The sequence below is a fragment of the Staurois parvus genome, unplaced genomic scaffold (assembly GCF_062004578.1).
Source record: "Staurois parvus isolate SC_StPar_1 unplaced genomic scaffold, SC_StPar_1.0 ptg000668l, whole genome shotgun sequence".
In the NCBI taxonomy this organism is placed as follows: domain Eukaryota; kingdom Metazoa; phylum Chordata; class Amphibia; order Anura; family Ranidae; genus Staurois; species Staurois parvus.
The window spans coordinates 520,637-592,725 of NW_028318464.1; positions in this window are offsets into that span (position 1 = coordinate 520,637).

Genomic DNA, 72,089 nt, shown 5'->3' on the forward strand with positions numbered 1-72,089 from the left:
TGCACAATCGGCAAACTGCAGCACCAACTGTGCACGACAGCCACCAAAAAAAAAAAGGGTGTATGTCACTTTAAATTTTCGATTCTTTGATAGCTGTGGCCCTAAGTAACGATTCTGTGTCCCTGAGTAATGATTCTGTGTCCCTGAGTAACGATTCTGTGTCCCTGAGTAACAATTCTGTGTCCCTGAGTAACAATTCTGTGTCCCTGAGTAACGATTCTGTGTCCCCGAGTAACGATTCTGTGGCCCTAAAGTCTCTGTGGCCCTAATGCAGGCCATAGATGGGTCCAAAATCGGCCGATTTTTCGGCCGAAAATAAAATCGGACGATTTTCGGATCGTTAGTGGGCTATTTGGTTGGCCATTTTTCGGTATTTTGGCCGGGTTTTTTTTCTGTAAAGTTGGAAAAAAAATCGGCCGATTTTGCCGATCGGCCGATTTTCGCGGCAATAGTGGGCAAATCGGACGATTTTTTGCCGATAAAAAATCTGCACATGAGCAGTGACCTGCAAGAGGAAGACAAAAAGAAGAAAAAGAAGAAGAGAAAGAGGATGAAGAAGAGGATGAAGAAGAAGAAGAGGAAGAAGAGGATGAAAAAGAAGAGGATGAGGAAGAGGAAGAAGAAGAAGAAGAAGAAGAAGAGGATAAGGATGAAGAAGAAGAAGAAGAGGATGAGGATGAAGAAGAAGAAGAAGAAGAAGAGGAGGAAGAGGAGGATGAGGATGAAGAAGAAGAAGAGGATGAGGATGAGGATGAGGATGAGGAAGAAGAAGAAGAAGAAGAAGAAGAAGAAGAGGATGAGGATGAGGAAGAAGAAGAAGAGGATGAGGATGAAGAAGAGGATGAGGATGAAGAAGAAGAAGAAGAAGAGGATGATGGTGAGGAAGAAGAAGAAGAAGAAGAAGAAGAAGAGGATGAGGATGATGAAGAAGAAGAAGAAGAAGAAGAGGAGGAGGAGGAGGAGGAGGATGAAGAAGAAGAAGAAGAAGAGGATGAGGATGATGAAGAAGAAGAAGAGGATGAGGATGAAGAAGAAGAGGATGAAGAAGAAGAAGAAGAAGAGGATTAGGATGAAGAAGAAGAAGAAGAAGAAGAAGAAGAAGAAGAAGAAGAGGATGAGGATGAGGATGAAGAAGAAGAAGAAGAAGAAGAAGAAGTAGGATGAAAATAAGAAGAATTCCAGTCCAGCAAAAAGTGTATCTGCAGAGAGCTCCGCTATTTCTGACAGTTCTCTGACAGTTCCTTCACATTTACAGCGGTTGAAACATTGTATCTATTTGTTTCCGAATAAAAACATCTGTATCCTAAATGGAAACAAATAGATACAATGTTTCAACCGCTGTAAATGTGAAGGAACTGTCAGAGAACTGTCAGAAATAGCGGAGCTCTCTGCAGGGACACTTTTTGCCAGCTGTAGAAGGGATGAAAATCGGCCGATCGGGGAAAATTCAATTCGTGCATCCGAAGTTTGCTAATTTTCGGATTCGGCGCGAATCAAATTTTTCCTAATATTCGAAACGAATTCCACTTCGTCATGTTCGATTCGCTCATCTCTAATGACAATGCATCAAGAACAAGCAATAGCTCCCACGGGTGAAGATTTCACCACCATAGTCCTCAAGAGTATGTGTAAATAGTAATTTATCTGCTAAATGCCAAAATATTATTTTTACATGGACTAACTTTTTAACAGCTTACACAGCAGTAATAAAATAGCAAAAACTAATGTGTGAACTTTACATTGCTTTATTATGCCATATTAAATATTTTATTTCCAGAAATGACCTCACTTCCCATCTGGAAGATGATGAATCCCACTCATACTTCAAGGTAGCTAAAGCTCATTTTGATCTGAATTATTCAAAGGGGCAGCTCTAGGAGATTGTAGGTTTGTGTTTTTGTTTTTATCAACATGATTAATTGTGTTTTTGCATATTAATAAAAGTATGCTAATCATTTTGACTTATTTTAATTATGCATTAACCTATCCTCTCATCTGCTCATACTATCTTTGTACAATCTGCGACCCCTTGTCTGACATGTAATTATATGAAATACTACTTCATCAGGGTTTCCTTTACTTCTAAATTGCTTTAATAATGAAAGACTGTTGTTTATGAAGAGGCATGTTAAGAGTTGGATCCTAAGTTGTTATGAATGACCTAGCATGCTAGTTTGAATAGTCTACTGATAGAAGTAAAGGATTCATAACTGCAAATCTGTCTATAATTACTGGTGTAGATACTATTCACAAATAATTTTCATCTAAAATTCTTCTCATTTTACAGTGTATGGCATAGCATGGTAAGAGCTACTACACTAAATTGCATCAGCCTTATTAGTTTGTTACATATGCAAGGTTCTTGTTTCATAGCTATTTGTCTGGAGTCTCACTTGGCACAGTTATTCTGTAGTGATAAATATAAAATTTGAATTTATGTATGTTTACTGTTTTACCTACCAAAGGATTTGTGATTTTTGACCTAACCTCTTTTTTAGTTCTGGATAGAATATGAAAGAGGTAGCATTTCTGTTAAGTTTATTTCAGTTTGTGAAATATAAATCGGTATCCAAAATTAAGTCTTATAATAAATTGTGATATAATAAAATAAACACTCTGTGTAATGAAACTTAAAAGCCCCACTTTCACCCTTGAAAGTCCAAAAAATAGTATATAAACCTTTCCAGTGTCAGTGAAATTATTTCAACAATTCACAAAAATCAAAATTCAAAAATTATTCATCCAATTTCTGATTCATAATCACTGTGTAACTCCAAAATTGCTGTGTACCTCCAAAAGAAGGAAAAACTGGATAGTGTATTATCCTCAATAAAACAGTAATTAAATCATACTATAATAATTAAATACAAAAAGAAAAAGCAAATGTGCAAAATGAAAAACACACAAAAAAGTAAAAAAATATGTGTGATAGTGAAGCACTCTGTGTACACTTCTATATACACATTCCTCTGTAAACACTCTGTGAACATATCTAAGTGGCTGAATAACATACCCTACCCTAAATAAACATTAGACAAACCTCCAAAGATAATAATCCAAAGATAGTAATCCAGTGGAACTTCACTCCAAAATCAAACTTCCCACAGGAATACCTTCAGATCCCAAATTAATCCTTCTTTATACTCATGCCTTCATTTCACTTCATGTCACTCATAGATAGAAAAAATAACAGCCATATAGTGTAGTATATTCGATTTATGGAAAGATCCAGACTTTAAGTAATGTGCTTACATTTAGAAATAGTTAAAAACGCATATATTCCCATTACTCTACCTCAAGCAGCTTCCTGGAATGCCAAATGTGGTATAACCTCACTTATACATTTACTTATACATTACTGCAACTCCCTCCTCACTGGACTACTTCTACACAGGCTATCCCCCCTTTATTCTATTATGAATGCTGCTGCTAAACTAATACACCTTACCAGCCGATCAGTGACTCTTGCCCCTCTCTGCCAATCTCTTCACTGGCTTCCACTAGCCCAATGTGTAAAATTCAAAATACTAACCACAACGTACAAAGCCATCCACAATATCACCCCCAGCTACATCACCAACCTCATCTGCAGATATTGCCCAAACCATTCTCTCCGCTCCTCCCAAGAACCCCTGCTGTCCAGTTCCCTTGTTACCTCCTCTCACGCTAGCCTCCAGGACTTCTCCAGATCATCTCCCATCCTCTAGAACTCCCTGTCCCAGTATGTCTGGTCAGCTCCTACCGTGTCCACCTTTAGGTGATCCTTGAAAAGTCATTTATTAAGAGAAGCCTACCCCACCTCCACCTAAGAAATGTACTTGAGTCACCCCCAACAGATCATCCCCTGAAGCTATTTCCTTCTGTACCACCTCCCCCTCCCTTTAGATTGTAAACTCCATGGGTAGGGCCCTCCTATTCCTTCTGTATTGAACTGCATTGTGATTGTACTGTCCCCCAAAATATTGTAAAGTGCTGCGTAAACTGTTGGAGCTATTAAACCATATAACACATAGTTAATCTGGTTAACCACTTCCAGACCGGACACTTTTACCCCCTTCCTGACCAGGTCAATTTTCAGCTTTCAGCGCTATCACACTTTGAATGACAATTGCACGGTCATGCAACACTGTACCCAAATGAATTTTTTACCATTTTCTTGAGACAGATAAAGCTTTATTTTGGTGGTATTTATTCACTGCTGGGATTTTTATGTTTTTTGCTATGTAAATGAAATGTCCAAAAATTTTGAAAAAAAGTGGTTTTTTTAATAAAATTTTGCAAATAAATAATATTTCATCATAAATCTTGGCCAAAATTTATTCCGTTATCTTTTTAGTAAAAAAAAAATCCAAATTAGTTTATAACCAAAAATTATAATTTTTAAACATTTTTTTTTTACATTTTTATTTTATTTTTTTATATTATTATTTTTTATTTTATTTTTTATGTTTTACATACTGTCACCCTAGCAGTACAGTGTCACCATAGTGACACTGTACTACTTGTGGGGGGCGATGAAGATTTTTTTTTTTTTTTTATACTGATTGCTTTTACACCCATATAGGATGTAAAAGCAATCATTTCTCTGTCTCTCTGTCATTCTTGCACTCATTGAGAAGTACTGAGTGAGCTGTGATTGGTCACAGCTTGTCACATGGTACAAGGCTGTTGTGAATAGTCTTGTACCATGTGACCTCTGTGATGATTCACAGATTTCACATGTAGTAAGCAATGATGTCACAAGTGACATCTTGTTTACTACTTTGCATGTGATCACTGATTGGTCAATCAGTGATCACATGACCGGGACCTCGTACAGAGGTGCTGTCCGACGATCGGTTTTTCATTGTGTCCGGTGGACATAGCGGGCACTGGATCGCGGTGCTGCGTGCTCGGAGGGAGCACGCACAAGCAGGGTGTGGGGAGGCCGTTTATAAACGGCCACCAGACCCTGCACTGCCACCGTCCGTCCGTTTATATGCAACGGCCGATCGGGAAGTGGTTAAAAAAAAAAAACACAAATAAACCATACAGTTCAACCAACAGAAAACATAAAACAACATACACAAATAGAAAACCTCCATATACATTATACAATACCCACAGTTTACTTTTTCTGCAAGTACATAAAATATTTATTAGCTTAAAAAAAGAAAATTCATGCAAGCCACCACATCTAAGAATATTTAGGCTGGCTACAATAAGGCATTTTTGATATTGGTTTTTAATATCCTTTCACCCTTTTGCTGCCACTGATGTAAGGATTACATCAGCATCAGCGATTGCATTTACACACACACTCCTGCCTGCTAAAAGATTCATTTGCTGAGTGCTCCTGCAGTGGATGAAGCTGGAAGGAGCACTCAGAGCTGTCATTCCTCAGCTGCCATACATACTGTATATATATATATATATATATATATATATATATATATATATATATATATATGAAAACAACAATTGCACTACACATATTAGGTAATGCCACGTGCTGGAGTGAGAGCATTAATTCTTGGGCCATCATTCATGATTACCTCTAAAAGCCTTTCAGGTCATCAGTTTAAAGTGTCACCAATGAGCAATTCTGTGTACATTGTCTTCTTTTCACAGGCTTACACAATTCTTAGGCTTGATATGTTTTGTATCTAAATATAAAAGATAAGTTTGCGACAAGTACATTAAGATAAATGGAAAATACACTGCTCAAAAATATTAAAGAAACACTTTGAAAACACATCAGATCTCAATGGGGAAAAATATCATGCTGGATATCTGTACTGACATTGGACTTGGTAATGTGTTAGGAATGAAAGGATTTCCCATCGTTTGATGGAAATTAAAATTATCAACCTACTGAGTAGGTGAATTCAAAGACACCCCTGTCACGGTCGCCCGATCGCCGCCACAAACATGCGACAATCGCACGACCGCGACCAACAATACATCACGACCGCGGCGTCAGACCTCAGACCTTCTCACCAAACTCGTGACCGATCGTCGATCTAAAAACCGCAATGTGACGCACGTAACAAGGCCACGTAACACGGTCTGCAGGCCAGTTACACAGGGATTAAAACAAACAGTAGCGTCTCTTCAAAGGCAGGAATTCGTGAATTGCAAGTAAGCGCTTAAAAACAGTTTGACTCTTTTTGTAATAAATCTTTTTTTCTGAAAGTGTTAAACAGGTGCAATAAAATATTTACAAAGAGATGTAACTAAGAGATACTGTATATGTATACAGTTGCAAGAAAAAGTATGTGAACCCTTTGGGATTACGTGGAGTTTTGCATGAATTGGGCATAAAATGTGCTCTGAACTTCATCTAAGTCACAACAATAGAAGAACACAGTCTGCTGAACATAATACTACACAAACATTAGATGTTGCCATGGTTTAATTGCACATAACATGTAAACATTCACAGTGCAGGGAGGAAAAAGTATGTGAGGCCCTAGCTTAATGACTTCTCCCAGAGCTGATTGGAGCCAGGAGGGAGCCAACCTTGACTCCAATCAGTGTGATGATATTGGATGTGTTGCTGACAGCTGTCCTGCCCTTAAAAAACACACACCTGTTTTTGGTTTACTGGTTTCAAGAAGCACTGTCTGATGTGAACCATGCCTCGAAGAAAAGAGCTCTCAGAAGACCTACGATCAAGAATTGTTGACTTGCATGAAGCTGGAAAGGGTTACAAAAGTATCTCCAAAAGCCTTGATGTTCATGTGTCCACGGTAAGACAGACTGTCTACGAATAGAGAAAGTTTAGCACTGTTGCTACTCTCCCTAGGCGTGGTCGTCCTGTAAAAATGACTGCAAGAGCACAGCGCAGAATGCTGCATGAGATAAAGAAGAATCCCAGAGTGTCAGCTAAAGACCTACAGAAATCTCTGGCACATGCTAACATTTTTGTTGACACATCTACAATAAGGAAAACATTAAACAAGAATGGAGTACATGGGAGGACACCACAGAGGAAGCCATTGCTGTCCAAAAAGAATATTGCAGCACATTTTAAGTTTGCAAAAGAGCACCTGGATGTTCCACAGCACTACTGGCAAAATATACTGTGGACAGATGAAACCAAGATTGAGTTGTTTGGGAAGAACACACAACACTATGTGTGGAGAAAAAAAGGCACAGCACACCAACATCAAAACCTCATCCCCACTGTAAAACATGGCGGAGGGAGCATCATGGTTTGGGGCTGCTTTGCTGCCTCAGGGCCTGGACAGATTGTTGTCATTGATGGGAAAATGAATTCCAGAGTTTATCAAGACATTTTGCAGGAAAACATACGGCCATCTGTCCACCAACTGAAGCTCCGTAGAGGGTGGGTGATGCAACAGGACAATGACCCCAAGCATACAAGTAATTCAACAAAACAATGGCTGCAACAGCGCAGAATACGCCTTCTAGAGTGGCCCAGTCAGAGTCCTGACCTCAACCCGATTGAAATGCTGTGGCATGACCTTAAGAGAGCGATTCACACCAGACATCCCAAGAATATTGCTACACTGAAACAGTTTTGTGAAGAGGAGTGGTCCAAAATTACTCCAGATCGTTGTGCAGGTCTGATCTGCAACTACAGGAAACGTTTGGTTGAGGTTATTGCTGCCAAAGGAGGGTCAACCAGTTATTAAGTCCAAAGGTTCACATACTTTTTCCTCCCTGCACTGTGAATGTTTACATGTTATGTGCAATTAAACCATGGCAACATCTAATGTTTGTGTATTATTATGTTCAGCAGACTGTGTTCTTCTATTGTTGTGACTTAGATGACGTTGAAAGCACATTTTATGCCCAATTCATGCAAAACTCCACGTAATCCCAAGGGGTTCACATACTTTTTCTAGCAACTGTATCAAGGCACAATCTTTTGAGCCTGGGCAAGGGACAAGCCTATCCAGACCATCCCTTTGTTCAGCCCCCAGAGATTGTACCTCAGCCCCCTGTACAGCACCATGGGTGACCCCCAACACTGAAAATGCATCCTCTGTTTCATCATGAATATCACAGTCATTGTTAGCATTACCAACCTTACCATGAACAATACTGACATTATCAACGACATTACTGACTCCACTATCAAGGTTACTGACATTATTAATGACATTCCTGACTTTACTATCAATGTTACTGACATTAGTAATATCACCCCCATTGTCATCACAACGATTATCAACAGTCACGTTCATAATATCAATAACACATGAGTTCGATACCTCCCCAGGCAAGGGGATTTCTTCTTGTTCTCCAGCTAATGGAGAATCCTGGAGCCCCACTCCATTCCCAGCCCCCTCCCTCTGTCCATCCACAGGCGGCCCAGGCATTACCCCAACATCTGCACACAGTGCCTTGGCTTGTCCAGAGAGTTCCAGGGGGCCCTTCTGGGTCTTCTCGGCAGGGGCATAATACGAAACAAGAGTGCCTAGATCAGCACCCAACAAAACAGGTGTGGGCAGTTCATCTGAGACCCCCACCTTTCTCATCCCCCTTCCCGCACCCCAATCTATGAATACCATTGCACAGGGTATGCGTGAACGGGTCCTCCCAACTCCTGTGAGGGTCAGGAACTTTCCTGGGATGAGGTTCCTTGGCTCAATCAGCTCTGGCCGGATCAAGGTGACTTCTGCCCCGGTGTCCAGGAAACCAGTTACAGACCGGTTGCCCACGGTAACTTGCTGCAGGTTGGCGGGGGTTACCCGCATCTTCCTGCGAACGAACAGCACAGAAGAAGAGTTGCTGGCCGGCTGGCCAGATGATGTCGTCTGCTTCTGCTCAGGACACTGCGTCCTGAGATGTCTGGCTTTCCCACAGGTGAAACATCGGTGGGTGTCGGGCAGGAATGGCTTGGCTCCAAGCGCTGCAGGTGTGGGCAGAGGAGAAGCTTGACTCACCGACGTGGGAGAGGTTGCTAGGGACGACCACCCCCCTTTCCAGCCATTTGGAGGCGCCTTGCGAGGGTCAGACACCCGCGTGTGGACAAAAGGTATCTGCCAGGTCTGCTGCAGCTTTAGTAGATGCTGGCCACCTCTCCAAGACAAACTGTCTGACGTCTGCTGGGCAAATGTGCAAGAGTTGATCTCATATCATGAGATCTTCCAAAGATTCATAGGAATCAGCTTTCAGTTCTCTGGTCCACTTCCAGAATGTGGAGCTTAAGCGATCTACCATATCCATGTAAGAGTCCTCAGGTCTCTTTTGCGAGGGCCTAAACCGCTTGCGGTACACTTCCGGGGTCATCTGATACTCCCAGATGATGGCTTCTTTTAGAGCTTCGTAATTGTCATCCTGCTCCACTGGCAACTCGATATACGCATCCAGGGCCTTGCCTCGTAGCCCTGGTATCAGGTACCGAGCCCATTGTGCTTGGGGCAGCTGGTACTAACAAGTTTTTTCAAATGACAGTAAATACGTGTCAATGTCACTGTCTTGTTTCATTGCTGGAAATTTGGCTGCTGGGCCCATGGTCAGAGAGGCGTCCTTGTGCTCTAAGGACCCGAGGTTCTGACCCGGTCGCTGCTGAAGCCTCGCCATCTCCAGTTCGTGCCGACGATCAGCTTCCCTCTGCACCACCTCTCTCTCAGCCACTGCCTGGAGTTCTGTTCTGTCTGCCGCTGCCTGGCGCTCCACAGCCTCTCTGGCCGCCGCTGCCTGGCGTTCCACAGACTCTCCTTCAGCCACTGCCTGGCTTTCTGCTCTGTCCGCCGCTGCCTGGCGTTCCACAGCCTCTCTTGCTGCTGCTGCCTGGCGTTCTGCAGTTTCGCTCTCAGCATTTAAATCACTTTTGCTCATTTTCTTGTAATCTGCTGCACCAGGCATACTTTCAAGCAAAGATAGAAGAGAAAAGTAGGAAAAGAAAGGAGCTGTTGCTATATGTCTCTCTCTCTCTCTCTCTCTCTCTCTATATAAAAAATATGCACCGCTTGTTTCTAAGGACTGTTTCCACAAAGGTTACAATCCTTCAGTGCAGAGCCAACTTTTAACACTACACTGAAGCTCTTAATACAATTATCCCACCGCTGCCACCAATATGTCACGGTCGCCCGATCGCCGCCACCAACATGCGACAATCGCACAACCGCGACCAACAATACGTCACGACCACGGCGTCAGACCCCAGACCTTCTTACCAAACTCGTGACCGAAGGATCGGCCGATCTAAAAACCACGATGTGACGCGCGTAACAAGGCCACACCCAGCTGCTCCCTGCACAGCAATTCTCCAGCTAATGGACTACAATCGGTGCCTGCAGCCTGAACGTGCTTTGTTACTGGGTCAAAAATCATTTTGAAAAAATTATGCAGCGGGCTAGTCCATTTTGCTTAAATTTCATTGCAGCAACTCAAATGGTACTCAGTAGTTTGTATGGCCCCCATGTGCTTGTATGCATGCCTGACAATATCTGGATATGCTCCAAATAAGACGATGGATGGTGTCCTGAGATATTTCCCCTCAGATCTGGACCAGGGCAGCACTGAGCTCCTGGACAGTCTGAGGTGGAACCTGGCGGTAAGGTCCGAAACATGATATCCCAGAGGTGTTCTATTGGATTTAGGTCAGGCGAGCGTGGGGGCAATTCATTGGTATCAATTCCTTCATTCTCCAGGAACTGACTGCATACTCTTGGCACATGAGGACGGGCATTGTCGTGCACCAGGAGGAACCCAGGAAATACTGCACCAGCATAGGGTCTGACAATGGGTCCAAGGATTTCATCCCAATACCTAATGGCAGTCAGGGTGCCATTGTGTAGCCTGTAGAGGTCTATGCGTTCCTCCATTGATATGCCTCCCCAGACCATCACTGACCCACCACCAAAACGGTCATGCTGAACGATTTTACAGGCATCATAACATTCTCCATGGCTTCTCCAGAACCTCTCACGTCTGTCACATGTGCTCAGGGTGAACCAGCTGTCATCTGTGAAAAGCACAGGGCACCAATGGGCGGACCTGCCAATTCTTGTGTTCAATGGCAAATGCCAATCAAGCTCTAGGGTGCTAGGCAGTGAGCACATGGCCCACTGGAGGATGTGGGACCCTCAGGCCACCCTCATGAAGTCTGTTTCTGATTATTTGGTCAGAGACATTCACACCAGTGGCCTGCAGGAGGTCATTTTGTATGGCTCTGGTTGTGCTCATCCTGTTCCTCCTTGCACAAAGGAGCAGATACCGGTCCTGCTGATTGATTAAGGACCTTTGATGGTACTGTCCAGCTCTCCTAGAGTAACTGCCTATCTCCTGGAATCTCCTCCATGCTCTTAAAACTGTGCTGGGAGACAGGGTCTACTTCTACTTTCTGAAAATATATAATGGTTTGGGGTTATTAACTAATCTTCAGGCCTAAAACGTGAATCTTAACAGATGCAACAAATGCAAAGGCACAAATGAGAAAGGGTTAGGGTAAAATATATGGTTGGACATTAGACAGTGATTGGATCCAGTTGCCAAACAGCTTTATTTGCAAACTGTCACACAGTCATGTTGCTTCTATCACAAAATTGTGGAATTGTATGTGATTAGGAGACAACCATAGGTCTATTATTATATTGACTAAAATATTGTCTACAAGCCACAAAAGCTCAAAATGACTTACAAACATTCCCCAGCATCCACCAACTCAAAATCCCAGGTCAGCCTTGCAGTTTACACTTGCAGACAATGGTGCTTCTAGTTTTTTTTTTACCAAAACTCTTCTGTCTGCTACGCAGATCTGCATCAAAAGTAATGACAGCGCTCATGATAACATTGTTTGGTTTCCAGATGGAGGAATACATGTTGATGAAAGCCCATGTAGTGTTACCCTCAGAGGAGCCGCTTGATTGTTTTGTGAGATTTCTCTGCACACCTGAAGATGACATACCTCGCTCATCCAGCAATTACCGACACACCTGGAGGTATTTCAAGGAATTTATTAGGCTAAGCATAGCCTAAAAGAAGACAGGATTAGTAAGTGTACTTATGCAAACAATCAATGAGAAAACAACATTACTCTGAGAGATATGGTTAAATACCTATAGTGTTCTAACAGTTATTAACAGAACTGCATTTCCTAGCAACAGTATATAAAGACAGTGTTTACTTGCTAAGTCCCTGCGGTTGTCACTAATCAAGAGGCATAGATGTCAGCGGTTGGTTGGAGGGCATCTTACCATATCTCTCAGAGTAATGTTGTTGTCTTATTGATTGCATAAGTACACTTGCTAATTTCTTATTCCTTTAGGCTATGCTTAGCCTAATAAATTGTTTAAAATACCTCAAAGTGTGTTGGTAAGTGCTGGGTGAGCAAAGTGTATAATTTTCAGGTGTGCAGAGAAATTGCTAAGCAAATTCAGTGTCTCCTCTGGGGGTAGCACTACAAGTCCAGACTTGGTCAGGATGTAAAGCACCTTTCAGGATCTGCTTCATTCAGGCTCGATCTGTAGCTGCAGGTTCCATCTCTTTCTTAAAGATGATTTGGTACAGTATCTTATTTAGCCACCTTTTTTAATCTCAGTCGGTCATTCCCATGTTGGTTTAAAGTTAGACCAGGTTATGGGGGAAGTCACAGACAGGGGGTTCAGTCGCAGACGGGGCATTGTCCTGAGTGAGTGCATTTTCTGCTGGAGTGTGAAGAAGCAGTTGAACACAGCAGTTTAACTAAAGCAGAATAACTCAAGCAGCAGAAAGATACAACACAGAACTCTACTGCACGCTGGATAGACTGCAAGCAAACTCCCTGGGAAACATCTCCTACAAGTCTGAATCCCACTCCATCTACCTTTTTAATATGCCGACTCTACTCCTCCTTTTCATATTACTGTCCTGTGTTCTCAAAATTTAATTTCCTTACTCCTCTGCTCCACCTCAAAGCTTATACATCTCACCCTCACTGCTACCATCCCTACTACTGCTCTCATCACCTCCTGCTGATACTTTACTCAACTGCTGACCCAAACACCAGGACAGGAAGGCATGTGCACTCCTATACATCCCACTCTCACTTTACTTTCCTCACCCTCCTTCTTCTCCTAACCTCTGGGGATATCTCCCCAAACCTTGGTTCTCCAATATCTCACCCCCACACCAGGCACCCTCCTTCCTCCAGGAATAGCCACAATCCACTCAATTTAATCTCTATTCTCTTGCTTCTAAAAACCACCCTTTCTTTTTCATGTGCACTCTAGAATGCCCGCTCTGTTTGCAATAAGCTCACCTCTGTCCACGACCTTTTTGTCTCTGGCTCCCTTAACCTACTAGCAAGTACAGAAACCTTGCTTCAAGCAGCAGATTCTGCTTCTCCCGCAGCACTTTCCTATGGAGGCCTTCTTTGGACTCACTCACCCAGACCCAGTGGTTGGAAAGAAGGTGGAGTCAGTTTGCTTCAATCTCCACTGAGCACCTTTCAAGTCCTCCATAACCCTCCCTCTCTATACTTCTCTTCTGTCAAGACTCACTGAATTCTGCTGTTTTCTCCTATTTCTCTGAGGATTGCAGTGATCTACCAGCCTCCTGGATTGGTGTCCCGCTTTCTTGATGACTTCTCTGCCTGTGTCAGGAATGGACTTGCCAATAATGGTGGGACTCACCTGCCTTGTGGGCTGCAGTACCAGGGATGGCTAGCTGGTGCTCTCAGCAATCAGAGACTCACCCCTGCAATCAGCCAAACACCTGAAGCTGATTGCAGGGGTTGTATTTAAGGAATGGCCAGACTCACAGTCAGGGCCTTGGTGTGTGTTTTTCCATGGGCCCCTGTACCTTGTATCCTGTATTCCTGTCTGACTTGTTGCCATCCCTGCCTGATCCTGACCTCTGCTGACTTCTCCTGCTTGATCCCTGGCTTGTGACCCTGTCCATTCTCTGCCCGACCCTCTGTACCGCACTGCCCATGAGTTACTGAACCCAGCTTGTGACCCCGACCACTCTACCGCCTGTTCCTGGTACTCCGTTTGCCCGTTTGCTACTGACCTGGCCTGCCTGACTACTCTTTGTATTGTATGTATTGTTATCGGTGGGTGGTTTGGTTTGTTTGCACTGTGTTTATGTTTAGTTTTGCACTGTGTTTTGTATTGTTAGTCTTAATAAATTATATTGTTTATACCATATCTGAAGCCTGCGTTTCCCTGTGTCAGTCCACACACCTCTGGTCATACCTGGAGCCCTGACATTCTGTCTACCCTACTTTCTCTCTTCTGAAATATCCACTATCATTCTTGGAGATTTTAACATCCACATTAATGCGAACAACCCAGCTACATCCCAACTCTTCAACCTAACCTCATCATTTGCCTTAACACAATGGACACAGTCCTCCCCTCACTCTGATGGGCATACATTAGATCTTGTTTTCTCCCATCTTTGCACTCCCTACAACCTCACAAACACCCCTTTCCTCTCTCTGATCACAATCTCATCACCTTCACTGTGTCCTCATCTTCAAACACTTATCCCTCCAAGCAGCAAACAATTACCCGCAGAAACCTTCAAAACTTAAACCCTTCTCTTTTCCACTGAAATTGACTGCCTCTATGACAGAATCTCTTCCCTGTCCTGCCCTGACCTGGCCACTGCTGTCTGCAACAGTTCGCTTTCATCCACACTACACTCACCTGCTCCCCAAACTACACGAAGTATCAGGCCCCCGACTATTACAACCTTGGCAGACTGACGACACCAGAAATCTTAAGAGACATAGTCACTCACTGGAGCGATTGTGGCGTAAAACCAAAACTCAGCAAGCTTTCACACTATATAATTCTGCTTTCTTAACATACAATTCCTCCCTTCAAGCTGCCAAACAAGCCTACTTTGTCACTCTTATTAATACCTTGTCATCCACTCCTCGTAGTCTCTTCTCTACTTTTAACTCTCTTCTTTCTCTACTTCCACCTCCACCCAGTACCTCACTCACTGCTTACAAGATTGTAAATCATTTCAAAAACAAGATTGATGCAATTCATAGGGGCATCGCCACTGCATAGACATCTATCCCACTTAGCATACCATGTACTAAAACTCCCTCAATACTTTCCTCTTTGGACCTTGCTACTACTGAAGAGGTCACTATCGTTTTCTCAGAAGTCCGACTCACCAACTGTCCCCTGGATCCTGTCCCCTCACAACTACTATGGTCACCTTCTTCTATCCTATGCTCCCTCACTCATATCTTCAATCTCTCCCTCTCTAATGGTGCCTTCCCCACCCCTCTAATGCATGCACACATCACTCCCTTACACAAAATGCCCTCACTGGACCCCACCAACCTGAACAACTTAAGACCCATCTCCCTGCTCCTGTTTACCTCTAAACTCTTACAACGCTTGATCTACAATTACCTGAGCTTCCACCTCACTGACAACAACCTTCTAGACCCTTTACAGTCTGGCTTTCGCTCACTACACTCCACTGACACCGCCCTACTAAAACTCACTAATGATTTACTAACTGCTAAAACCAATGGCCTCTACTCTATACTCTTACTACTTGACCTCTCTGTGGTTTTTGATACTGTTGACCATCCCCTCCTCCTCAAAAAAGTCCACTCTCTTGGCCTCTGAGACTCTGCTCTCTCCTGGTTCTCCTATCTATTGCAGCGCTCCTTCAGTATTACCTATAACTGTTTCCTCCTCTCCACTTCCTCTTTCTTCTTTTCTCCATCTACACCTCCTCCCTTGGTCACTTAATAAACTCCCATGGCTTTAACTACCATCTTTATGCTGATGACACACACATCTATCTTTCTACTCCTCACCTCACCCCTTCAGTCTCCTCTCGCATTACTAACCTACTAAGTGACATATCGGCATGGATGTCACTCCGCTTCCTTAAACTCAATCTTTAAAAAACTGAGCTCATACTATTCCCTCCAGCCCATTCCCCCTCCCCTGACTTCTCCTTCAAGATCAATAATACAACCATCAGTCCCTCCCCCCATGCCAGGGTACTAGGTGTAATCCTAGACTCCCATCTGTCCTTTCAGCCCCAAATCAAACCACTGTCCAAATCTTGTAGACTTCACCTCCGCAACATTTCCAAGATATGCCCATTCTTAACCTCTGAAACTACTAAGCAACTTATTCATTCCCTGGTTATCTCTCACCTTGACTATTGTAACTCCCTTCTCAATGTCCTGCCTCATCGCAGGCTATCCCCTTTTCAGTCTGAATGCTGCTGCCAGACTCATCCACCTTATTAACCATTCCAAATCTGACATCCCTCTCTTCCAATCCCTCCACTGGCTTCCCATTGCCCAACGCATAAAATTCAAAACATTAACAATAACATAAAAAAAAACATTTATAACTTTGCCCCCAATTAAATCACCAATCTTATCTCCAAATATCATCCAAACCGTCCTCTCCGCTCCTTGCATGACCTCCTCCTCTCTAGCTCCCTTGTCTCCTCTTTCCATGCTCATTTCCAGGACTTCTACAGAGCCTCCCCCATCCTTTGGAACTCTCTACCCCAATCTATCAGACTGTCACCTAGTCTGCCCACTTTTAGGCAATCTCTGAAAACCTATCTCTTCAGGGAAGCCTATTCTGTCTTCAGCTAATAATGGAATCTTCTGTTCCTCCTACCAGTCCATCCCCCACAGTTATTACCTTTTGTACCAACAGCCCCTTCCTTTTAGATTGTAAGCTCCAAGGAGCAGGGCCCTCCTAACCCTTTTGTATTGAACAGTATTGTTGCTGTATTGTATCCCTTTTATATTGTAAAGCGCTGAGCAAACTGTTGGCGCTATATAAATCCTGTATAATAATAATGTTGAAATGTGTGCTCAAGCTGATAGCAAGACAGAAACTTTCACTGTTCTGCCAAATTCATCTTGAAAAAAATCATAAGTTGTACATGTTCCGTGACTAAACTTGAGTTTTCTAATGGCCTCCACAATGGCTCCCCTCAACTCTCAGTAGTTCCTTGTTTCTTTTGCACTTCTGGGATGTTCCATTCTCCCTAAGCTTACATGGCTCTTCCTCTCCAGCAGGCACCAGCTGTGCCCAAGAGTATCATAGCTTTCCATAACCTACTTTTGAATGGACAACACTTGGCTGGTTACACTTACAGTAGCCCTCATGCACACTGGATGTTTTTACAGCTGCTGTTTTTGGATTTTAACATGTTTTTCTACAGCCAGTAAACTCTCCAGCATGTTATCCTATGTTTCCATGTACACAGACTGTAATAAATGTTTTTTGGCAGGGGCATTTTTTGGCTGGAAAAAAAACTCCAAAAGCGTTTTTACAGCTAAAATACTTATCTAGAAACCCACTAGTTCTAACACTGAAAACTTTTTTTTTTAGTGAAATAAAACTCTAAAAAATGCTAAAAACCGCAAATGCAAAACAATGCGGCTAAATGCCAAAACAAAAAAGCTAAAAAATGCTGAAAAACTCACATTTTTACATGCCTTTACACAGCTAATGTTACCATGTTACCAGCGTTATTAAAGCGTCCAGTGCGCATGGAGCCTTAAGGCATCATTGAAGAACTCTTCCTCTATGGTGATCGAGGTTGCTGCTGCAGAAGTCCCTTTCATCAGAGTTGCCTAGCTTAAACTCTTAAGGTCAGCATTCTGCACTCTCAGATGAGCCAGACAAGCTTCAAGCTCCCTGGATAACTGTACGCTGTCCCCTTGAAAGCTGGTTGGGATTCTTCTCTTTCATTCTAACAAGGCTTAAGTTCAAGAGACTTTCTGATCAACTCTCAGATCTGCAATGAGCTTTTTCTAGTCAGGCACAACTGTTGAGACCATTTGCTGGAGCTCTTTGTCTGTCCAGATTATACCTGTAAGGCCTATAACTGCAGAGCCCAATTCTGCACTTGGCAGCAGCGACTGGGTCTGTCATGATAGCTTGGCTGCTGGAGGTAGTTGTCACTCTTAGTTCCAAATTCAAATCCTCAGACAAGCCCCCACTTGTAGCTTTACACCTGATTCTATTTGTTTGTTCCTATCACTTCTAAATTACACTGTTTTAACAATGTTGCAACACTTTCTCCATCCACTTTTATTGTCTTTGGACCAAAAGACCGGAACCAAAGGGCAAGCAGGCAGTAGCTGTTTTTTTCTGTACTCTGCACAAGGCTGGCTAATGTATGTGTGTATGTACAAACTCTATTCATCTAGGCTTGGGAAAGGGGACAAGTTGAGTGCCAGAAAACCAGAGCTTCCACATTCATCTCACTTTTCAAAGGATTTGGTGACAATCATAATGACATCTAACTGTGTAGTGCTTTTGAATTGTGTGCTGGCATTTATTTTAGCCTTGAGCATGACCTTTATAGATATTTTTCGTGACTGCATAATAATATAACTATATTTTTAAAATCTGTAATTATCTACTGTAACAATATTTCTCTTTAATATTTGAAGCCATTTTCCTTGAATGAGATTTAGACAATTAACTTGTTTTCAGGGTTTGAGTCAGTAAAGCTAGTTATAAAATAAAGACAACTCACACTGATGAGTCAACCATTGTTGATAAGTGTTATTGTTTCTGTAAATATCATTAAGATCAAGAACATAGTTCTGTTTTCAGAGATTACGAAATGTCCATTTTCTATTAGATCCCAACAATGCGTGAGAAAACCTTCTGCAATCTCTGAATTACCATTTATGCCAGAGGCATCTTGAATCAAGTTAGTTAAAAATAGATTTTCCGTGTGACATCAATGAAACATAGATGGCAAGGGAGTTGGAAACAAAAAAGTGATTGCGTACAGCAGAGCTTGTTTTTTAAACTTTTCTGATCAGAGTGTTCACATTTCAAAATGCAGATTTTGTTTATGCAGTTTTTACAAGCAGTGCTTCAGATCAGTACTTTGCTACACATTGACAAATGTGTGCTTTGGTACATCAATGAGCATCCTTAAAACCATCTTGGAAGATTCAAGTGGAATTTTATTTACAGGTTTAATTCAACTCGTTGACACCACTAGCATAGAGGATCAAACCACTTATAATCCTAGAAGGAGGATGAAGTCAAGCTGCAACCTTACAACAATTGTAGATAATCAGAAGCATTCACACATTATTCCTGTATATGGATGCCATAAGATGACCCCTACTGAGACCAAAAGTCATTGTAAACCTCATCATGACTAGAAAAGTATTAGGCGATCTAAGACAAATAGCGGGGGGGCATATTCAGTATCAGATTGATGCTGCATCCACCTAGGGGAGTATCATTTGTATTTTTTTTTACCCATACTTCTATTTTAATTCCACATCTCTTAGGTATCTTGAGTCTTTCTAAGTGTTATTTGTATTTTAAGGCTACTGCTGTTTTTAAGGATCTCAGTTAGAACAGTTATAAGCTGGTGAAAGAGAACATGACCTTTTCTAAATACCCTGTAAAAACATACAGCAGGCCACCTTGCTTTCTGGACCTAGAGTTCTTTAAACTCTGAATCAATACGATCATGACAGGTGTGGGGAAAGAACAGAGGGCGCACAGGCCTAGTGCATTACCATAAAAAATGTTTAATAAGAAATAAAGTAGGTGTTGTACTCACAAATGACAATAAAGTCAAGGCACATCATAAAAGAACAGCAGGGTCAACACCGCGCTGAGTAACAGTCCACAATAGAGAGTGTAGACATCCAATAGGCTGATGCATTTCGAGGACTTGCCTCTTCCTCAGAGACAGGTGTGGGCCCTGTCACTTTCTGGTCTTTGTACAGTGTTATAACCTGAATATGTTTTAAAATGCCAACTAAACGAGGGTATCCAATGTGCTGACTGCAGTGGAACAGTGCCTAAAAAAGTTCCTGCTTGTATCTTTGGATACCTGGATAATTTACTGTGCCATCAGGATACATATATCCTCATTGCTTTGGGTAATTAATTGGTTACTCTTTTATCATTCCATTCTTGTCTGTGTTCAGCCTGCCCTTGCCTTTAACAGTGTATGCTGTGTTAGAAAATAAGAGATTCAGAACACAGGGTTTATGAGTCTTTTTGCAAAAATGCATTCAAAGCTTCTCTTCCTGCTTCTTGTTTTCTTCTGGCAATGTGTTTTATGCAAAATCCTGAGAAAGGGGCCAGTATGGTGCCATGAAATGCATTGGCTGTGTTATTATATTATAACATGGGCAATAAATATCCACATTTTGAAAAATTCACTTCTCCACTTCTCCTTTGCATTTGGGCCTCCTTGCTGACACCACTTTGCTATCTTTTGGAGCTCAAATATTTCTTGCTGTGAATACACCAGAATCCAGAGACTGCAGTGCGCTGATTGTCTGGATCACCCCACTGAGTATTGAGTGCAATTGATTTCTCTGCAGGGACAGCAACCTCACAGATTTGAGTACATTGTTACATTTTACCCTCTCTTCATATTATGTACTGAACTACTACCTGTAAACCTCTACACTATAGGGATCTCTCCTGTGACCCCTGCCCTTGTTTTATGGGTATTCATAAAAGCCATGGTTTATTGGAACACAACTTTTCACATTTTCCTTTATAGTTTGCAATGAATGCTGGTGATGGGAGACTCCCCTCTGCTAGAAACTGAGCTTGTAGGTGTGAACAGGGAAGGGGTAGCCATACAATGCCCCGCAAGTGTCACTGACTGCATGTCCCAATCTGGTAGTTGAATGGTGAAGTTTTCCCACTCCGGGACACCAGTCAGCATATCTTACTAGTTCTGGTGTGAGGAGCAAATTCCCTTCAGCCCAGTTCCCCTGGGCTGGAGTGAAGTCTCTTTAGATTGCTTTCAGGTACTGCTGAAGTGGAGAATTCATGCAGATTTGTGACATAGCTTCTAGCTAGAAGAGCACCAGAACATTTTGGAAAGTCGGGATATTCAAAACAAGAGCAACATAAATTCTGAAATAGTTTCATAAGTTACAAATAATTTGTTGTGTACTGTGAACCAATTACATGCAGTAAATAGCACTTTTTTGTAAAGCAATGACCCTCCAAGAGCAAAAGAGAAATGCTGAGCATGAACACACAGACAATACACTGAAATAACAAGCTTCACTGTCTTTGTTAAATCAGAGGATTCTGGAACACTCATGTTTGAAAGCAGATCAACATTGGTTCTATATTTGTTTGCAATCCTAATTCTATGTCATTCCAAAATGTACTCACCCGTGACCTAACAGTTACCTATACAGTATAATATACCAGGAAAGCAGACATGCACTTTCAAGTGAATTCAGCTCAGACATTTGTGAGGATGAAAAAAAATCAATAAAAGTTTTCAGCCCGCTCCATAGACCAAAAATAATTTAATTATAAGATGAATGCAGTTAAGGCATCTGCAACTTGAGATTTAAGTTTTAATTTTATCTTGTCTTAACAACAAGTTAACAGTATACCCGGGTGTGAAATAACAGACTATCATAGGACAATAGGAAATGGTTATGCTTTTGATTGACTTAAAATTGAGACCGTCTTTCTATCATTGAGCCAGAAGATAACTGTATGGTCACTTGGAAGTTTCCAAATTAGGTTTTTGATAGGATGTCATACTAAGAATTGGAATTAGACTTTTATTTTTAGCTGTGGAGCCTTCATCAAAACTGCCAAAACCATTATCAAGTTGAATATACTCAAAAGGAAAATCTGAGTCATATTTTTAGTAAAGTATATGAAGATTAAACTAGACTAATGTCTGCCCTATCTCTTTTCCTTTTTCAATGTGCAGAGAATGTCAATGATTAAAACATGGTGTTCCTTCTGATGATGACTAGCTATATAACAATCTACAAGTTTTGCTTTTAGATAAAATGGAAACCCAGTCAGGAGATAATGATGCTTGGTCTTCTCTCACCAATGCTAATGGGTATAATGATGCCTGGTCTTCTCTCACCAATGCTAATGTTGACTAGGCAGTTTTGCAGCACCTTTTGCAATTTTCAGTCTTGGAAATCATCCACTTACTATTCCAATAGTTTCTTGGATTAAAATCATTCAACTATAAAATTTTCCAAATGATTATTTTGTATTTGAAACCCTTTCCCCCCTTCTATCTGCTTTGTTCAGACAGGCCTTATAGGAGAAAGAATCTGAAGGCAAACAGTGCCTCTAGTGATCTCTCTTTAGAAAGCCTATTATACTGTATGTATCAAGCATCATGGCTGCACCTTGTAGAAAAGCAAGATAAAAAAACAAAGTTTAAAAATGTATAAAAGATAAAATAAAATTGTCAGAAGGCAATGCTGCTGTCAACCATTCTACAGTTCCAACCAGAGTTCCCCTAAAGGAGTCATACAGATGTTCTCAACACTACCATCTACACTTCCATTCCTTTTACGTTCGCACACAATAACAAAGCTAGACATAGATTTATTTGATTTGGTACTGGGAAGTAATCAACTGGCATATTTTGCATTCAGTTACTTGATTTCTGCCTAGGAGATGGGAGTCAGAGTAAATACCATTAGGATATGCAACTAGGATATGCAATCCAAACAGCTGATAGCCTTGCTATTGCAGCTATAGTATCATAACAAGAGTTTAGAATCATGGGCAGCTTCACAAGGCACACCTGGGACCTAAAGGCCAATTTATACTAGATGTGGGGCAGATAGGCGCTGAGACTCCTCCCACTGTCATCTAGATCTGGACATGGTTCAAAGCCATGATATTGTCAATAGATACACAAGTGTGAATAAGTGTTTTTACTTGGCTAGTGTTAATAGGTGTTTCTTGGTGATGCAGGATCAAAACAATAATCTTGCATAGGTTCCTTTGATGACTTTGTGTACCAGTGGTTGGAACTACTGGGAAAAGTACTAGCATTCTATTCAGAAATTTACTTGACATGTGTTCCAAAATCAAACTACCATGTTATGTTAAACATACATTTTCTGTGTTTAACTTCTTACTTCTTTTGTAAATATGGTCCCTGACAGCATTAGGTTAAACATGTAAAATGTAGACAAGTGAACCGTATGGTGGGAAAATCATCAGTTCAAATTTCAATTCTGTTTAAATTCTGAACATATCTTTTGTGTAATAAATTTGTACAATAATATCTTTATGGCCTAAAAGTATTTAGTATGTTCAATTTAATCCCAAAATTATGGCTGTTGCAGTTTAACTGGTTTACAAGTTGCACTGAGGGGTTTATTGAAAAATCAAGTTAGAGGGCTCTGAAAAGTGCGTGCAATAATAATGTAAACATAAAACCTCCACATAAATAATGTACATCAAAATAAAACCTAGCCTCCTCTACAGAGAATTAGTGAATGCTTCATCCTAAGTGTAAAAGGCAACATACATCATACCAGGGTCCCTTAAAATTGAAGTTCCCAAGCTTTTAAATGTTTTTTATATCATATTGGGTTTACTTGTATTACATTCTATACTTTGTTGATAATGCTGCACGGTGATTATGCTTTACTGTCTCTATTAAGCTCATACATATACAACAACAAAATAGAAATTCTAGAAAAACAAAAAAATGAAAAATGTGAAATTCAATTAAAAAATACTCAATAACTCAGCAATATCTAAAATTCTTGTTACTCTAAATTCTTCTTCAGCCATCTATAACACTTTTAGACTTAATTTAAAAACATGGAGGACATACATAAAAGCTATAAAGTCTGTAAGCTGGGCAGTTTCTTATCTTAACTGAACATATGCAGTTTTGTCAATTATGCACCACGTAAAAGCATCACATACACAGTTTTTAAAAAGTGTGCAAAGTTTTAAAATTGCCAATTTTTCAGCGTTGTAAATAATCGAATGACTGAAATGAATACTGCTGTCTTCTACACAGCTACTATCATTCAGTAAAGCAAAAATGTACTTCTAGACAAGACCCACAATTTTCAGTGTTCTTTCAAGTGCAAATGTACACATATATTAATATCTCCCATTTACTCCAATTTGTATTCATAAAACATACATGATTTAGTTTTTTGAATGATCTATATGATGGCATAAACTGTTCATTCATATAAGAAGACTTTTCTTATCTACAACATAGCAAATTCCAAGAGCAAAGTAATGGGAAAAAAAGTAAAAAAAATTACCTGTGTGCTGCAAAATATTATTACACTTATGTTACAAACTAACTATGTTACAAACTAACTATATTATAAAAATACATTACTAAATACATAAATATAAATAAAACCATAATATAAATATGTACTTATCAAAAAAGAAAAATTAAATTGCCTATGTGCTGAAAATAAATAACATGCATGTGCATAATTCATAAAAATAATTAATATTAATACTATGCTCTAAATAATATGTGGACACCATAAGGCTTTTCCTTTCTCCTTAGATATATAAGTGAACAGTTCTTCACACATATGCTCATGGCTGATGCTATCCAGTGAACCCCTCATGCATTCCACCACCTTTCAATCTGTACTCTCACCTAAAGATGTTGACTTATGTATATAAATAGATCAAAATATGCCTTCCCCATTAAGGGGTTTCAAACACCTCCTTAGCACATATCCAAATTTATCACCAGACCACTCTGTTTTAAAACTTCCATTCAGGTACAACAGGAGAAATTGTACCTTTGCCAGATAGTGAGCTCCTTAACTCAAAAAAATAAAGCCATCGTCTTGCTTTCCATCTTTTTAAAATCAATACTTTAATTTAAAAAATTGAAAATACACTCACATGGATTAGTGCACTACTGAACCCACACACATCAGTAAGACCACTTTAAAAATGATATATAAAATTTTAAGTTTTATACCCTAAATTAAATAATTAATTACACAAGATGTTGAAACATGTTGGGTTTCCTTTCTTTACCCATTGAACAATTTACAGTCGCATGACAGAACAATGTGGTCTGAAAGCTTTCTTCTTTAATAACTTTACAAAGGCCATCACGTAAATTTCAAAACATTTTGCATTAAACTGATTTTTTAAAGAATTTATACACATTTTTTTATTAATATTTCACAGTGTCTGGTTGAAACCTTGGGCTGAGCCGGCTGATAATGATAGTTTGCTGTGATCAGTCATTCTGTTTGTGAATTTCACCTTGCGCTATTCAAGCCTGATTTTTTCTTTTTTTTTTGGGGGGGGGGGGTCAGTAGGTTTAATATAGAAGAAAATTTGCAAGGAGTAAACTCAAGAATGTAATATGTCATACCTGCCATACTTGCCTTACTAAAAAATCAAGAACACTCTAAATATTATAATTTGATATGTTATAAATAGTATAAATAAAATACATATTATAAATATTATATGATAACACTTGTCCATTTTTACTTAAATAAAAAAAGAGAAAACTGTGATTTTTAAACATGTTTTAACCCTGACCATAATATACGTAGAAGAAAAATATGTGCAGACCTCAATAAATTCCCTTTATATGCTTTTTTAATGATTTTAAGTTATAATTAGCTTAAAAATGATGCAGTACACTTAGGATGCAGTATTACTTTTTATTCTGCTCACATTTGGGTGTCTGTATTTATGGACTGAAATCTCTAATATGAACATTATCTGTAATATCTGAAGTAACATGAGGACACAGAGCAACATTTGCATCATAGAGATTGCACTAAGTATTTTTACATTTTTTAAAAAGCCTGGATGGTTTAATACCATCTGTTGCTTAAACATGTTAATGTAAAATTAGCTCAGATTTTCTCATGTTAATCAGTACTGTATAAAACAAATACCTCCAGCTGTGAAAAGCTACACTTAGACAGAGGCAATCATCTCCTCCTTATTTACAGGTACACCTGCTGACTTAAAGTGCACCTGTGTCCAGACTATGGTCAGTAAAGTATTACCTGTTTTTTATAAACAGTAAAAGAGCTTTAAAACAACACAACTAACCTCTCTAACTGCAGGTACTGTAATGTAATTAATCCTCAAAGATCACAACAAAGACTCTAAAGTTAAGTTTCAGGTCAGCTTAGAAATACCTGCTATATGTTAACATTAGACGGTTTGCAGGCTGTCAAAATGTTACACGCCATAGAAAATAAAGGGGAGAGAAGTTGTAATTTCAGTGCTTATGCCATAAAATCTTAAGATGAATTGCTATGGATTACATGAAGCTACAGAGGAAAATGAGGGTTGGTTTTAACGTGTTCAGATTTTTTTTAATGCTTGTTAATACTTTATTGTACATAGTCTGGACACAGGTTCAATTTAATTTCTGTTATCTCTCAAGAACAAATAAAATCTTCCAACTAATTAAATGCCCTAAATATTGCACAATTCCTAAAGTAAACCAATGATATTTTAAATGAACAGAGGGGTGAAAAGTACATAAGCAGAGGTTACCTTTAGTTGAAACCAGGTGTCAAGTGATGAGTTGATACAGAGATATGGGACGCAAAAGTTGTTCTAAACTTCTTTCCTGAAAAAGTCTAGCTGGTCTCTGCTACCTCTTACTTAAGTCACGGTGAGAACAGTACTGTACTGATAGAGAGGCTAATTAGGAAGGAAGTGGAGTCACATCCAACTCCTTGAATGAAAAGTTAACATTTATTTCCAGCTGCCTATAGTACTTTACTTGAAGGTTCATTAGTTGTTATGACATGTAGACTTCAACATATTAACAAAAATATGCATTTTTAGCAGATGCTCGATTTAGATAACAACACTTTGTAGAAGGTTTTATTCAAACCAGAAAGTACATTCAATGTATCTCTAATCTTGAGTTGAATGGTGGTATTACATTTCAGAGGCTGGGATTTTGAGCTATTTTTGAAGAGAGTCTGTTGCTTTGTGCAAAGTAGAGACTCTGTGCAAAGGAGAAATCAGAGACAGAATGTATAAACTTCGTATTAAGTTTTATTGAGATTCTTATATAGAAAAAAAAATCTAAAGTGTTTCAGACATTCATAGAGTCCCCCTTCTGCAGGGCTTGGTACTATTTAGTGAAGCATGTACTGGACTGATAAAATGTAAGGGATTCTGAGGGGTAATTAATATGATCACTCCAGATGCTGGTTAAGATGGCTTAATCAGCTTCTGGAGTGATCACTTAGCAAATAAATGCAAAATAAAAGTGCACTTAGCATAGCTGAATTAGTAAAGAGAGTAAACTGAAACTGTGTTCCCTTTAAACACCTAATCACGTACAAGAAAATGAAAAAAGACATTGATTTTACATTTTCTGAAGTCCACCTGAATGTCCAACACCACTATAGGAGCAACATTCTGTGGACAGCTGAAATAAAAAAAAATAACTTTACAAAAAAATATATTCAGTAATATAAGTAAATACTAACCATGTGGTGTGCTATCCCTTGAAATCTCTCAATACAAAAATAAACCCTATGTAATTGATATGTCTATTTGTAGATTCTGTAAAGGTCCATAATAGTGTGTATAGTCCATTTTCACTAATTCAGTGCTGTGCAAACAAAAAAAAAAAGTGCTGTCTCTCCTTTGAGTGGAACACTTGCTCACCTTGTGATTAAACCTACAAATCAGTATACAGTTGGTCAAGTGCGCTGTGTTAATCAGTGGTATTGTTTCAGACCAGCTCTTCTATCTGGACTCTTCTTGATGGCTCCACAGATGTGGAAAATGCGTTCAAACAAAAACATATATTTCATAGTGCAACACTTCATGACTACTATAATGTGAATAACCTCAATAAGTGCACTCACATAAAGTGTTGTTAAAAGTATGCTCATTCAACTAAAATATCCTCTCCTATAGGTAGTGCAGATTCTCAAACACCTCCTCCAAAGCGAGACCAATACCCCATCAACACTAGGTGCAATGCATGCTCACCTTCCCATTAGACCCATATAATCATAGGTCACAAATTCTTGATGTTCATCTAACTCGGTATATTAACTTTCAACTCTTAGCAGCTACTTCACTCCTGTCCCTTTCAAGGACTGGTATCTTGCTGTATCCAGATGAGTATAGGCTCAAAGGGAAAAAGGATAATTCATAGTGCAACCCCGTATAGACATTGAATCATTTATTGAAGTCAAAATTTCACACTCACAGAGTAAAAACAAAAAGAAGGCTGTAGGAATAATCAAAGGAAAACTCCCATAGCGTTATACTGTTTTATTTAAGTAAAATCACTTAAAATTTCACTTACATCAAATCCAGGTATGTAGATCTTTAAAAACAAAATGTCCTAGGACTCTGTTGTACTCTGCATTCACCCACCAATCGCTATCAAAATTCCCCTGATATACAGTATGTGCTTCCCACACAATGGCCATTGAAACTCCTTCAGTCTAATTTCTTTCAAAATATTGTTCTATTTCTTTTTTTATTCTCAATCCCATCTCATGATCCTGAAGGAGTGACTCATTTAATTTTCACATATTTATCTTATTCTGCTCTCTCCCCCATGATAACTTGATTTACTTTAACCAGCGACTCTATATATTGATAGAACATAGACTTTTAATCTATTCTCGAGTATGTCGCATGTGCCGGAGAGTAGAACGTATAGTCTTTATTTCTGGGATGTTTAATTCTCCAAACATCTATAAGTTGACACTGATATAACATTCTTCGCATAGCTTTCAGATATCTACCTTCTTCTCTCTGCACATGTGACAGCATATCAATCTGAGGGTACATGCAAAAATTAAAATCCCCTGCCACAATTAATTTGCCCATTTTAAAATCCAGGAGCTTTCCCAATATATTCTTCAGATAGGCCATTGGATTTCTATTACAGCAATAAATATTTGCCAGTGTACACTCTGTTTCCTGTAGTTTCCCCCTCAGGATCCTCCAACTGAAATCTTAAAATTTTGGCTATACCAATTGCCACTCCTTTAGCATGCTTAGCTGGTGAATAATACCAGGTAGGATAATATCTAGAGTATAACTTTGGTTTCCTGTAATAAGTGAGTCTCCTGTAAAAATGCTATTGCAATAGATCATTGTTGTAATTCTCTGAGAATATTATGCCTTTTCCCTGGAATGTCCAGTCCCTTAACATTATAAGTCATAAAACTAACCTCCTCCATTTCCTGTATATATATATATATTAAAAAAAAAAAAAAAAAAAAAAAAAATATATATATATATATATATATATATATATATATATATACATATATTAATTAGCTTTATTATTTTTGTCACTATCTGTTAAGGTGTTGTAACACTGTTTTTTTATGTGTTTGTGTTCACACTTTTTTATCCAAATTAGAGATTGTATCCCACCAGCTAGACAACAACTTGTTGTCATTTATCACTTTGATTTAACACATTGATGTGTTATGAAGTCATGTGGTTCTAATTAGAGATGAACGAATCGAACATGACGAAGTGGAATTCGTTTAGAAGATTAGGAAATATTCGATTCGCGCCGAATCCGAAAATTAGCAAACTTCGGATGCACGAATCGAATTTTCCCAAAAATGGCGGCGACATGTGTGGCGACGGAGCGGAGATCTCTGGGAAGGCGCGCAGACAAGGCGCGCTGACCCATAATGCATTCATTCATGACATGTGATCGCATTAGCCAATCAGCAGCCAGCCAGCCAGCACTGTGTAATGGTGGAGCTATAAATCGCGGCCATCTTAGAATTCTCCATTAGCCTCCGGTCATTCAAGAGAGACAGACCTCTGTGTATTAGGGACAGAGTTAGGGCCACAGAGACTTTAGGGCCACAGAATCATTACTTAGGGACACAGAATCGTTACTTAGGGACACAGAATCGTTACTCAGGGACACAGAATTGTTACTCAGGGACACAGAATTGTTACTCAGGGACACAGAATCGTTACTCAGGGACAGACACAGAATTGTTACTCAGGGACACAGAATTGTTACTGAGGGACACAGAATCGTTACTCAGGGACACAGAATTGTTACTCAGGGACACAGAATCGTTACTCAGGGACACAGAATTGTTACTCAGGGACACAGAATTGTTACTCAGGGACACAGAATTGTTACTCAGGGACAGACACAGAATTGTTACTCAGGGACACAGAATTGTTACTCAGGGACACAGAATTGTTACTGAGGGACACAGAATAGTTACTCAGGGACACAGAATTGTTACTCAGGGACACAGAATTGTTACTCAGGGACAGACACAGAATTGTTACTCAGGGACACAGAATTGTTACTCAGGGACACAGAATTGTTACTGAGGGACACAGAATCGTTACTCAGGGACACAGAATTGTTACTCAGGGACACAGAATTGTTACTGAGGGACACAGAATCGTTACTCAGGGACACAGAATCGTTACTCAGGGACACAGAATTGTTACTCAGGGACACAGAATTGTTACTCAGGGACACAGAATCGTTACTCAGGGACACAGAATTGTTACTCAGGGACACAGAATTGTTACTGAGGGACACAGAATCGTTACTGAGGGACACAGAATCGTTACTCAGGGACACAGAATTGTTACTCAGGGACACAGAATTGTTACTCAGCGACAGACACAGAATTGTTACTCAGGGACACAGAATTGTTACTCAGGGACACAGAATTGTTACTGAGGGACACAGAATCGTTACTGAGGGACACAGAATTGTTACTCAGGGACACAGAATTGTTACTCAGGGACAGAGAATTGTTACTGAGGGACACAGAATCGTTACTGAGGGACACAGAATTGTTACTGAGGGACACAGAATTGTTACTCAGGGACACAGAATTGTTACTCAGGGACACAGAATTGTTACTGAGGGACACAGAATCGTTACTCAGGGACACAGAATTGTTACTCAGGGACACAGAAATGTTACTCAGGGACAGACACAGAATTGTTACTCAGGGACACAGAATCGTTACTCAGGGACACAGAATCGTTACTGAGGGACACAGAATCGTTACTCAGGGACACAGAATTGTTACTCAGGGACACAGAATTGTTACTCAGGGACACAGAATCGTTACTCAGGGACACAGAATCGTTACTCAGGGACACAGAATTGTTACTCAGGGACACAGAATCGTTACTCGGGGACACAGAATTGTTACTCAGGGACACAGAATTGTTACTGAGGGACACAGAATCGTTACTGAGGGACACAGAATCGTTACTCAGGGACACAGAATTGTTACTCAGGGACACAGAATTGTTACTGAGGGACAGACACAGAATCGTTACTCAGGGACACAGAATTGTTACTCAGGGACACAGAATTGTTACTGAGGGACACAGAATCGTTACTCAGGGACACAGAATCGTTACTCAGGGACACAGAATTGTTACTCAGGGACACAGAATCGTTACTCAGGGACACAGAATTGTTACTCAGGGACACAGAATTGTTACTGAGGGACACAGAATCGTTACTGAGGGACACAGAAACGTTACTCAGGGACACAGAATTGTTACTCAGGGACACAGAATTGTTACTCAGCGACAGACACAGAATTGTTACTCAGGGACACAGAATTGTTACTCAGGGACACAGAATTGTTACTGAGGGACACAGAATCGTTACTGAGGGACACAGAATTGTTACTCAGGGACACAGAATTGTTACTCAGGGACAGAGAATTGTTACTGAGGGACACAGAATCGTTACTGAGGGACACAGAATTGTTACTGAGGGACACAGAATTGTTACTCAGGGACACAGAATTGTTACTCAGGGACACAGAATTGTTACTGAGGGACACAGAATCGTTACTCAGGGACACAGAATTGTTACTCAGGGACACAGAAATGTTACTCAGGGACAGACACAGAATTGTTACTCAGGGACACAGAATCGTTACTCAGGGACACAGAATCGTTACTGAGGGACACAGAATCGTTACTCAGGGACACAGAATTGTTACTCAGGGACACAGAATTGTTACTCAGGGACACAGAATCGTTACTCAGGGACACAGAATCGTTACTCAGGGACACAGAATTGTTACTCAGGGACACAGAATTGTTACTCAGGGACACAGAATCGTTACTCGGGGACACAGAATTGTTACTCAGGGACACAGAATTGTTACTGAGGGACACAGAATCGTTACTGAGGGACACAGAATCGTTACTCAGGGACACAGAATTGTTACTCAGGGACACAGAATTGTTACTGAGGGACAGACACAGAATTGTTACTCAGGGACACAGAATTGTTACTCAGGGACACAGAATTGTTACTGAGGGACACAGAATCGTTACTGAGGGACACAGAATTGTTACTCAGGGACACAGAATTGTTACTGAGGGACACAGAATCGTTACTGAGGGACACAGAATTGTTACTGAGGGACACAGAATTGTTACTGAGGGACACAGAATTGTTACTCAGGGACACAGAAATGTTACTCAGTGACACAGAATTGTTACTGAGGGACACAGAATCGTTACTCAGGGACACAGAATCGTTACTCAGGGACACAGAATTGTTACTCAGGGACACAGAATCGTTACTCAGGGACACAGAATCGTTACTCAGGGACACAGAATCGTTACTCAGGGACACAGAATTGTTACTCAGGGACACAGAATCGTTACTCGGGGACACAGAATTGTTACTCAGGGACACAGAATTGTTACTGAGGGACACAGAATCATTACTGAGGGACACAGAATCGTTACTCAGGGACACAGAATTGTTACTCAGGGACACAGAATTGTTACTGAGGGACAGACACAGAATCGTTACTCAGGGACACAGAATTGTTACTCAGGGACACAGAATTGTTACTGAGGGACACAGAATCGTTACTCAGGGACACAGAATCGTTACTCAGGGACACAGAATCGTTACTCAGGGACACAGAATTGTTACTCAGGGACACAGAATTGTTACTCAGGGACACAGAATCGTTACTCAGGGACACAGAATTGTTACTCAGGGACACAGAATTGTTACTGAGGGACACAGAATCGTTACTGAGGGACACAGAAACGTTACTCAGGGACACAGAATTGTTACTCAGGGACACAGAATTGTTACTCAGCGACAGACACAGAATTGTTACTCAGGGACACAGAATTGTTACTCAGGGACACAGAATTGTTACTGAGGGACACAGAATCGTTACTGAGGGACACAGAATTGTTACTCAGGGACACAGAATTGTTACTCAGGGACAGAGAATTGTTACTGAGGGACACAGAATCGTTACTGAGGGACACAGAATTGTTACTGAGGGACACAGAATTGTTACTCAGGGACACAGAATTGTTACTCAGGGACACAGAATTGTTACTGAGGGACACAGAATCGTTACTCAGGGACACAGAATTGTTACTCAGGGACACAGAAATGTTACTCAGGGACAGACACAGAATTGTTACTCAGGGACACAGAATCGTTACTCAGGGACACAGAATCGTTACTGAGGGACACAGAATCGTTACTCAGGGACACAGAATTGTTACTCAGGGACACAGAATTGTTACTCAGGGACACAGAATCGTTACTCAGGGACACAGAATCGTTACTCAGGGACACAGAATCGTTACTCAGGGACACAGAATTGTTACTCAGGGACACAGAATCGTTACTCGGGGACACAGAATTGTTACTCAGGGACACAGAATTGTTACTGAGGGACACAGAATCGTTACTGAGGGACACAGAATCGTTACTCAGGGACACAGAATTGTTACTCAGGGACACAGAATTGTTACTGAGGGACAGACACAGAATTGTTACTCAGGGACACAGAATTGTTACTCAGGGACACAGAATTGTTACTGAGGGACACAGAATCGTTACTGAGGGACACAGAATTGTTACTCAGGGACACAGAATTGTTACTGAGGGACACAGAATCGTTACTGAGGGACACAGAATTGTTACTGAGGGACACAGAATTGTTACTGAGGGACACAGAATTGTTACTCAGGGACACAGAATTGTTACTCAGTGACACAGAATTGTTACTGAGGGACACAGAATCGTTACTGAGGGACACAGAATCGTTACTCAGGGACACAGAATTGTTACTCAGGGACACAGAATCGTTACTCAGGGACACAGAATCGTTACTCAGGGACACAGAATTGTTACTGAGGGACACAGAAACGTTACTCAGGGACACAGAATTGTTTCTCAGGGACACAGAATTGTTACTCAGGGACAGACACAGAATTGTTACTCAGGGACACAGAATTGTTACTCAGGGACACAGAATCGTTACTCAGGGACACAGAATCGTTACTGAGGGACACATAATCGTTACTGAGGGACTCAGAATTGTTACTCAGGGACACAGAATTGTTACTCAGGGACACAGAATTGTTACTCAGGGACACAGAATCGTTACTGAGGGACACAGAATTGTTACTCAGGGACACAGAATTGTTACTCAGAGACACAGAATTGTTACTCAGGGACAGACACAGAATTGTTACTCAGGGACACAGAATTGTTATTCAGGGACACAGAATCGTTACTGAGGGACACAGAATCGTTACTCAGGGACACAGAATTGTTACTCAGGGACACAGAATTGTTACTCAGGGACACAGAATTGTTACTGAGCGACACAGAATCGTTGCAATAGTGGTGTAACCCTCCTGCGCTCCAAGTATGTGTTTAAAATTATTAAACCAAAATAAATGTATAAACCCCAAAGGAGCTGCTAGCATTAAATCATATACCAGTGATCAAGTGAATATAAAACATAAAAATGCTGCGCTACATTCAAAACAATTAAGTGAATGTGGGATCCAACATCTCAAATCAAAAATGTGACAATAATGATAACAATATAAATCTATACGTGCTTACTGATAATCAAAATATCAAAAAAATCACCCAAAAGATGAAAAACACAAAACTGTATATATACGTATGTGCATAAACACACATACATATAATTAAATCACACGTGCATATTGTGAAGTGAAAAAATAACCATAATATTGATATACGCAAACTCAAAGTCCAAAAATAAAATGTTGTAGGTGAACGAAACAGTAAACGGTGCTTCCAAATAATACTGTTAGTGACCACGGGTGAAAAAAATCGTGCAGGTATCTGGGTGTATATAGATCTTATGAATCCAACCACCTTCTGGATTAGCCTCTCACCTCATCCCTTCGACCCTTGCGGATCAAATAGCAGTAATGGATCCCTCTCACAGATCCTCCAGGCACCAAAGCACTCCAAAAAATGCTTTTCAGAATATAATATTCCCACTTAGGCTCTTCTCCAGGAAAAGTTGAAATATCAATCTCTCAGAATGAGAAAAAAAGGAATCCTCCCATAGTGTAGTATATTTATTATACCATAGGAACATGTAATATCTTATAAAAACGAACTTACGTAGCAGCCAGTCCACATTAGAACCTCATGCTTTCAGATGAGGATATATCTGTTGGGTGTACAGCTGAACACACAGGTGTACCAAGATGGCCGCCACGCCGGAAATACGTCACTGCGCTACGCCGACACGTTACGTCACAATGTCACGTGACTTCATCAGGGCTGTCAATCACAGTGACGATCACTCTTTATATACCCGGCCAGATAGAAAGAACCACCCACATAGGAGGTGTTTTCTTCAGCCTAATCTCATCAATACTTCCTGCGGCCATTACACTGAAGACCACTAGGGACTACTATGCAAAAAATACATAAGCTAGTAACTGCAGTGGGCGCATCTACATAAAAAAGTCCGAGGAGTGTATAATAATGCACCGACTGCAATTAATATACCTAATTGTTAAAAACAACAAAATAACCTTATACACATTCCCATTTTAATTAAATATGTTATTTATTAAATAAAAAATAAAAATAATATTAAAATAATATTAAAATAGACCATATCTCACCTAATTACATGCTAGAAACGCATGTAATCTCTAGTTATATACCAAAATTAAGCAAAAATACAGCCAATAATTTTTTATATACAATTACCAGGAATATATATATACCTCTGCATACAAAGACGCATACGTATACATACAATCCAAACCTCAATCTGATCGCAAATAATATATAGGTAATTTATATTAATTTAAAAAACTATATTAAAAAATTGATAATTATTAATGAGAATAATTTATCATTTAAAAATTATTAATAATACCTACACCCTTCACCAGCACATAAGGGACCTACTCCGAAGGAACTCACACACATATATTCTATCTAAAAGCATGAGTTTACATAATCAATGTATAAATTGTATATATCTATAGCACCATCTCAAACTACCTCAAAAATCAGAAATAAAACAATTTAAATCAAACTCAATGTTCAAACCATTGGGGAAATAAGTGTGCATACTATAAATCCACTTTGACTCTAATTGGCTCAAAGTACGCACCTTATGGCTGCCTCGCCAGTGTCTCTTATATTTCGTGATACCCCAAAATTTTAATTCACTAGGGTCTTTGTTATGACATTTGGCGAAATGCTTAGAGACACTATGCTTCGGGAACCCCTTCTTTATATTTTGCACATGTTCCCGGAGCCTGACCCAAAGGGGTCGTTTGGTTCTCCCTATATATTGCATTCCGCAACTGCATTGCAGCGCGTACACAACTCCCTCTGTCCTACAAGTGATACATTCTTCAATCTTAAATTCTTTCTTACTCACAGATGAAGAAAAAGTCATCAATTTCTTATTCCTGCCTTTTGTGGATTTGCACGCATAACATGTCCTGCATGGAAAAAACCCATTTATATCAAAAAAGGTGACATTCTTTTTAATGGGTGGATCAAGAACATTTTTAACAATTTTATCTCTTAATGATGGGGCTTTTCTATATCTAAAACTGGGGAATTCTGATATTATCTCTTTCAGGGCCGGATCAGCTTTCAATAGTGGCCAATATCTTCTAAAAATAGTTTCCACTTTTTTATAATGGACATTGAAATCTAAACATATCACAAGTTGGTCTTTCTGTTCCTCATTTTTCTCTCGATCTACCAACAGCAAATCTCTATTTGTATTCCCAACTTCCTGGATCGTTTTGCTAATTAAGTCTTGCTGATAACCTTTGGCTTCAAACCTCTGGCCTATATTTTTTGCTTGACTTAAAAAATCCTCCTGCATCGTACAATTCCTTCTAAGTCTGATCATTTGACCTTTTGGTATATTTAATAACCACGGCGGGAAGTGGCAGCTGTCTTGAGGAATGTATCCATTCCTGTCGACACTCTTGAAGAATGTCTTCGTAATAATTTTATTTTGTATGATGTTAATATCTAAATCTAGGAAACTAATCCGCTCACGACTATATTCCCACGTAAGAACAATGTTTTTACTATTCCTATTTAGATTTTCACAGAAACATAATAAATCCTCTTCTCTTCCCTTCCATAATACTATAATATCATCTATATATCTTTTAAACAATATTAATTCTTTTGGGGGACTCAAATAAACTGCCATCTCTTCCCAATATGCCATGAACATGTTTGCCACACTGGGAGCAAAACGGGCTCCCATGGCTACACCCTTAATTTGATTATAAAATACGTTCATATGCCAAAAGTAATTATGTTTTAAGCAAAATTCAAAACATTCCAAAATATATTTTCTCTGCCCTCTTTTCAGATTTCCATATTCTTTTAAACCCCATTCAGTAGCTTCCACCCCTTCTGTATGGCCAATAATTGTATATAACGATGAGACGTCAGCTGTTGCCAAGATCACATCATTACCATCTACTATATCCAACATTTGTATTAAGTGCTTAGTATCTCTCAGATACGACTTAGTTTCTCTCACCAATGGTTGGAGAAACATATCCACGTATTGCCCCAATCGTGCCATTAGGGATCCAATCCCATTAACTATAGGACGTCCCGGAGGATGAATATTATTTTTATGAATTTTCGGGATGGTATAGATAATGGGAATTCTGCACATTTCAGGAACAAGATATCTGGCTTCTTTTTTATTCAGATACTCTTTCTCACATCCTCTTTTAAACTGTTTCGTTCACCTACAACATTTTATTTTTGGACTTTGAGTTTGCGTATATCATTATTATGGTTATTTTTTCACTTCACAATATGCACGTGTGATTTAATTATATGTATGTGTGTTTATGCACATACGTATATATACAGTTTTGTGTTTTAGACACAGAGTCGTTACTCAGGGACACAGAATCGTTACTCAGGGACACAGAATTGTTACTCAGGGACACAGAATTGTTACTGAGGGACACAGAATCGTTACTCAGGGACACAGAATCGTTACTCAGGGACACAGAATTGTTACTCAGGGACACAGATTCGTTACTCAGGGACACAGAATCGTTACTCAGGGACACAGAATTGTTACTCATGGACACAGAATTGTTACTCAGGGACACAGAATTGTTACTCAGGGACACAGAATTGTTACTGAGGGACACAGAATCGTTACTGAGGGACACAGAATTGTTACTCAGGGACACAGAATTGTTACTCAGGGACACAGAATCGTTACTCAGGGACACAGAATTGTTACTCAGGGACAGAGAATTGTTACTCAGGGACACAGAATCGTTACTCAGGGACACAGAATCGTTGAATTAAAGAGTATGTCAGACAACACGCAGAGGAGTGGCAGAGGAGGCAATGTTTCAGGAGCGAGCAGACGTGGCAGCAGAGGAAGGGGTCGAGGCAGCACTAGTCGCAGCCAGAGGCAAGTGCTCCCGGTGTCATCCAGCGGTCGTGTCTCCACCGACAAGCCTGCCGTCATCGATTGGTTGGCTCGGTCGTCTTCCTCTTCCCAGGTCACCTCTGACACCTACAGCCAACGGTCGGTGGGTACGTCAGACACAACCGTTAGTTGGCATGGCCCGGGAGCAAGCCCACTGAAATCACGTGTCCTCTACCTGCCCCTGTCCTTTGGTGTTCCCTCACCAAGCAAAGTATCGCATGCTGTGGGCTCAGCCCCACTGTACAGTGAGGAAGAGCTAACAGAGGGCAGTCAGGAACGGGGGGAGACATCCGCCTCTTCAGCAGCCAGGCGAAGAAGTACTGGCGAGGAGAGTGGCTCGGTAGCCGGTCTAGAGACAGGTCTGTCTCCTGACCCACACGCAGCCGAGGGGGCTAGTAGTGAGGCGGAGACCCTAATTGATGATGATGAGGCTGATCGCACTTGGCAGCCTCGTCATCATCAGGCTATTGCTTCCGCATCATCAGGAGAAGAGGGTGCCAGCTTGGCAGCGAGCAAAACAGTCGGTGGGTTGCCCAGGAGGCAGCAGGGTCGCAGCAGTGTCAGTGGAGGCAAACGGCCACGGAGTAGAGCACCAGCTCCACTGCAGCCTACCACCACGGCCAGTAGTGGTGCCGGTGTGCACGGAGGAAGTAGCAGTCAGCCAGTGAGGAGTAGCGGGGGCAAAGTTTCCTACTCGGCGGTGTGGCAATTTTTCGCCAAGCCGCCCGAGGAAGTAAACGTAGCCGTATGTCGACTATGTGGCCAGAAAGTCAAGCGTGGCCAGGGGGCCCATGTTGGGACTACAGCGTTGCGTCAGCATATGCAGCGTCGCCATTCGGTGGCCTGGGAAAACCGTGATAAAGATACGGCGGTTCTGCCTGCCCCAGCCCCCGCTCCATCACCCGCTCCGTTACTTGCTCCGTCACCCGACGTCAATCGCCCTCTATCAGCCAGTCAAGGCTCCAACACCTCTGCTGAGGGGAGTTGTCGCTCGTTGGCATCTTCCGCTCGTTCAGATGCTCCTTCTCCTGCTACTCCTCTTCACGGATTCCGTCAGCAGTCTTTCTTGGAATCCGTTTCCAAGAGACAACAGTTTGCAAGCACGCACCCGACGGTGCAGAAGCTGAACGTCCTCCTGTCCAAGTTGCTGGTGCTGCAGTCCCTCCCTTTCCAAGTGGTGGACTCAGCACCTTTCCGAGAAATGATGGCTTGTGCCGCGCCGCGGTGGAGAGTGCCAAGCCGGCATTTCTTCACCAAAAAGGCAGTGCCAGCCCTGCATTCACATGTAGAAGAGATAGTGGGCCAGTCTTTGAGCATGTCGGTCTCTGCCAAAGTGCACGGCAGCGCCGACGTGTGGAGCTGTAACTACGGTCAGGGACAGTACATGTCATTTACGGCCCACTGGGTGAACGTGGTGCCGGCACAGCCGCACCAGCAACTTGGACAGGTCACGCCGCTTTTGCCTCCACGTTTGCACGTCCTTGGTCCAGCAAAGATGTCCGCCTCTACCACCTCTTCTTCCGCCGTGTCCTCAGCCGCCACCCCCGTGCCAAGTCCCATTACCCGACCGGAATATCACATGTGCAGGGCGCAACGGTGTCACGCTGTGCTGCACCTGGTATGCCTTGGCGAACGTAGTCACACAGGGGAGGAACTTCTGAGTGTAATGAACAGAGAAATCGACAGATGGCTGTCTCCGCGCAAACTGAAAATCGGAACCATGTTGACCGACAACGGAAAGAACATGGTGTCTGCTCTGCGTCAAGGAAGGTTGTGCCATGCGCCATGCATGGCTCACGTGTTCAATCTGGTTGTCAAGCGGTTCCTAAAATCCACCATCCCACTGCAAGACATCCTTAAAATGTCACGTAAAATTTGCATGCATTTCAGCCATTCCTACACCGCAAAGCACACCCTCCTTGAGCTGCAGCGGCAGAACGGAATTCCACAGCATCGCCTGATCTGCGACGTTGCAACAAGGTGGAATTCAACCCTACATATGTTAGACCACCTTTATGAACAGCAAAAGGCCATCACCAATTTCCTGATGTTACAAGCGGATAAAGGTACTCCCCTGTGTAACTTAGATGTCAGCCATTGGCAGCTCATGCGTGACACCTGCCGCTTGCTCAGGCCCTTTGAGGAGGCCACGCTATTCGTGAGTCGGCAGGACTATGGGATGAACGACGTCATTCCTCTGTTGCACGTCCTGGAACAAATGCTGTTAACAATGGCTGGTCAGGGTGCGGTAGACCTGGCGCACAGATCTCAATGCCACATGACCCCTGTGGGGGCAGGACAGGAAGAAGAGGAGGAGGTAGAGGAGGACATTGGTGCTCAGGAATTATTGAGTGAAATGGGTGGTTTTTCCACTCAGCGGACAGGAGTGGAGGAGCAGGAGCATCTGGTAGAGGAGGAGGAGGAGACAGAGGACCCAGACGCACCGTGGCAGTATGCTGTGGAGATGGAGGCAGGGAGTCCCTCGCATTCCTTGGCACAAATGGCCCATAGCATGCTCGGTTGCTTGCGTAGCGACAGCCGAATAATAACCATCAGACAGAGGGATGACTTTTGGCTGTCCACCTCGTTGGACCCTCGCTACCGTTCAAAAATGGTGGCCTTTTTCACACCTGCTGAGAGGGAGGCCAAAATAACGTACTATAAAAACCACCTATGTAGTCAGTTGGTCTCTGCCTTTCTGCGCCAACGTCCATCCTCAGACACTGTGGGCCCTGTGCGCTCGCGTTCCGCTGCCATGGCAGCAGGGGAGGGGTGGGGTGGTAGGAGCAGTGGCAGCTCCACCAGCAGCGGCTGCCTCAGTCTGCAGTCGATGATGAGTAGCTTTCTTCACCAGCGCAGTGAGGAAACTACTAACCAGCCGCAGCAGCAGCAGCATCAGGTGGACCTGGAGCAGGACCTCAAACAACAGGCTTGGGCCTACTTGGACAGCACCCTGCCAACCGAGGTAGACAATCCCCTTGACTACTGGGCAACGAAACTTGACCTTTAGCCCCAACTAGCTGAATTTGCCCTTGAAAGGCTGTCATGCCCGGCCAGTAGCGTGGCATCGGAGCGCGTGTTTAGTGCGGCAGGAGGTATTGTAACTCCGCGGAGGACACGACTGTCCACCCAAAGTGTGGAGAGACTCACGTTTGTGAAAATGAATCAGGCGTGGATTAGTCTGGATTTCAAACCACCAGTTCCTGACACAACTGACTAAATCCGCCATGAATCATGCCCCAAACATGTTATAATTTTTAACATAGGCCTCTGTATGGCCTTCAATTTAAGCTGCTTACACTTCGCCACTCTGCCATGGGCCCCTGTACCGCCTCCTCTTGCTGCTGCCAGGTCCAGAGTGTGTCATGGGTCCCTGTACGGCCTCCCATTGCTGCTGTCTCCATCGCCACACTCTGCCATGTGCCACTTTCAGGTCTCCTCACACTGCTGGTGGGTTCCATTTTGTCATAGGGTGCTGGCAGATTACGGGCCTCCCATTGCTGCTGCCAGGCCCGTAATCTGCCATGGGCCCCCGTACCGACTCCTCATGCTGCTGCCAGGCCCGTAATCTGTCATGGGCCCCTGTACCGCCTCCTCATGCTGCTGCCAGGTCCAGAGTGTGTCATGGGTCCCTGTACGGCCTCCCATTGCTGCTGTCTCCATCGCCACACTCTGCCATGTGCCACTTTCAGGTCTCCTCACACTGCTGGTGGGTTCCATTTTGTCATAGGGTGCTGGCAGATTACGGGCCTCCCATTGCTGCTGCCAGGCCCGTAATCTGCCATGGGCCCCCGTACCGACTCCTCATGCTGCTGCCAGGCTCGTAATCTGTCATGGGCCCCTGTACCGCCTCCTCATGCTGCTGCCAGGTCCAGAGTGTGTCATGGGTCCCTGTACGGCCTCCCATTGCTGCTGTCTCTATCGCCACACTCTGCCATGTGCCACTTTCAGGTCTCCTCACACTGCTGGTGGGTTCCATTTTGTCATAGGGTGCTGGCAGATTATGAGCCTCCCATTGCTGCTGCCAGGCCCGTAATCTGCCATGGGCCCCCGTACCGACTCCTCATGCTGCTGCCAGGCCCGTAATCTGTCATGGGCCCTTGTACCGCCTCCTCATGCTGCTGCCAGGTCCAGAGTGTGTCATGGGTCCCTGTACGGCCTCCCATTGCTGCTGTCTCCATCGCCACACTCTGCCATGTGCCACTTTCAGGTCTCCTCACACTGCTGGTGGGTTTCATTTTGTCATAGGGTGCTGTATGGCCTCCCATTGCTGCTGCCAGGCCCGTAATCTGCCATGGGCCCCCGTACCGACTCCTCATGCTGCTGCCAGGCCCGTAATCTGTCATGGGCCCCTGTACCGCCTCCTCATGCTGCTGCCAGGTCCAGAGTGTGTCATGGGTCCCTGTACGGCCTCCCATTGCTGCTGTCTCCATCGCCACACTCTGCCATGTGCCACTTTCAGGTCTCCTCACACTGCTGGTGGGTTCCATTTTGTCATAGGGTGCTGTATGGCCTCCCATTGCTGCTGCCAGGCCCGTAATCTGCCATGGGCCCCCGTACCGACTCCTCATGCTGCTGCCAGGCCTGTAATCTGTCATGGGCCCCTGTACCGCCTCCTCATGCTGCTTGCAGGTCCAGAGTGTGTCATGGGTCCTTGTACGGCCTCCCATTGCTGCTGTCTCCATCGCCACACTCTGCCATGTGCCACTTTCAGGTCTCCTCACACTGCTGGTGGGTTCCATTTTGTCATAGGGTGCTGTATGGCCTCCCATTGCTGCTGCCAGGCCCGTAATCTGCCATGGGCCCCCGTACCGACTCCTCATGCTGCTGCCAGGCCCGTAATCTGTCATGGGCCCCTGTACCGCCTCCTCATGCTGCTGCCAGGTCCAGAGTGTGTCATGGGTCCCTGTACGGCCTCCCATTGCTGCTGTCTCCATCGCCACACTCTGCCATGTGCCAATTTCAGGTCTCCTCACACTGCTGGTGGGTTCCATTTTTTCATAGGGTGCTGTATGGCCTCCCATTGCTGCTGCCTCCACCGCCACACTGTGGCTCCACACTCTGGTTTTGGCCCCGTGACTGCCCAAATGAGTGAAGTGTGCGGTGATTCTAAGATCGACGGCACTCATCTGCATGTCATACTGACTGACAGTATTATTTCTCTTCCCCAGCAGACTCCAAGGGCATTTAAATTAAAGGTACAGTGTTCTGCACTAATATAAAGGCTCTCTGAAGCCTAGAAACACCCTTTTTATAAGTTAAATTCGCAGCGAATATATTCGACTCGAATCGAATTTATTCCGCGAATTCGCCGAATCAGCCGAATCGAATTTTTGAATAATTCGCTCATCTCTAGTTTTAATTAGTATTTTGTTATCAGGTTTTTATCCTGACCCCTATTACTTTAGTGCATTCACATTTGTTGTGAGTTATTTTTGCAAGGCACTTTCTATTGAGGCACAATTTATGCCATTCATCTATCACTTCACTGGTGACAGAAGTCACTTTAATCCCCTGTTTTTGAGGACGCATGTTTAGTTTTCACGTATTTATGTCATCAAGTGATGTTGTTTGTTTACACACATATGTTTATTGATCTCAGTATCACATGTTATTATTTGTGTCTATATGCATAAGATTATTGGTTTATTGTATATATTTATGGGTTGTATTTAATTTATTTAGATACCATTTAGGGAGAGCAAAACCATTTTTTTCATTGTTCATAATATTAGTGGTTGCAGCAATCCTTGTTTTAATATTTATGTATTTATTGATTTTTTAATTTTTATATTTGATATTTTCCTTACATTATTTCAAATTAAGAAATTGGGTGGGACTATAGCAGTGCACCAAGCATTGTTACTCCTTAATATTCAGTAATATGTTTCCAAAAAAAATTAACATTAAAACCTCATCCTTGCTGCTGCTTCATGACTGATGGTTTGCAATCACTGTAGAGCAGTGCATTCCAAATTGTATAAGGAAATTGTACGGCAGAATGTCAGGGCATATGTGATCAAATACACAATGAAGTTGGACCATTCAGCATAACAATGATCTAAAATACAAGGGTAAATCAGCAACGGAGAGGCTTAAACAGGAGAAATTCAACTTTTTCAAACAACTAAATAAGGATCATGACCTCAATTCCTTTGAAATGCTGTAGCGAGATCTGAAGCAGGCTTTTCAATACAGATATTCCAAAAATAGACTTTGAAACAGAATTGTATACAGAAGTGAGTCAATACTTCCTATCTACTCCACAGGTCTGACCACAGCCACACAATATGCTTGGTTCAAGATACTGCAAATAAAAGGAGCCTCTACTAGTTACTAAAATCAAAGGAAACATGAAGCAACAAAATATTGAGGCAATTTTTGATGTTGGAAAATGCTCATTCCCTAATGGTTACCTTGCCAAACATATTGACATCAGTAAGACATGTTTGGCATGGTGACAAAAGTGCCTGAGTTCAATGAGGAAGGGCACAAAGCTGGCCAACAAACTTTGCAAATTCAGCCAATGTTCTGGCGGAGAAAAAACTGTAAATGACTGGCAAATTGATGTTTTATAAATCTGCCCAATTTTAACAAAGATGATAAAGTCTTCCATCAGTTAGCCCTTATTCACACAGGTGTACCTAAGTGTACACCCATGTGAGCACTGTGTTTGCCCACATGAAATGCACAGGTGTTGGGATGTGGTGGCTGCAGAGACACAGCAGCTGCTTCCAATTTGGCATCTGTGCAGGTGCCTGTGGGTGAGTGTCTCGACTTCCCACTGTCTGCATTCAGGGACATGCAAATGTCAAGCTGGGAGATGCAGCTGTGTCCTTATAGCCTCTGAATCCCTTTTGACGGGACATTCTATGCATAAAGGTAAAAAAGCCTTGTGTTCAGTGGCCCCCCAGCCCCTCCCAATTCTTATCTGAGCCCTTGCTGATCCAGCAATGTTCATGATAGCCTTGGCTGTGTGGGGTCTGTCACTCACAGCCAGTGAGCCAATAAGGACAGAGCGGGGGGTGGGGCTGAGTTGCGGCTCTATGTTTCTTATAGGAGCATAGAGCAGCAGCTCGGGTGCAAGCACATAGCAGTGTCCCCAAGGCAAGGGCTTTCTCTGGGGGCACTGCTCAAGGAGGAGGAGCCAGGAACATTGGCAGGGACCCAAAAAGAAGAGGATCAGGGCAGCTGTGTGTCAAACCACTGCATAGAGCAGGTAAGTATAACATGTTTGTTAGCCACTTGCCCTCCAGAGGATTTACCCCCTTCCTGACCAGGTCATTTTTTGTGATACAGTACTGCGTTATTGTAACTGACATTGCAACACTGCACCCAAATGAAATTTACATCCTTATTTTCCCACAAACAGAAATTTCTTTTGGTGGTATTTGATTGCCTGTGTGCCTTTTATTGTTTGCGCTATAAACAAAAATAAACTACAATTTTGGAAAAAAAACTATATGTTTTTACTTTTTGCTATTAAATATGTCCAGTAAAAAAATGTAAAAATCAAATTGTCAAAAATTTAGGTCAAAATGTATTTTGATACATGTCTTTGCTAAAAGAAATACTAGTAATGGCGGCGATCAGCGACTTATAGCGGGACTACGGCAGACATTCTGACACTGGGGGGAACTGACTTAGTGTCACTGACATCCCCAGTGGCACCAATACATGATCAATGCTAATAAAGAGCACTGACACTGTACTAATGGCACTGGGCAGGAAGGGGTTAACATGTGGGGCGATCAAAGGGTTAACTGTGTGCTGTTTTACTCTGTGGGATGTGTGTGTGTTTCACTGTAAGCACACTCCTTTGTATGGCTATGCTATGCCTGGACCTGGTGATTGACAGCCGAGGCCACAAATGACGGCACGGGTAGGGTGCGCATGTATATGTATGTGATTTTGCGCACCCAATATCGCCCTGTAGTAGTATTTCTGCTATCGGGCGGTTCGGAAGCTGTTAATTATTTAAAGAAAACACGAAATGAAGCTTTAGTATCACGGCCAGGCAACACGTTTTCCACATCATCACACAGAGAGTTAATAAAATAGTCCTTGAGCTGTTTTCTTGTTGTTTTTATTGAGAAGTTAACAATTTGGATGGGGTCTAGGGGTATAAGGGATGCCCAAGGAACTGTAAACTTGAGGACAAACTTCTTAGCAAACTGTAAACTGTACAAAAATGTGGATCAGAAAAACAACACTGTCTCTTTAAGGAGCACTGAAGTCCCCTCAATGTACCTCCTCAAACCCCAGATGAATCCTTCCTCCTTCACCTGGCTGCACTGAGGGTATCCCTGGGCAAGGGATTCTAAGATCTGCCACTTTAGTCCCAGATGAGAACTAGTTGGGTCTTGCACCTGACCGCCTTCTCCCTTTATCTGGCCAAGGGGGTGTAGAAGTAATCACACTGTCCTGTCCTGTTAGCTTTGTGGGTTGCAGCTGCTTTCAAGTCTTATGGTGATCTGGCTCCTTCCCTGCTGACAGGATGTCCTCCCTAGAACAGTTGGCACAGTATAGATCCTTCTGTGCAGCAATCAGCCTGTAAGTAGGCTCCCCTCCCTGGGGCCCCCTCCCAGGATACATTCTCCAGCACCTTCCTTCAGTCCATCTTCCACCCGGCTCCCCTGCTGCATAGGCTCTGTCATGTTTACAGGTTGCCCTTGGCCACCATGCCCAGCCCCCTGCCTGGGCATTGGCAAAGTTTCTCTAATCATGCAAATCTGGGTCTCTTCCTCTCCTCCACCCTCTTCCAGAAAGTGCCAGAAGTTTCTGGAATGGTGGGAGGGCTCCAGAAGCCCTGAACTGTAGAGCCTCCCAGCCTGTCCTAAGGTGAACCCACTATCTCACTCCCAGGCTGACTCACCCAAGGCTTCTAACAAGCCTCTAGATCACAAAAAATCCCATCTAGCACTAGAGGCCGCTACATAGGTAATGGCAGTATCACAGTACCAGAGCTAATGTTTATTAGAATAATTAGCAATAGCAGCAGCAAATGCAGTATTACCACTCAACAGTCTAGTATCCGCAATAGAAGCCACTAGGTATCAGTATAAGATAAAATAACAGTAGTAGGAAACAGCACCTACCGTTTTAAAAGTGCCAGCAGTCTACTGTGGCTGCCAACATCACATCCAAGATGGCAGAGCCCAGCAGCAGTTTCATGGCTTTTGGATGACTACACAAAGGAGGCTTTTACAGGTAAATAACATGCATAAGAAAACATTAAAACCACATACTGTTTCATGTGAGAAGATGTATGCTGAAATGTATAGTCTGACAACAGGATCTCTTTAAGTAGTGGTAGGAGAAGCTGTTATTCACAATGATGGTTTTCCCTTTCCACACACTGATTGAAGGAGCACACTGAGAAAAGTGTTACTGAACATTGAATGAATTAGTCCTTCTACATACTGATAATTTCCAAAAGGCCTGCTGTAACAGCTATTGTAAAGCATAACTAAACAGAAAAACAAATATTTAATATATTGCACCTTACCAGTCCATAGTTGCAGAGGCTGCTTTAGTTTTCTTTTTTTAGACTAAGAACATGTATAGCAAATACACAAAATACCTGTAAATTTTTCTAGAAATGCCATGTCCTTGTGAATTCCTAGGAGATTAACTGGAAACAGGTGGCTCATCCCTAGGCTGGTAATCTGCAATTTTGTACATATGTTTAGATATGCTCTGAAGTGGGAATATAGTTAAACATTAAAAAATAGGTGACAAGCAAGATTTTCATGACAGAAAAGAACCTACTAGGTCTCTGTACACTGAACCATACATGTGAAGCTCAACATATACTGAATTTCCGATACTGCTCTGTGCTGAGACAATATGACTCCCGTGCACATGCGCAGGAGTGACGTCAAGCTGGTTCAGCTAATCAAGCAGCTGAAGAGTCTGAACTTTAAAATAAGATTTGGAGAAGATAGAAGCATCCTTGATCAAAGGAAGTGCTAACACTGCAGTTCTGGAGAAGGTCGCTTCCAAGGTAAGTCTGCCATACTGTGTTCATGTGCTGAGCATACTAGCTCATTATGGATAAAAGCTTCTTGGGGTTCATTTTTTATTTTTTTTTCCTTTTGTGGAGATTTAATTCTTCTTAACCTAAAACCATTATGTTATATTTATAAAATAATACATAGCACATTTTGATTAATAGTTCATTTTAAAAAACCTTTTGCTGTTTTTACTTTTAGATTTTGTAATGACATAAAAGTGAGGCCCATGTGACACAGTTACATAGTCAGTCTGGTTGAAAAAAGACACAAATCCACATAGTTCAACCAATGAAAAAAGAAATACAGTCCTATATATATAGTTGATTCAGAGGAAGTAAAAAATCCCCAGTAAAGCATGATCCAATTTGCTCCTGCAGGGGAAAAAAATCCTTCCTGATTCCCCAAGAGGCAATCGGATATTCCCTGGATCAACTTTACCTATAAACATTTGTATCCAGTTGTAATGTGTTTATCTAGGAAAGAATCCAGGCCTTATTTAAAGCAATACATCGAGCTGGCCAGAACCAACTCTTGAGGGAGTCTATTCCACATTTTTACAGCCCTTACTGTGCAAAAAACGTTTTCGTATTTGAAGATTAAATCTCTTTTCCTCTAGATGTAAAGAGTGCTCCCTTGTCCTCTGTGATGACCTTACAATGAATAACTCGACATGGAGTTCACTAAATAGACCACTTATGTATATATACATATTTATCATATCCCCCTTAATCTCCTCTTCTCAAGAGAGAATAAATTCAGTTCCTCTAATCATTCCTCATAGCTGAGCTTCTCCATGCCTTGTATCAGTTTGGTTGCCCTTCTCTGCACTTTCTCCAGTTCCCCAACATTCTTTTTGTGAATTGGTGCCAAAACTGAACTGCATATTCCAGATGAGGTATAACGGTCTTACTAATGATTTGTGCAGGAGTAAAATGATATATCTCTCTCTCTAGTAAAACACCCAGATCCTTTTCCACCATTGATTCCCCCAGTTGTACTCCTCCTAGTATGTATGATGCATGCATATTCTTAGCCTCCAAGTGCATGAATTTACATTTGTCAATATTAAGCCTCATTTGCCACATAATTGCCCAATTAAACAATGCATTGAGGTTGGCTTGTAAATTGGAGACATCCTGTAAGGACGTTTTTCCACTGCATATCTTGGTGTCATCTGCAAAGACTGAAATGGCAATTTTAATCCCAGACCCTATATCATTTATAAATATATTAAAAAGTAAAGTAGAGTCCCAACACTGAACCCTGGGGTACACCACTAACAACCCTAGACCATTCAGAGTATGAATCATTAACCACTACACTCTGAATACAATCTTTTAGCCAGTTTCTAGACATTTACAAACTGATTTTTCCAGTCCTGTAGACTTTACCTCACACATTACCCATGTGTGGGGAACTGTGTCAAATGCTTTTGCAAGATCCAAGTATAGTATGTCCTTTTTCTAAGGTTTTGCTTACCTTTTGCGAATCCATGCTGTCTGTTGCTTAAAATATTTTTTCCAGCAAGAACTCATCTATGTGGTGTTTAATTTAACTTCTATAGTTGGCAAGATACTAGAGAGTTTAAGGATAAGTTCATTTCAGGTAAATAAATGTGTATTTTTTTGGAGCCTGGAAAGCTTCACGCCAGAGATCAGCAGATTGCTGGTGTTATGCAGGACTCCAGCAAACTGTCAGTGTATCTGTGTGCTCGTACATCCCATATGGGGAAGCAGATACAGTTTGACAGGAAGAATCAATGGACTACCAAAGCGCTCAACAGCATCGTGGTAGTTCATTGAGAACTACTGTACAAGCCTACAGCCACAAAGGTGTCAGGATTTGCAGTTCATTCACAGAGCTTTGTAAATGAATGATGAGGCCGTGTGGGCGTTGTATTAAAAAAAGTGACAGCTAGTACTACTGTGAAAGGAAGGGCGGGAATCGAGAAGCGGCTATGGCGATGGGAACATGTTACATGTTCCACCCTAAAAAGGGGTGGATTATGTAACATGTTCCCAAAGGTGAACTTATCCTTTAAATTAACAGGTCTATAGTTACTTGGTAAAGACTTTGACATAAAAATGGAGTAAATTCTATAATTATATCAAGCAAGCAAAGAAACTCACAATGTAATATACATTATTTGTCAATTATATTTGACAACCTATTTCAAATATCAAAGGAATAAAGCATTATTTACTGTGTTTTTAAACCTACCGTTTTCTCAGGTCAGCATTTGCTTACTGAGTGCAGAAAGCTGAAATGGAAGGTTAAGTAGGGACAAGAAATGAATATGACAGCAGCCACACACAGTAGCTAGATATATTTAATTCTTACTGTATGCATCCAGTAGAAACAAAAGAGAAATTAGGTTGGCAGAGCACACTCAATAAATTTTTAAATTTGTTTTCAAGTCTAGAGAATACAAGCTCAGGTTTGGCTCAATCAGATACAAGCTTACTTAAAAGCAATCCTTTAAAACTAAAATGTTGCAAACCATTTAAAGTAATAAAGTAATAAAATTAATTTGTTCTGTTGGTTAGACTTTCTGTCCTGTAGATGCAACAGGAAGCAGAAGGAAATCTCTACAGAGTGAATTTGCCCTCTCAGACAGTTGTTACTGGGATTGGTGTCCCGTTTGTAACATTTCCTCTCACTTCTTGTTCTGGTAACAACTCTAAAATGTTGGATTTCCCATTACTTTTTGTCTCAGTGACAATGGACCATCTACAAAATCGAGAGGGTGAATCTCCCTAGCGGGGACAAATCTGTAGGAACCTGACAGAGGTCCCAATCATCTCCACTCTACTCAAACTTAAACAAAATATTTGGGCTATAGATATACTTTAGCATACAACATCCAAAACTAACCTTACTCTATCCAGTGATCCATGAATCTTTACAGCTTGCTTCCAAGCTGTCAGTAAAGGCTGCATACCACAATGGAATGTTAGTGTCTTGGCCATAAGCTAAAAGGAGCACGCTTTTTACTGTAGGATGTAAAGGGCATGATGCCTATATTTGGCATTCTTAAAATTCAATATTTTCATAACATTTCTTTGTTCAGCAGATTGATGTTATTTGTGTGGTCTGAAAACACTGGATAGCCCTGGCTATTGACACATAAGATCAGGGTAATGTAGTGGAGTCAAATACAAAAAATTGCAGCGCTTGAGTGTATAATACAGGGAATTAACATGAATAGCAGATTAAAATGTTCATATTTCAACATGCACCAGATTCCACATTCTTAAATTGTTGTAAACAGTAATCAGATAAGTAATGAAGATCTATCCGACTAATCAAGGTGCATATAGTGATGGTGATGTTAAAATCATATCATTCCCTTTGATAATGTCCCATTGCCACGAAACGCGTTAGGGATAAGGACACCTCTCACACCATTGATTATCCACTTGTTTCATGCATCTGACTGTCGGCCATCTTTTTGGATTCTATGCATCAGCTTTTTGGACATTACCATGTAAGTGTATTACTTACTTTTTACTTTTGAATAAAATACTACACTATCAAGATTTCTTTCTTTTGGGTCTTATTGCTGAGCCCCTGAGATGATCTCCTGATAAGAAAGTACACCAATCCTGGCGATAGAGGATATAAAGTGATTTTGTGTTACTGTAAAGAGGCGCACTCCCCCTGGTGGTAGGAGACGGCAAGAGTGGTGCACTGGTGTTCCTGAGGGCTTCACGCTGAGGACCATCTGGCTGTGACCAGGAGTAGGTCATTATACTCCAATGCGCATGTACTTGCGCTATCTGGTTAGTGCATTATACAGTCATTCCCCTATCACGGAAGTCACGGATTTTTTTGGATACATCACAGAACTTATGATTTTAACATCACCATCACTATATGCACCTTGATTAGTCGGATAGATCTTCATTACTTATCTGATTACTGTTTACAACAATTTAAGAATGTGGAATCTGGTGCATGTTGAAATATGAACATTTTAATCTGCTATTCATGTTAATTCCCTGTATTATACACTCAAGCGCTGCAATTTTTTGTATTTGACTTTTGATGAAGGGGGTATACGAGGTTTACCTATATGCTAGCAGCTTGAATCCTATCATATCCAGCGCTCGTTCCTCTCTTCATATAATGTAGTGGAGTGCCCATTTACTCTCCATTCACAGATGCACCTGCAGGCTTCTTTAAATAAGAAGCCACCAGGGTCACCCAAACTAAAGTCCCCATTGGAAGATTTCCCCTCTATATTTTTTCTGATGATCATTTAGATGTCAATGTTCCAAAATTTGGGATTTTCTTTCATTTTCAGCGATAACAGGCACCAGGACAAGACACGCAGATGATAAAAACACCTGACAGGTGTTCTAATTCCTCTCCACTTTATCTAAAACCAAAAAAAGTTTTGTTTTTGCACACCAAGAAAAGATATGTTCTCCAGTTTCCTTCCATTAGCAGTTACACCTGAGCTGAAACAAAGGTACCTGGGCAAGTGCTCTGCAGCAAGTGGAGGCCCTTCAAGCCAACCACACATGGATCAAATTGAGCTGGTCCCTGTTGAACAGGCAGAATTTTGATCCATGTGTTGGCACCCTGGTTCTACAGAAGTCAAGCTATCAATCAACTTCTGTGCAACCACCCTGTCGGGTTTTTCCAAATGGTCAATGATGCAAACTATACCCAGCACTGATTATTATGTTCTGATGGCAGGGAAGGCTCCCCACTGGGAAAGCACAATAGCTCACCAGGAGTGATCCCCCCATCCACCTCAAATGTGTGGATGGGGGAATCAACACATTTTTTATTATTTCGTTCAGCCCGCTGGTTGAATGGAAAAAAATGTATAATGTATAGCCTGCCTGACTGTAAGAAGTGGCATGTGTGTAGCGTAATAGCACACAGCTTCTCTGGAAGATCCAGGTATTGTAAGGACCCCCTTCCCAATTTCTACCACAGTACTCTAGGTCCAATAGGGTAGTCCTTTCTCCTTGGGCCTTGGATCCCTTCACTGTTCACCCGGGAAAGTAGGATTTAGGGACACTATCTTTTTTTTTATACAATACTATTGACTGTGCTCTAAAGGTGATGAGGATGGTTTGGTCAGCAGCTCTGCATAGCAATGAGCACATTTTACACTGTATACTCCTGTTCATATGTGTTACCAGAGCTACCCTGGACTTCACTGAGAGACATGCTGTTTATGAGGATAATTGAAAGTAGCTGAGAATCAATACTTCAGAAAACAGCTCAGAATATAGAGAGCTAAACTCTCTGTTGTTATAAAGTCTTATAGAGACTGCAGACACATGTTGCACCGATTGAACCACTGAGACATTGCTATAAAATGTCAATGTTTGTGCAGAGCTCATAATCTGTTTTATATTGTTATACATTGTATGCATGTGTTTTGCCATCTTGAACCTGTATTACTTTCTGTCTGACCATTTGATTGCCTATCCTGTTTAAGTAAATAAGGTTAAGAACTAAGTGCATTATCTCCCAGCAACCAATCAGAATTATTCTTTCAGTGTTCTGGCTGCTTTAAACATGAATGTACAATATGCCTGAAAGTTCTGGATATAGGTTATTGCATTTCAGATACATGCTACTTTTAAAGGATACACCGAAAGTACATTTAACCTTCCTACCTACCACATGCCATAGAGTAACCCATCCAGATGACCATAAGCCTATATCCTACAGATGCAGCCTGTTGAATGTTTTAGATCTAGCGAGCCGTGCCTGCAGTTCATCTTCACAGAAGTCTTTGGGGATCTATTGCACTGGTGTAATCACAGGAAAGTAGATTTCAGAGGCAGCAGCTACTGAATGCAGGTAAGTAAACATCTGAGGTAGAGGAGGATGGGTTAGGTTGGGAGATTTGATAAAAAGGATCCTTTAAAATAAACCCAACAATTTTGTAATATTGTGCAAGTCACTGCATAGTGTAAAAATATTTAGGATTTCCTAAATTTCTATTTAAAAAGTGTATCCAGTTTATAGTAAATGTGGACCAAGAGTTATTCCCCTCCTGCGACTTATTTAAAAGTCCCATAACCGGAAAGCAATGTATTAAACTGACCATTTACCAGTTGGATTTTTCTTATTACTGGAAATATAGCTACATTTGCCAATAACTATGCAGTATGAGGCCTTACATAAACAACTCAATCAATTAATTATATGTACTGTAACCAATCAAGCAGGTCCTCTGATTTTTGTTAAATTTGCTGAATCAAAAGAACCATTTTAATGAAAATCAAATTGGTGTGTGAACAGTGTTATAATGCCCCTGCTTTGTCTATGCAGTGAATGATTTATTACTGTGGCATTTGAAATCAGGTATAATGAGTCGCTATAAATGTATATATTTTTTTTTTCAGAAATTGAAATAGTGCATCAGTTGTGAAAATCCTGATCTGAAGCTGATATAAATCTGTCCTGAACCCAGGGGCATATTTACCACAAGGCAAACAAGGCATTTGCCTAGGGCGGCATTTTTCAGGGGGGCAGCGCCACCTCCTGGAAGAAGGGCTGGAAGAAGGGACACATGCAGCATGGGGGCCAGGTGGGATCTGAGAGAGGCTGTGGGCTGCTTGGTGGTGTATGTGGAGCCCGACTCTTGTTCCCGGGGATGTCTGGAGCTGTGAAGGTGAGTGTCTTCTCGCTCGCCAGGGTGGGGGGGGGGTGGCTAATGTATGGGGGTGGTGGTAGTAGAAGGCTCTCTCGGGTGGGGTGGGGTGGGGGTGGTGGTAGTAGAAGGCTGTTTCGGGTGGGGTGGGGGTGGTGGTAGTAGAAGGCTGTTTCAGGTAGGGTGGGGGACTGTGGTGTTGTTGGTCAATGTCAGGCTCTGTTCATGGGCAAGGGGGGTGTTGGTTGATATCAGGGTCTCTCCGTGTGTGTGGGGGGGAGGGGGAGCCAATTTTTGTGTTGCCTAGGGCAGCACAAAATCTAAATACACCACTGCCTGAACCTGACATAAACCTGACCTGAACTACTGTGTCAATTAGCTGTGAAACCCGAGCCTCAATCCACACATGTGTGAATCCATACTTACTGTACCAGGGCAACAATGATCCAGATGTTGTTTTCTATAGTGTTCCCATGTCTTCAAACACCAACAATGTTTTCTCCCCAGCCAAGACAAGCATTTCTCCCTTCTGAGTGTGTGAAAACCTGCTCCTCTTGCAGCACATTGAATTTCCTCTTGCTAACATGTACTTGGACATACTCCACTGAAAACAATGGGATACTTATTTATTTAGAAAGTGAAAACAGCAATTACACTGGAATCTGCTAAGTGAAAATAACCCATTGTCAGGAGTCAGCATCTGGGATGACCAGATATACTGTATGTAGCTACACACAGAAACTGGGACCAGATCATGCGTATATATCTTTAAATTGAGATTTATTTACAGTGGATATAAGTGTAATGCCCTCTAGATTAGCTAGATAGGCTGTTTGTTTTGTTTTTTTAGATAGAGGCTGAGTAGCAGCCTGAGGATGAGTCAGCCTGGAAGTGAGGTAATGAGGTCACCTTTTGACAGACTGGGAGGCTCTAATGGGTCAGGGCTTATGAAACCCTCTCACCTTTCCAGAAACATGAGAGCTATCTGGAGCAGGGGAGATGAGGGAAGGAGGCCCACATCTGCATGTTTGAGGGACCTTTGCCAATCACCTGGCAGCAGGCTGGGCATGGTGACCAAGGTAACCCTCAAATATCAGAGAGAGCCTGTGGACTAGTGTGCAGTGTCGGGTGGAAGATGGATTGAGAAATGCTGGAGTGAAAAGCATGGGAGGGGGCCCCAGGGACAAGAGCCTACCTACAGACATGTCACTGGAGAAAAGAATCTCCACTGCCTCAACATCTCCTGGAGAGGACAGCTTGTGTAGAAGGGAAGGAGCCAGCCTAGCATAAAGCCTGAAGACAGCTGGCAACCCACTAAGCTAACAGGAGAGGACAGTGTGAGTACTCTTCCACCCCTTGGGCCAGTAAAGGGGAAAGGGTGGTCAGGTGCAAGACTCAACTAGCTTTTCATCTGGGACTGTTCAATTAACAGCTTCTGGGCCCCCTTGCCCAGGGAATACCCTCAGTGCAGCTGGGTGAAGAGGAGGAATCATCCAGAGTCTGAGGAGGTACACTGAAGGGGTTTAGTGTTCCTTAAAGAGAGACTTTGGCTAATCAGCATTTTTGTACATAGTTGCTAAAGAATTGTCCTCAAGTTATACAGTCCCTCGCGCATCACATATCCCCCTAGACCCTATCCAAGTTTAACCTCTTAATAAAATCAGAAAACCAAGCTCAAGGACTGTGTAATGACTCCAGTGTGCAAAGTATGGGAAATGTGTGCTGCCTGGCCGTGCAGAGCATAGGGGGATCCATTCAATTCCAGCGACCCCTAAGGGGGTAGTCCTACATAAGGTAACTGCACACCAGCAAAGCAATAAACATGAAATGTATGAAAATCAGAACTAAATGCCAAAATGCAGAAACCTAAACCACTAACTAAATACACAATAAATAGTGTATATACAAATGAAAAATGCACGGCAGGAGAAAACCAGGGAAGCAGATGGGAAGGGGGAAAACAAAACTGGGAAAAGAGCAAGGTACTAGGTACAATGCAGGAGCAAGAGCAGGATGTAGAGTTAATGGTTACAGAGTCTGGCAGCAACATGGCAAACAGGGTACAAGGCAAGAGCAGCCAAACAAAGGAGTCACAGAAGTGGAACTTAAGTACCCTCCCAGCAGGTGTGGCCAGGTGGAGCTCATTGCTGGAACCTGTTGACTGCTGGGAAACACCTGCAAGTGTACACTAAAACTGCAGCTTTCCACCCAGGGAAGCACAGTGCCACCAGCAGGTGAACCAGGTTGTGACACCCACTGGAACTGATTATAGAGTTAATCTCCTAATATAAGTATAACTGAAGGCAAAATGTATTTGTATCAAATTGAATAGAGTAAGGGAGAGTAATGACCCCTTACAGATTTTTTTTTTGTCATGTGCGTCCCACTGTAGAGATTTCCCTTCACTTCCTGCTCTATAGCCAAACTTCCTGCTCTATAGCCATTGAATGATTTCCTTTCTGTTACTCTTCTGGGGACAACCCAAAATTTGGGATTTTCTTTTGCTTTTGGTGATAATGGTAACAGAACAAAAAGAGAGAAGGTGAATTTCCCTGATAGGAACACAGCAATAAATACCTTCCGGTGTTGTAATCTCTCACCAAAGGCTGAATAAGCCTTTATGTGGCAGCCCTATAGATGTAAGTTAATTCACAGTCTGCTTCATTCATCTCCACCTATTCCTTTATCCGTGGCTGAAAGTTGCCCTTTAAGACACTGTTACATTTGTATTTTTGTGCAGTCTATTGGTCCTGCTGTCTCCTCCAGTTACTTTGTAAAATCCTGCACCTACTACAAATTAGATCAGCCATTTATAATATCAGAAGCTGTTTGGCAATGTAATTCTTAAATTGCTTCCAGTTAAGTGGAATGGGTCAATAGTAAACATGTTAACAATTCTCTTAACTCACTTGCTTGGGAAAATTTGTTTGGCACACTGCACATTTTTGCCTGTGCAAATAACATTCTTATCCACTCAGATTGTGTGATCTGACATAGCCTATCCAATCCACTGCAGCAGGTAATACTGTTTAAATGTTTGTAATAAAATATAGCGGGTTCTTATAATTTTGCAGAATGCCTATCTTTCTTGAAATACATCTGCTATGACAAGTCACTGAGCCTGGATTTTTCTGGTTCACATGAGTTCTCTTTAATGTTTCTTTTAGTGAAAGTAGACAGTATTTGCAGGCAAAATACGCCATTTTATGTGGATTAAGAAAGAATGCAGCTAAAATACATTGAACAGCTTAGAGTTTTAATTGCTGCTTGTGCCCTATTGCTGAGATTTTTTTCTCCATTTCTGTTGAATCACCACAGTGGGAAGAGAGAAAATACCTCTCTAACAGGGATGCATACAATAAAAAAAAGCAAAATCAGGCTAGAGGTTAAAGCTAGGTCTGTCTTTCAAGTCTTTTGTATATGGCATAATAGGATAGCATGGTGGCTAGGTGGTTGGCACTTCCACTTAACCACAATAGGGTCTTCACAGCACTACCTGCACAGAGTTTCCATGTTCTCCCTGTGCCTGCATGGGTTTCAGCTGGGTACTCTGGTTTCCTCCCATACTCCAAAGACATGCTGGTAGGTTAATTGTCAAACAATAACATAGAAAAATGTCCAGCTCAACTTACTAGCCAGCGTGAAACAAACCAAATTGTCCTGTCTAAGTGTTCATATTTAAAACAGGGGTTTAATTTGCACACATCTGTAAATACACATGTATTGTCTGCAGTACTAACTCTATAAATTCCTCCATAATAGGAGCACATATATAATAATGGATAGATTGAGGGTAGGTATGCCTGGAGGGACTCCGCCCCTCTTTAAAGGCACAGGGGTGCACTGGACACTCAGCAAATAGCACAATGGCAGTGAAGGTCTCCAGTGCACCCCCTCACCAAATGACCAATGATGCAAACAAACGGCAACTGCCCCAACCTATAACTGGCCTTTGTAGCAAAAACGGGTTTAGTTTGTACATATTTGCAAATATATGCGTAAACTGCAAAGGCAACATTATGGAACCTCAGTATTGTCTGTAGTCCTAACTATCTAAATATTGAGAGCCTAAGACTGCAGACAATACTGGGTTGCTGTGACATGGCCTTTGCAGCTTAAACATATATTTTCAAATGTGTGCAAGCTAAATCCCTGCTTTTAACATGAACTGTTAGACAGGACAATTCAGTTTGTTGAAGGCTGGTTGGTAAGTTGAGCCTGGAATTTTGCTTTGTTGTTGTTTGACATGCATTGCCCTTCCATGCGCTCCTTGCTGCAAAGGCCAGTTATAGGTTGAGGCAGTTGCCGTTTGTTTGTACCACTGGTAGGTTAATTGGCTCCTGTCTAAGTTGGTCCTAGTATGCATATGTATGAATGTGAGTTAGGGTCCTTAGACTGAAAGATCCTTGAGGAAAGGGACTGATGTGAATGTACAATATATACCATAAGTAAAGTGATGTGTAAATTGATGGCTCTATATAATTATCTGTAATAAATATAGCATACCTTGGAAAGGAAGCAGAGGGAAATCTACCCAGTAGGGAGACAGACAGTTTTACTTATAAGCCAAATCTGGTTTTAAGTTTCCACAATCGATCCATAGACCATATAAATACTTTTGTGAAGTATAGAAACACGTTTGGAAAAAAAAGTCGAAGCCCATTTGAACTTTCAGTTTAAATCAGCTAAATATATTTCACTGCAATAAAATAAAAGATGTGCAAAGGCTTACAGTTTGCAGACTGTAAGCCTTGGCAGCCAGGGCAGAAGTAGACTAAGAGTAAAAAAGCCTTTCTCCTACCAGCCTGCTATATAGGTAGACTCTTGGGGGTTTATTTACTAAAGCTGGAGAGTCCAAAATCAGACTCCCTTCTGCATAGAAACCAATCAGCTTCTAACCTCAGCTTGTTCAATGAAGCTTTGGCAATATAACCTGGAAGCTGATTGGTTTCTATGCAGAAGGGAGTCTGATTTTGGACTCTCCAGCTTTAGTAAATAAACCCCTTGCTATCTCTGGGGAAGTAGTTGTCTTTCTGCTGAGGTCAGACACCTCACAAAAAGACAAAAATTTCCTCGCACACTAACCAGCTATACTGCCAAAAACACATATTGACCCCGTCTAACAATACACGATAAACAGATAGTATAGTAGCTCACAGTATATATATATATATATATATATATATATATATAAATAAAATACATATACATATACACACAGTATCTGACAGAAGTAAGTACACCCCTCACATTTTTGTAAACATTCTATTATATCTTTTTATGTGACAATACTGAAGAAATTACACTTTGTTACAATGTGACGTAGTGAGTGTACAGCTTGTATAACAGTGTAAATTTGCTGCCCCCTCAAAATAATTCAACACACAGCCATTAATGTCTAAACCGCTGACAACAAAATTGAGTACACCCTTAAGTGAAAATGTCCAAATTGGGCCCAATTAGCCATTTTCCCTCCCTGGTGTCATGTAACTCGTTAGTGTTACAAGGTCTCAGGTGTGAATGGGGAACAGGTGTGTTAAATTTGGTGTTATCGCTCTCGCATACTGGTCACTGGAAGATCAACATGGCACCCCATGGAAAAGAACTCTCTGAGGATCTGAAAAAAAAGAATTGTTGCTCTACATAAAGATGGCCTAGGCTATAAGAAGATTGCCAAGACCCTGAAACTGAGCTGCAGCACAGTGGCCAAGACAATACAGCGGTTTAACAGGACAGGTTCCACTCAGAACAGGCCTCGCCATGGTTGACCAAAGAAGTTGAGTGCACGTGCTCAGCGTCATATCCAGAGGTTGTCTTTGGTAAAATAGACGTATGAGTGCTGCCAGCATTGCTGCAGAGGTTGAAGGGGTGAGGGGGTCAGCCTGTCAGTGCTCAGGCCATATGCTGCACACTGCATCAAATTCGTCTGGATGGCTGTCGTCCCAGAAGGAAGCCTCTTCTAAAGATGAAGCATAAGAAAGCCCGCAAACAGTTTGCTGAAGATAAGCAGACTAAGGACATGGATTACTGGAACCATGTCCTGTGGACTGATGAGACCAAGATAAACGTATTTGGTTCAGATGGTGTCAAGTGTGTGTGGCAGCAACCAGGTGAGGAGTACAAAGACAAGTGTGTCTTGCCTACAGTCAAGCATGGTGGTGGGAGTGTCTTGGTCTGGGGCTGCATGAGTGCTGTCAGCAATGGGGAGCTACAGATTATTGAGAGAACTATGAATGCCAACATCAAGCAGAGCGTGCTCCCCTCCCTTCGGAGACTGGGCCTCAGGGCAGTATTCCAACATAAGGACCCCAAACACACCTCCAAGATAAACACTTCCTTGATAAAGATGCTGAGGGTAAATGTGATGGACTAGCCAAGCATGTCTCCAGACCTAAACCTTATTGAGCATCTGTGTGGCATCCTCAAACAGAATGTGGAGGAGCACAAGGTCTCTAACATCCACCAGCTCTGTGATGTCGTCATGGAGGAGTGGAAGAGGACTCCAGTGGCAACCTATGAAGCTCTGATGAACTCCATGCCCAAGAGGATTAAAGCAGTGCTGGAAAATAATGGTGGCCACACAAAATATTGATGCTTTGGGTCCAATTTGGACATTTTCACTTAGCAGTGTTCTCACTTTTGTTACCAGCAGTTTAGTCATTAATGACTGTGTGTTGAGCTATTTTGAGGGGACAGCAAATTTGCACTGTTATACAAGCTGTACACTCACTACTTTACATTGCAGCAAAGTGTAATTTCTTCAGTGTTGTCACATGAAAAGAGATAATAAAATATTTACAAAAATGTGAGGAGTGTACTCACTTTTGTGAGATACTGTATATATTGTATATTTTCAGAAGTTAGCCTGCAGACTCTTGTGTGTTTATTCTTACCTCCTTGCTGCTCTTGATTCCTTCACATGTGTGTTTGTCTATGCTCACCTGTGGGTGTCATCTGCTATCCTCTGGGTTTTATGTCCTTCCCTTCTATCACTTCCTGGGCCACCTCCTAGCTGGCTTGTCTATTTAAGACATGCTCAGTCTGTCCCACTTTGCCTGAGCAACTTTGTGTTGTTGAAGCACCCTTGTGGTTTCACTGTGAATCCTGTGTTGTCTATCTGTGTACCAACCCTGGCTTCGTTCCTGACCTTGCTTGTTTTCCACCTGTCCTGACCTCGGCTTGCCCATTGGATTTCCTGTGTCTTCTCCCGTTGTACCCTGCTCCTGATAGCGGTCTCCTCCACCTCAGCTGGGTGTACCTGGAGGTTGCGACCTGGTCCCAGCCTGCTGCAAATCCATCCCCACCATCAGGGGCCCTGGTGAACAAGCAGGCTGGGGCTTAGATTCTGCGCCCTGGGGAACCCCAAGGTGTGGACCTATAGAGCTCACTACCATAGGCATTGACATATATGTGGAAGCCACAGTGCCTATGCCAAGGCTCCTCTGTATAATGTGGTCCTAACTCTACATTTTTGAGGGTCTCTAAGTTAGAGCGTATATAGCAGTGGATAAATTAAGGACAGGTTGACTGCAGGGAGCCCACTCCTCCTTAAAGGCACAGAGACACATTGGATGCCCAACATAATGGCAAAAATTATTAATATGTGGGGTCTTGCGAGCTACCATGGTGCCAAAAAATAACTATATATTAACCAATAAAGTGCTGTGAATAATTGAACACTTAGATAACAGTAGATCGCCTAAACATCACACATACCCATACCAATGTGTCCTAACAAATCCAAAGAAATTATAATAGCACAGCACTCCACTAAGGAAAAAAAAATTCTGATTCCATAAAACAAATTATTGACCAAAACAAATTTTGTGTCCAAATACAATATCACTTTTACAAAATAAAGTGTCCACAATCAATCCGTGACTTCACACTCTTTCGGGTGATATAACAGAAACGATTTATGTTCAGTCCATCAATAAAGAGTTGTTATAATAACCAAATGTGCACCTTCACTGGCTGTGCTCTCACCTGCTAAATATGACCAAATCGTTAAGTGAGGTCATATAAGGCTTGTGTCCCTTTAAATTGGACTTGGAACTGGATAGGAATGTCACTCTTCAAAGTTAGAGATCCCCTCACTTCCTTAGGACTCTTCCTCCATAGGTATATATGCCGTAAAAAGTAATAAAAACATAGTACCTTACCATCTTTTAAAACATTTATTAAACAATTGATAGTGCACTCACATATAACTATAGTTAAAATGACTTTAAATCGCTTTAAAACCAGTCCAGAATGTGCATTTGAAATCACTGCTGTGTACTTGCTGTGTGTTGCCTGTCTCCTTAAGCGTTGTGACGTCAGAGCCCCTGCCCTATGCGTTATGCCACCGGGTCACGTGGCTTCATCAGGGAAAATGATTCATTGGTTCACCTACAGCTACCTTCCCCTATCTTCAGGTAGATTCCAAACATTGTTTTTTGTCTACATTTGTTGCTTTGAGCATCCTGGTATTGGTGCATTTTCCAAAATATGGAACTCTCATTTTTATGTGTTTACCTTTTAAATATATGTATTGTATATATACTACATATAATGCACCTACATATATATATATATCATTTATTTATACATACATGTACATATATTTTTCTTAGATATATATTATTTGTGTTATTATAATTATTATTATTTTTCTGTATTCACAGTTTTCCCCATATAGTTATTAACCTTTTTCCTTTTTCTTCCCCCAATACACATTTCATTTATACATATTCATTAATTATTTTCATTATAAATGTTATTGATATTTCATTATCTATTTATTAATATTTGCAGACAATTTTTCAGATATGTTTTTGGCATGTGACAGTACATCTATACATGCACATTATATATCATGTCCCCTTTTAGTACGCATATAATTATTATTTTTTTATTAACACACAAGCCACCCATGTTTTGACATCCTTTTGTCCCATTTATATACTCCATGACTTTGCTACCCAGTACTAAGTCCTTCCATTTCGACATCCCAGCAGGTTCCTCTCACAGTAATCATTCCCAGGGTTGTCAGTGTCAGGACGTTCCCTTCGACTACTTTCATCCATACTCACGTCACGTCCGACAGGCGGCGAGTATCAGTGCTCAGTGCGCATGCGTATACACATCTCCTTTCATAGCGACGGCCACCATACAGCTGGATATGTAAGCTCAAAAGAGCAGGGCCCTCAATCCCCTCATGTTTTGCATTGTATTGATATTGTTCTGTCACATGTTCTGTCCTCCTCTGTAATGTACAGCGCTGAGCGAACTATTGGCGCTTTATAAATACTGTATAATAATAATAGTAATATGCCGGCATTTGTACACACGTGGAGGATGCCATTTACACTGCCTCCCATTCATGAATGTCTCCCCATTGGTGCTATATTAAGTCAAAACATTGTCGTATTATTTCTCCTATTCCTCCCCTCCTGATTGGTTGACCCATCGAAAGAGCGGTCAACCGGAGGAGGAGGAGCCTTTTTGGCATCTCACATGATCTGCTCAATTGGCATCTCATTTCATCCTACTCCTCTATATAGGTTTGCATCATGTATGTTTTAGCTCTGAAGAAGGGAGTACGTCTCCCGAAATGCGTTAGCATATCCTGTCACCAGATTACCATTTTCTTGGACTGTCACACTGGTTCCAAGCTCTTTTTAAGAATCTTGGTTTGTGAGTATATACTTTTGTCATTTTTAAATAAATTCCTTTTTATCGCGGTAATGCACAAGGAGAGTGCACCCCTTCTTTGCTTTTTTCCAGTATCAATTGTTTGATAAATGTTTTAGAAGAAGATGAGGGGATCTCTAACTTTGAAGAGCGACATTCCTATCCAGTTTCAAGTCCAATTTAAAGGGACACAAGCCTTATATGACCTCACAGCCGATGAAGGTGCACATTTGATTAATATAACAACTCATTATTGGTGGACTGAACTCAAATCATTTCTGTTACATTACCCGAAAGAGTGTAAAGTCATGGATTGATTATGGACACTTTATTTTGTAAAAGTGATATTGTATTTGGACACACTTTGGACACACTTTGTTTTGGCCAATAATTTTTGTTTTATGGAATCAAAAAAATGTTTTTGTCAGTGGAGCGCAGAACTGTTATAATTTCCTAAGAACATACTGGCAGCAGAAGGCATCCAATGTGTCCCCATGACAAATAAGGTCAAACACCCTCTATTTATTAAGAGCGAGAGATCACCAATCAACTTGAACATGACCTTTGCTGATTGCACAGCTTTAAGTCTGACTCAGCAGAGAGGCATTCTCTAAAGTAACCTGGAAGGAAATAAGCTTTACTACTCATGACAATGTACAGCAGTGTGATGCACTGAGCTGCCGTACATTGCCATGCAATTCAGCACATTGCACTGCAATAAAATGCAGCATGTCTGCATTTTAAGGCAGCACACTGCAACACATCCATTGACTGTGTTGCAGAGTGAATGGTACACATAGGAAATAATTGTTTCCTCTGTGTCCCTGTGGTGACAGATGTTTTACAATGCAGTAAAACATCTGTCACCGCAATATGTGTGAATTAGCCCTTAAACTGAAGGTTCAATTTAGGCTTTAAGCATTTTAGGTCAATGATATATACCTCGTAATTGGGGGGAGGGAGGAAGATTGCCAGTTACAGTTATCTTCATTTAATACAGTTCAAACTTGTGCATCTCACCTACCTTGCCCTAAGAACACAAACTCAGTATATAGAGTGTATAATTTATATGCTATATATTCATTTCTATTGCTTGCCTGTAGTTCAGCCATAGTAACTCAATGTGTTCAATAAAAATGTATTAAAGGGAATTTATTAAAACTAGAGCAGCCAGAAATTAAGGCAGTTGTGCATGGCAACCAACCAGTTACTGTCTTTTATTTTAAAAACTTAACTGAGCAAACTAAAGATAGAATCGTATTGGTTGCTATATACAGATGCTCCAGCTACTGTCTGCTCCAGTCTTAAATAATTTGCTACATAACATTTTCTCTTCAAAGAAATATTTATTGACTGAGACAAAATTTAACATTGAGGTCCCATGGTGTAGATCAAGATCATTTTGCTTTTACAAAATCTTTTCTTTTTAATAGTTTTTAATCTTTTCTTTTCTGTTGCATAAATATAGTCTAAGGTCTAACTTGATACTGTTTAAGGAAAGCGTAACACAAACTTATTTTGTTTACAGTTTTTCTATAGCGATTTAAGATGAAAATCATACAGGCTTTGACAGCTCATTTGAGATTGTTGTGCTTTGAAGAAAAGGATGGACTGTGCAATTGTAACCCCTGGCTTCTGCGAGTCAGTTTCTCTATAAATACTAATTTCATTGTTGTCTGCCATGAGAAGCTGTGTATGCTCTCTAGGCATTATGTGGATTTTTCTAGACAGCTGATGATGCCAACTAAGAATACATAGCTAGAGGATACATCACTGATAAATACGAGCCTAAGGATGAAGGAACTATTTTGGGAATTTACTAAAACCAGATAAACACAAGTGTGACCTGGAGAACACCACATGAATTCAGCATGACATAGCCAAATGTCTTGACCTTGTTTTATACAACTGACATGTTTAATAAGACAAAAAATGCAAATGTATAAAATGCATCAATGAATTTTAAACAATCTGATACTATCTTTCATTATTCTGTCTATAACATAGTAAAATTCCAATGGTAGTTAGGGTTGAATGAACTTTACTACCACCAGGCCTTTCTCGCTGCTTTATTAGTTGTGCTCTCCAATTAAAATTGAAAATTAAACCCTGAGATGCATACTGTGAGCAAAGCCTACCTGCTGAGTAGTTCAGCTTTTATCTAGACATTGCTGTACAGTCAACCTTAACCCCTTTTGTCTGTAATCTGATAATCCTGAAACACATCTGCCTGTGATGCTAGAACATGCTCTTGTTTTTTTTCTTGTATGTTTTTTTTATCAGATTATTATTTAAGCAAATGTGATCTTATTGTAAGCAGGTTTTACAATTAAACATTCCTGAACATTGTGCCAATCGATATGACAATGTGGTGACATGTTTAATAGGACAAAAAAGTGGATGTGTAAAATGAATCAACAAAATTTAACCAAACTGATAATATCCTTCATTAATATGACTATCGTATAGTAAAGTAGTAATGGCAGCTAAGGGTGAATGACACGATAATTCAAATGACAATAAAGGGAGAGGTTTTAATTATGGGCGACTTCAACATGTGTGAAATTAACTGAAATTCTTAAACTGCAATTACAAGCAGGAACAAGGATGTAATGGAGGCCCTGAATGGAGTTTCTCTGAAACAATTAGCAAAAAGCCAGACCCGAGGTGATCATATTCTAGATCTAGTACTGACAAATAGGAATTGATTTTCTGATGTTGAAGTAAGAGAAAATTTGGTGATTTTGATGGGTGAAAATAAGTGATCATCAGTGTCTTTGGTTCGATAATAAAACCAGATCTGAAAAATCATATACAAAAACAAAAGTTTTGGATTTCAAAAAGGACAAATTGTGCTGAAATGGGGGAATTTCTAAAAAATGATTAAAAAATAAATTAAAAGTTTGGATTAAAATGACAGTATTCAGTGGGCACTGTTAAATTCTACCATCTTGAAAGCAACTATATTTAGGGCAAATTAGTGAGTGTAAATGAAAAAAAAAATCCCTTTTTATTTTTTTTTATTCTATCAGAATAATTTTTAGTTTGCATGTGTTTTTTTTTGTAAGCAATACAACTAAATTTACTGTCATGATTTTCAAGAATGTTAAAGAATATGCATTTCAAATGATTTAGTTAGCATAAAAATTAATGGCAGTGCAAATCAACAACCAATAGAAAATCTGGTCATTGTAATATCTATGAAGTGAATGGCCTCTTTTGTTAAAGTAGATAACCCAAGTCTCCTTACCAATACTTCATGTAACACTAACAGCATATTTATCATCTTTGTCTCTAATGTAAAGTTGATAGGCAACTCTTTAGACAGCAAATACATACATACACAACTATGCTTTGCATATTGTCTGGTCTGGATTGTAAAGAGACAGAATGACACGAGGAAGAAGATAGTAAGAAAAAAAACCTATAGACTTGTTCCTCTGGGGGCCTTCATGGATCTTCTCCCTGCTAATTAGACAGAGGGAATTATTTTTTTTTTGGTTTTTCAGAGGGCAAAAGCACACAAAACTAAATCCGGAATAAAAGTGTTATCTTCCAAGGTGAGCAGTGCAGCACGTGCACAAATTGTGACTAGCTATACAGAACAACAACCTTTCCTAAGAGACACAGGAAAACATCCATTGCTGATCTATTTCTAACAATGCTGGTTCCCTGGCTATTATGCTTGCCCATTGGCTTTAGAACTTTCTGAGTCACTGGTCCAATATACTAGTATGCAGATCATAAAGTGAGAATAAAGTCAAATGTCCTCTTCTTTATGCTTGTTCTGGGTTAAAGCCAGAAGGTCAACATGACAGTCAGACAGCTAGTTTCTTACTGAAAAGGTCCCCCTTAAATATAGCAATATAAAGGTTAGACATTAGAGGGAGTTCTGTTTTTCACTCAGTCTCAGTTGCCCTTCCAGTTTACTGAATGTTGAAATAAGATAGTACCAACTCAGGGAGTAGAACTTGTACATTATGGCATCGTTTATTAGCAGATATCTACATAAGATCACGTATTGATGCTGCATAATTTATGAAATCCTATACTCACAGCATTTATGAATCATCTGTGATATGAGCCATGGCAATACACAAAATTTATTAGCAAGAATGGTTTTCTATAGAACATATGCTCCAGTGTCCATTTGTACATGGTTGTTTAATGCGCTCGGCACACAGGGACTGCAACATATGCATTACATAGACTAGTGTATCGCTAACTAGCTCGGTCCATAGATTATTATTATGCAGTATTTATATAGCCCCAAAAGGTTTTCTCAGCGCTGTACATTATAGTGGGGGACAGTGCATGAGACAATACAGTAACAAAACAATACACGAGGGGTTCGAGGGCCCTGCTCTTTTGAGCTTACAATCTAGGAGGGAGGGGATAGTGGCACAGGAGGAAGTTTCTGTGGGGGATGCAGTGGTAGGAGGAGTGGAGGAGATCAGCAGTTAGGTGAGGGTGGAGTAGGCTTCCCTGAAGAGATGGGTTTTCAAGGTGCGCCTAAAGGTGAGGAGGGTAGGTGACAGTCTGATGGATTGGGGTAGTGAGTTCCAGAAGATGGGGGAAGTCCTGGAGAAGTCCTGCAGTCGGGCGTGGGAGGTGGAGACCAGGGAGCTAAAAAGTAGGAGGTCTTGTGAGGAGTGAAGATTATGGGTTGGGTGGTATTTGGGTATCAGGTCGGTGAGGTAGTTTGGGGCAGCGTTATGAATGGCTTTGTATGTCAGTGTTAGTAGTTTGAATTTGATGCGTTGGGCAATCGGGAGCCAGTGGAGGGAATGACAGAAGAGGAGCGGTTGGTAAGGTGGATGAGTCTGGCCGCTGAGTTCAGGATAGACTGAAGCGGGGATAGTTTGTGATGAGGTAGGCCGGTGAGGAGGGAGTTGCAGTAGTCCAGGCGCGAGATAATGAGGGATTGAACGAGTTGTTTAGTAGTGTCTGGGGTTAGGAACGTACGTATTTTGGAGATGTTGCGGAGGTGGAGAGGGAGAGAAATGAAGATGTGGGTGAGGGAGCATAGGATGGAGGGTTAGGGTGCCCGGAGGAGTTGTGTGGGGACAGGGTCAAGGGGGCAAGTGGTGAGGCGGGCTTCTGAGAAGACCTTGGTGACCTCCTCAGTGGTGGCAAAGCTGAAGGAGCGGAGTAAAGGGTAAGGTAAGTGAGCAGCTAACATACAGGGTAATCCTCAGTACCTTAAACATGAAATAAATAAAATGGGGTATGTAGAGCTAGAAAATAAATAACAAATAAAGAGGGTGTCACCGTATATAGTAACAATAATATTGGACATAAATTGTTCATATGGTGTATCTGGAGGGCAGATGGATACGATCCTGTGACGTTCCAGATCCAACTCAATAGAATGGAAAAAATAGTGCGGTTATGCGCTTACCACAAATACATACAATATGGGCATTGTATGTAAATCCTCAGCAACAGGACATCATGGTCTGGTCAGCATCATGAGCAGCATCTGGTCACATCAGGACATCAGGGTCTGGTCAGCAGCGTGAGCAGTATCTGGCCACCATAGCGGGCATTCAGGGATGGTGGTGCACACCTTTTTAGGGGTCCTCTCAGACTCACCCGTAGGTCCAACGTTGTCCCAGCATCCAGTGGTTCCTTATTCCAGATCACCACCTTGCAAAGCTCATTATAAACGAGCCAGGAGGCAAGAAGGTATCAATGGTGAAATACGTTTATTCAAAGTAAAATAAGCAAACAGAAGGAAGGAACTCACATCACCATAAAAAGATACATCCAGGTTTCATGGGTTCCCTGGTGGCTAGTGGTTCCATCAGCATAAAAGACACTCATCCAGGTCTAATTTAAATGTCCCTGGTGGCTAGTGGTTCCATCAATATATAACCAGATTCTCCAAGGGTAAAACAGCCACCCAGGTCTAATATCAAGAATCCCCTGGTGGTTAGTGGTTCCCTGGTGGTATAGGCGTCAATTGGGTGGATCCCCTAACATGTTTCGAGCAAACGCTCGTTTCAAAGGAGAGCGGAGTGTTGGGGGGGGTTATAGTGTGCGGGATGTTAAGGGTGGTGGGGGGCAGGGCGGTTGCGAGGTCAGAAGAGGGGAGAGTTGGAGGAGTTGTAGTGGGAGGGAGGCTAGGTGGGGAGGTAGGTGGAGCATTGGCAATGTTCTTACGGTTTGCGTCAATCTTATTTTGGAAGTGAATGGCAATCTCGTGGGCGGTGAGTGAGGTATTGGGTGGGGTTGCGGGGGAGAGAGTAGGGAGTTGAAAGTGGAGAAGAGCCGGTGAGGATTGGAGGAGAGGGTATTGATGATTGATCATGATGACATGTGAACAAAAATCTGCATGTGGATCCAATGTCCATTTTTACCCTTGCGATCTATTCCTGCTCTTCTTTATTTTATTTAGTTAATCAGACTCAGCTGCTTGCATTGTGAGAAGGAGCAGAAAAGAAAAAACATTGTATAGCACAGCAGTAAAGGATACAGAGTTTGAGTGGATAATTAGCAAATATGACTGTCATCATACACTCACAGCAGTAAAGCATACAGAGTCTGAGTGAAAAATTACCAAATATGACAGCCACCATATACAAACATAGTTGCAAATTTTAAATAAAGCAAAGTTTTACCAACATTAATATATTTTTACAGCAAGCTGATCTCTTTGACATGTATATCTGAAAGTAATCATTGAAACGGCTACACATTTCCTTTAAAGTGTCCCTTCTTTTAACTATGTTCTGAGTAAATCCTTACAGCTTTGTATTGATCACAATTAAATAGGAATGGGTGTTAATTAGCAACAAAATTAATAATTAAATAGAGCACTTAAGAGAACATACAATACTTTATCCACAAAAGATGTTATAAACGACAAACTTTGTGCAATGTACATTTAAACCCACATGGCTCAAGGGCCTATTGATTTCCTGCTTCTAACACATTCTCTGCCTGTAAATGTTACTAGAATTCTCGTCTAAATATTGGTTGGTGTGCATTGTCCACTATCTAACATGTCATATCTAGCTGCTAAATAAAGGTTATAGTGGACCTTTAGGACACACCTTCCCACAATATAGCCTCACTGGCTCACACTCTTCCCAATTAGTCTGATGTGCAGGGGATAAGGGAGTCAATAAAGGGAATGTAATAGCTTGATGTAAAAAGGCTATCAATTCATTAAAATCTTTATGTATAGTTTAGATATATACATGCTCATAAATGCATCCACATTTGACCATTACACATGCAAGCTGTGCTTCCTGTCTTGTGGTGTTATACAATGGTTGTACTG